Genomic DNA, 72,089 nt, shown 5'->3' with positions numbered 1-72,089 from the left:
CTGTGTCTATTCAGCTCTTTAGTCCACACATACACAGAGTTTTATATTTTAACAATCATTGTTTCATTACTAAAAGGTCTCTTCAGTGGATTTCCAAAATCTGCTTGCTTATTATTATTATATTTTGTTCAATTTTTGCTCCAGGTCTAATTTATTTAAATAGCTTGGATATAGTTGTCTTGTACTCTGTGTCTAGAAATTGTAGTATCTGCAGTCTTAAAAAAAAAAAAAAAACCACCAAACCCCTTGTTGTCGAGTCAATTCCAACTCACAGTGACCCTATAGGACAAAGTAGAACTGCCCCACAGGGTTTCCAAGGTTGTAAATTTTTGTTGTTGTTGTTGCTTATATACACATTGTTTTATGACATTGGTTACCCATGACATAACAACACCCTCCCTTCTCAACCTTTGGTTCCCTATTACCAGCTTTCCTGTCCCCTCCTGCCTTCTAGTCCTTTCCCCAGGGCTGGTGTGCCCCTTTAGTCTCATTTTGTTTTATGGGTCTGTCCAGTCTTCGGCTGAAGGGTGAACCTCAGGATAGACTTCATTACTGAGCTGAAAGGGTGTCCAGGAGCCATACTCTCAGGGTTTCTCCAGTCTCGTCAGGCCAGCAAGTCTGGTCTTCTTTTTGAGTTAGAATTTTGTTCTACATTTTTCTCCAGCTCTGTCTGGGACCCTCTACTGTGAGCCCTGTCAGAGCAGTCAGTGGTGGTAGCCAGGTACCATCTAGTTGTACTGGACTCAGTCTGGTGGAGGCCGTGGTAGATGTGGTCCATTAGTCCTTTGTACCAATCTTTCCCTTATGTCTTTAGTTTTCTTCCTTCTTGCTTGTTCTCGAGGGGTGAGACCAGTGCAGTATCCCAGATGGCTACTCACCAAAGCAGAATGTAGAACATTTTCTTTATAAACTATGTTATGCCAATTGAGCTAGATGTTCCCAGAGACCATGGTCCCCACAGGCCTGAAGAGCTGTAAATTTTTATGGAAGCAGACTGCTGTTGGATTTGAACTGGCAACCTTTTAGTTAGCTGCTGAGTGCTTAACCACTGTGCCACCAGGGCTCTAAATTGGTTGACTGTTGCTTCTGATGACTTTCACTCACGTTGGCTTGTTGCATGTTTGGTGGTCTTTGATTACGAGTTCATATTTGGTTTAATTTGTGGGAATTCCCAGGGTCTAAATTAAGAATGTTTTTCTCCAGAGAAAAATTTGTTTGCTTCTGCTTCAAGTCAGGGTTGCTTCCAGCTTAGAACCACAGAATTCCTCTTCCACAGTCCTTATTAAATGGTGTTCCCTACTCTCTTACTGTTCCAAAGCTTGCCTTGTGATGTACATGAAAGATATGCCCTTAAAGCCACCTCAGCTATTATGTTTACTTACTTCTCTCTCAACCAGTTGGAGCTTCTTCTTTTTTTTTTGTAGAAAAGCTCAGAAATTTCCTTTATCTCCTTCATTTATAACATACATTGTAATTCAGGATTGATTGTCTTGTAGAAAATAGACCTTCAATAGTGAAGATTCCTGCCTTGCCCTTTTTTCTATCTTTATGTATTCTCTGCTAGAATGGCTTTCTCTCTCACCTAACCCTGGCCGATTCTAACAGACTCAGTCTAGTTATTCACAAATTCTTCCTTTGCTACCATATTTACATAGACATTTCTCTATTATTTTGTTTAAGTCTATAATGTGTAAGAAAATATTTGTTTTTTTCTTATGTTATGAAGATACTAAAGATAGGTAAGTACCACCTCTTATGTTTCCTGATCTTTTAGATTCCAATACAGTGCCGGGCACATAATAAATGCTTACTCAGTGTTGGTTGAAAGTTTCCTGTTTCCCATATTTACTATCAAAGTGTTCTGCTCATAGTTGGAGACAATATTTTTTAAATGAAGAATTTACTAGTTTCAGAGTGAGGAAGTTATTCCAGATAAGACTATTTGTGGAAAGAGTCCTTAGTGGTATGAAGAATGAAAAAAAAGCCTAGGAAGTTTACATGCTAACTTACTTTTAAAACCATAAGTGGCTAAACAAATGTAGGCCATGAAAGAGCTTCTTACTTTCAAAGCTGGTTGTTGGCCTAAAGTAAAAAAAAAAAAAATCCCTTAGAATTGTACAAAGAAATATATGTTACTATAATGCCGTCTAGTGGCCATTTTCTGCTAGAGCAAAGAACAGATAACCCAAATGAGGTGGTATTCAACTCATGGACCCAGTGGCCCAGTGCCGTCGAGTCGATCCCAACTCATGGGTGTGCTGAGTATTCTGAAATGCAGAAACTATGATTTTTTAAGCCCAAATTGCCCACTAAAAAATCCCAGAGAATTTCCTGGAAGATATTCCAGTAACTCATAAAATTCATAATATTAACTAACTAAATAAAATCCCCTCCCTTTTTCAAAAACATGTATACATCCTAAAATTCCTTTCTTTTTTCCTCTGCCAGTTAGAGAGTCAAATTAGTCATGACCCCCGCTTCCAAAGAACTTAGAATCTTGTGGGGAATACAGACACATAAACAAAATCTATCACTCACTGGGATAAATTCAATTAGATGAGCCTGTATAAAATGCAAAGGCAGGAGAGGGGGCAAGTCAGGGATGGTGTAAAGAGGAAGTGACTTTTATGGGTCACTTGGTGTAATACCAGGGAATTTGGCTTTGTGTGTTAGAAATGGGGGACCACAGATAGATTTTATTCTGGAGAGTGTTAGATTTTGGTTTTAGGGAGAGATCTCTGGCATTAGTGTGGAGAGGGGACTGGAGAGGGCATTAGCAGTACAACTGTAATAGTCCAGAAGGAATTCACAAAGGGCCTGTCCTGGAAGTGTCAGCGCAAATGGAGAGTGGGACAATAATTCCAGAGACATTTGGTGATACAGTTGAACAGACTTGGTGACAAACTGAAGGTAGGAGTAGGGAAGAATGGGAGGTGAAAGATACTACATAACTGTTTGGACAAAAGACTGTAAACCAAAAGGAGAAAATACAAGGAGAGGAGCAGGCTGGATGGTGTGGGGAGGAAAGATGGGTAAAGATAGTTTATTTGGGGGTAGGTTCAGTATGAGACATTGGCAACAAACATTGAGAGAGATTTTACTAGGCACTTGGAAATATGGTGTGGTGCTCAAGAGAGGTCTAAACTGGTGCTACATACATGGGAGACGTTGGATGTAGAAAAGACATGGCATGATTGAGGGTGTGCAGGAGTGAACACATTTCAAACTGATCCCCAAAGAGACTCGTGCATGGGCTTTAGGGCAGTTTCTAAATGCCCTGACATTGTCCACCACTTAAATGTTGTGAGTTTGTACATTTGAACTGTCGTTTCTTTCGTTTTCTCAAAGGTCTGTGATACAAATAGGAAAAGAAAGACTGAAAGAGCGTAAGAAGAGGATAGGGCCAAGGGCAGAACAGTGAAGGGTTATCAGGGTTTAAGACACAGATGGAGAAAAGCAAGCAATATAGAAGACTGACAGGAAGAATAAAGGAGTGAAGCCACTGAGAGTACTGGTAAGGACATGCTCCAGAGACTAAGCTCTGTAGGGAAAGCGGTGAAGCCAGGAGAGTTTCCATCCACTCATTTGTAGCAAAAATAAATCTTGTTGAAGGTGAAAGAGAAGGAGAAATAAGAATAATCCAATGGTGGCAATATGAGGCCATCTCAGGCACGTAGCATGGTTTTAAGGATATATGCAAATTTACAAAGTTGATATTTTTCCCACAGCCCCTTTGCTTTCTCCAGGCTATCTTCACTTCTCTGACCTCATCGAAGTCTATCCTACTCTCTCCCTCTTTTCATCCACTTTGCCAGTCTCTGTCTTTTAACTGGTATATTTAGACTATTTACATTTAAGGTCATTATTTAGGGCTTAACTCTGGCATTTTTTTTTTTTTAATAACTTTTATTAAACTTCAAGTGAACGTTTACAAATCCAATCAGTCTGTCACATATAAGTTTACATACATCTCACTCCCTACTCCCACTTACTCTCCCCCTCTTGAGTCAGCCCTTTCAGTCTCTCCTTTCTTGACAATTTTGCTGATTCCCTCTCTCTCTATCCTCCCATCCCCCCTCCAGACGAGAGTTGCCAACACAATCTCAAGTGTCCACCTGATATAATTAGCTCACTCTTCATCAGCATCTCTCTCCCACCCGCTGACCAGTCCCTTTCATGTCTAATGAGTTGTCTTCGGGGATGGTTCCTGTCCTGTGTCAACAGAAGGTCTGGGGAGCATGGCCGCCGGGATTCCTCTAGTCTCAGTCAGACCATTAAGTTTGGTCTTTTTATGAGAATTTGGGGTCTGCATCCCACTGATCTCCTGCTCCCTCAGGGGTCCTCTGCTGTGCTCCCTGTCAGGGCAGTCATCGATTGTGGCCGGGCACCACCTAGTTCTTCTGGTCTCAGGATGATGTAGGTCTCTGGTTCATGTGGCCCTTTCTGTCTCTTGGGCTCTTAGTTGTTGTGTGGCCTTGGTGTTCTTCATTTGCCTTTGCTCCAGGTGGGTTGAGACCAATTGCTGCATCTTAGATGGCCGCTTGTTAGCATTTAAGACCCCAGACACCACATTTCAAAGTGGGATGCAGAATGATTTCATAATAGAATTATTTTGCCAATTGACTTAGAAGTCCCCGCAAACCATGTTCCCCAGACCCCTGCGCTTGCTCCGCTGACCTTTGAAGCATTCATTTTATCCCGGAAACTTCTTTGCTTTTGGTCCAGTCCAATTGAGCTGACCTTCCATGTATTGAGTGTTGTCTTTCCCTTCACCTAAAGCAGTTCTTATCTACTGATTAATCAATAAAAAACCCTCTCCCACCCTCCCTCCCTCCCCTCTCGTAACCACAAAAGTATGTGTTCTTCTCAGGTTTACTATTTCTCAAGATCTTATAATAGTGGTCTTATACAATATTTGTCCTTTTGCCTCTGACTCATTTCGCTCAGCATAATGCCTTCCAGGTTCCTCCATGTTATGAAATGTTTCAGAGATTCGTCACTGTTCTTTATCGATGCGTAGTATTCCATTGTGTGAATATACCACAATTTATTTACCCATTCATCCGTTGATGGACACCTTGGTTGCTTCCAACTTTTTGCTATTGTAAACAGAGCTGCAATAAACATGGGTGTGCATATATCTGTTTGTATGAAGGCTCTTGTATCTCTAGGGTATATTCCTAGGAGTGGGATTTCTGGGTTGTATGGTAGTTCTATTTCTAACTGTTTAAGATAACGCCAGATAGATTTCCAAAGTGGTTGTACCATTTTACATTCCCATCAGCAGTGTATGAGAGTTCCAATCTCTCCGCAGCCTCTCCAACATTTATTATTTTGTGTTTTTTGGATTAATGCCAGCCTTGTTGGTGTGAGATGGAATCTCATCGTAGTTTTAATTTGCATTTCTCTAATGGCTAATGATCGAGAGCATTTTCTCATGTATCTGTTGGCTGCCTGAATATCTTCTTTAGTGAAATGTGTGTTCATATCCTTTGCCCACTTCTTGATTGGGTTGTTTGTCTTTTTGTGGTTGAGTTTTGACAGAATCATGTAGATTTTAGAGATCAGGCGCTGGTCGGAGATGTCATAGCTGAAAATTCTTTCCCAATCTGTAGGTGGTCTTTTTACTCTTTTGGTGAAGTCTTTAGATGAGCATAGGTGTTTGATTTTTAGGAGCTCCCAGTTATCGGGTTTCTCTTCATCATTTTTGGTAATGTTTTGTATTCTGTTTATACCTTGTATTAGGGCTCCTAGGGTTGTCCCAATTTTTTCTTCCATGATCTTTATCGTTTTAGTCTTTATGTTTAGGTCTTTGATCCACTTGGAGTTAGTTTTTGTGCATGGTGTGAGGTATGGGTCCTGTTTCATTTTTTTGCAAATGGATATCCAGTTATGCCAGCACCATTTGTTAAAAAGGCTATCTTTTCCCCAGTTAATTGACACTGGTCCTTTGTCAAATACCAGCTGCTCATACGTGGATGGATCTATGTCTGGGTTCTCAATTCTGTTCCATTGGTCTATGTGTCTGTTGTTGTACCAATACCAGGCTGTTTTGACTACTGTGGCTGTATAATAGGTTCTGAAGTCAGGTAAGGTGAGGCCTCCCACTTTCTTCTTCTTTTTCAGTAGTGCTTTGCTTATCCGGGGCTTCTTTCCCTTCCATATGAAATTGGTGATTTGTTTCTCTATCCCCTTAAAATATGACATTGGAATTTGGATCGGAAGTGCGTTAAATGTATAGATGGCTTTTGGTAGAATAGACATTTTTACTATGTTAAGTCTTCCTATCCATGAGCAGGGTATGTTTTTCCACTTAAGTATGTCCTTTTGAATTTCTTGTAGTAGAGCTTTGTAGTTTTCTTTGTATAGGTCTTTTACATCTTTGGTAAGATTTATTCCTAAGTATCTTATCTTCTTGGGGGCTACTGTGAATGGTATTGATTTGGTTATTTCCTCTTCGGTGTTCTTTTTGTTGATGTAGAGGAATCCAAGTGATTTTTGTATGTTTATTTTATAACCTGAGACTCTGCCAAACTTTTCTATTAGTTTCAGTAGTTTTCTGGAGGATTCCTTAGGGTTTTCTGTGTATATAATCATGTCATCTGCAAATAGTGATAACTTTACTTCTTCCTTGCCAATCCAGATACCTTTTATTTCTTTGTCTAGCCTAATTGCCCTGGCTAAGACTTCCAACACGATGTTGAATAAGAGCGGTGATAAAGGGCATCCTTGTCTGGTTCCCGTTCTCTAGGGAAATGCTTTCAGGTTCTCTCCATTTAGAGTGATATTGGCTGTTGGCTTTGCATAGATGCCCTTTATTATGTTGAGGAATTTTCCTTCAATTCCTATTTTGGTAAGAGTTTTTATCATGAATGGGTGTTGGACTTTGTCAAATGCCTTTTCTGCATCAATTGATAAGATCATGTGGTTTTTGTCTTTTGTTTTATTTATGTGATGGATTACATTAATGGTTTTTCTGATATTAAACCAGCCTTGCATACCTGGTATAAATCCCACTTGATCAGGGTGAATTATTTTTTTGATGTGTTGTTGGATTCTATTGGCTAGAATTTTGTTGAGGATTTTTGCATCAATGTTCATGAGGGATATAGGTCTATAATTTTCTTTTTTTGTAATGTCTTTACCTGGTTTTGGTATCAGGGAGATGGTGGCTTCATAGAATGAGTTGGGTAGTATTCCGTCATTTTCTATGCTTTGGAATACCTTTAGTAGTAGTGGTGTTAACTCTTCTCTGAAAGTTTGGTAGAACTCTGCAGTGAAGCCGTCCGGGCCAGGGCTTTTTTTTTGTTGGGAGTTTTTTGATTACCGTTTCAATCTCTTTTTTTGTTATGGGTCTATTTAGTTGTTCTACTTCTGAATGTGTTAGTTTAGGTAGGTAGTGTTTTTCCAGGAATTCATCCATTTCTTCTAGGTTTTCACATTTGTTAGAGTACAATTTTTCATAATAATCTGAAATGATTCTTTTAATTTCATTTGGTTCTGTTGTGATGTGGTCCTTCTCATTTCTTATTCGGGTTATTTGTTTCCTTTCCTGTATTTCTTTAGTCAGTCTAGCCAATGGTTTATCAATTTTGTTAATTTTTTCAAAGAACCAGCTTTTGGCTTTGTTAATTCTTTCGATTGTTTTTCTGTTCTCTAATTCATTCAGTTCAGCTCTAATTTTTATTATTTGTTTTCTTCTGGTGCCTGATGGATTCTTTTGTTGCTCACTTTCTATTTGTTCAAGTTGTAGGGACAGTTCTCTGATTTTGGCTCTTTCTTCTTTTTGTATGTGTGCATTTATCGATATAAATTGGTCTCTGAGCACTGCTTTTGCTGTGTCCCAGAGGTTTTGATAGGAAGTATTTTCATTCTCGTTGCTTTCTATGAATTTCCTTATTCCCTCCTTGATGTCTTCTATAACCCAGTCTTTTTTCAGGAGGGTATTGTTCATTTTCCAAGTATTTGATTTCTTTTCCCTAGTTTTTCTGTTATTGATTTCTAGTTTTATTGCCTTGTGGTCTGAGAAGATGCTTTGTAATATTTCGATGTTTTGGACTCTGCAAAGGTTTGTTTTATGACCTAATATGTGGTCTATTCTAGAGAATGTTCCATGTGCGCTAGAAAAAAAAGTATATTTTGCAGCAGTTGGGTGGAGAGTTCTGTATAAGTCAATGAGGTCAAGTTGGTTGATTGTTGTAATTAGATCTTCCGTGTCTCTGTTGAGCTTCTTACTGGATGTCCTGTCCTTCTCCGAAAGTGGTGTGTTGAAGTCTCCTACTATAATTGTGGAGGTATCTATCTCGCTTTTCAATTCTGTTAAAATTTGATTTATGTATCTTGCAGCCCTGTCATTGGGTGCGTAAATATTTAATATGGTTATGTCTTCCTGGTCAATTGTCCCTTTTATCATTATATAGTGTCCTTCCTTATCCTTTGTGGTGGATTTAAGTCTAAAGTCTATTTTGTCAGAAATTAATATTGCTACTCCTCTTCTTTTTTGCTTATTGTTTGCTTGATATACTTTTTTCCATCCTTTGAGTTTTAGTTTGTTTGTGTCTCTAAGTCTAAGGTGTGTCTCTTGTAGGCAGCATGTAGATGGATCGTGTTTCTTTATCCAGTCTGTGACTCTCTGTCTCTTTATTGGTGCATTTAGTCCATTTACATTCAGGGTAATTATAGATAAATAAGTTTTTAGTGCTGTCATTTTGATGCCTTTTTATGTGTGTTGTTGACAATTTCATTTTTCCACATACTTTTTTGTGCTGAGGCATTTTTCTTAGTAAATTGTGAGATCCTCATTTTCATAGTGCTTGGCTTTATGTTAGTTGAGTCGTTACGTTTTTCTTGGTTTTTATTTTGAGTTATAGAGTTGTTATACCTTTTTGTGGTTACCTTATTATTTACCCCTATTTTTCTAAGTAAAAACCTAACTTGTATTGTTCTATATCGCCTTGTATCACTCTCCATATGGCAGTTCAATGTCTCCTGTATTTAGTCCCTCTTTTTGATTGTTGTGATCTTTTACCTATTGACTTCCATGATTCCCTGTTATGTGTATTTTTATTTATTTTTTTTAATTAATCTTAATTTGTTTGTTTTTGTGATTTCCCTATTTGAGTTGATATCAGGATGTTCTGTTTTGTGACCTTGTGTTGTGCTGATATCTGATATTATTGGTTCTCTGACCGAACAATATCCTTTAGTATTTCTTGTAGCTTTGGTTTGGTTTTTGCAAATTCTCTAAACTTGTGTTTGTCTGTAAATATCTTAATTTCGCCTTCATATTTCAGAGAGAGTTTTGCTGGATATATGATCCTTGGCTGGCAGTTTTTCTCCTTCAGTGTTCTGTATATGTCATCCCATTCCCTTCTTGCTTGCATGGTTTCTGCTGAGTAGTCAGAACATATTCTTATTGATTCTCCCTTGAAGGAAACCTTTCTTTTCTTCCTGGCTGCTTTTAAAGTTTTCTGTTTATCTTTGGTTTTGGTGAGTTTGATGATAATATGTCTTGGTGTTTTTCTTTTTGTATCAATCTTAAATGGGGTTCGATAAGCATCTTGGATAGCTATCCTTTCGTCTTTCATGATGTCAGGGAAGTTTTCTGTCAGGAGTTCTTCAACTATTTTCTCTGTGTTTTCTGTCCCCCCTCCCTGTTCTGGGACTCCAATCACCCGCAGGTTATCCTTCTTGATAGAGTCCCACATGATTCTTAGGGTTTCTTCATTTTTTTAAATTCTTTTATCTGATTTTTTTTCAGCTATGTTGGTGTTGATTCCCTGGTCCTCCAGATGTCCCAGTCTGCATTCTAATTGCTCGAGTCTGCTCCTCTGACTTCCTAGTGCGTTGTCTAATTCTGTTATTTTATTGTTAATCTTTTGGATTTCTACATGTTGTCTCTCTATGGATTCTTGCAAGTTATTAATTTTTCCAGTATGTTCTTGAATAATCTTTTTGAGTTCTTCAACAGTTTTATCAGTGTGTTCCTTGGCTTTTTCTGCAGTTATCCTAATTTCATTTGTGATATCATTAAGCATTCTGTAAATTAGTTTTTTATATTCTGTATCTGATAATTCCAAGATTGTATCTTCATTTGGGAAAGGTTTTGATTCTTTTGTTTGGGGGGTTGGAGAAGCTGTCACGGTCTGCTTCTTTAAGTGGTTTGATATGGATTGTTGTCTCCGAGCCATCACTGGGAAACTAGTTTTTCCAGAAAATCCGCTAAAAAAAAAATGCAGTCAGATCCCTATCAGAGTTCTCCCTCTGGCTCAGGCTATTCAGATGTTAATGAAGCCGCCTGGGGAGGGTGGGGGAGGGAACAGAGAGATAGGAGAGTAGCACCTCAGAATATAGCCAGAGTTGCTTGTCTTGCTTGGAATGACTATTATATCTGAGACTCCTGCGGGAGCGTCGCCTATGTGTGCTGGCTGTGTGGAGATTGCCCCCGGGGGGTCTGCCCCGCTGGAGTCACGGTCAGATCCTCCGCTTCCAGCCCCACGCCCAGCGTCAAGGCTCCCCTACTGGGATGGTGCACTCTCGACTCCAAAATCAGTCGCTGCCTCCCGGGGACTTCTCCTCCCTCCAGCTGTGTGGCCGTGCCGCCCCAAGAACTAGCTGGGCCTCCTCCCGGGGTTAGTTCAGATGAGTGGAGCAGGTCCCCGTGCTTGTGCCGTGACCGAGTGTCCCGGCTGGGACGCTGTTCTCCCCGCTCCAATACCAGTCGCTGCCTCCCGGGGACTTCTCCTACCGGCTGCGTCCCACGCCGCCCGCGCGACCCGGCTGGTCCCCTTCCCGGGGTTAGTTCAGGGGGGTGGAGCAACTCTCCGTGTTTATGGCGTACCTGCGTCCAGTCCAAATCCCTGCGGGACGGTTCCCCGGCTCGTATGCTGCTCTTTCTGCTCCAAGACCAGTCACTGCCTCCTGGGGACTTCTCCTACTGGCTGCGTCCCACGCCGCCCGCGGAACCGGCTGGTCCCCCTCCCGGGGTTAGTTCAGGAGGGTGGAGTAGGTCTCTGTGCTTTTGCCGTACCTGACTGGTACGCTGGCTCCAGGCTCTGGAAACAATCGCTGCTTCCCCATATTAGTTTGTTCTCCGTCTCTAAATCTGTGTTTGTTGTTCAGGGTTCGTAGATTGTTATGTATGTGATCGATTCACTTGTTTTTCCGTGTCTTTGTTGTAAGAGGGATCCGAGGTAGCGTCTGCCTAGTCCGCCATCTTGGCTCCGCCCTAACTCTGGCATATTTGTTTCCTGTTTGTTTCATCTGTTTCTCATTTCTCCGTTTCTCTGTCACCCGCACTCTCTGCCTTTCTGCAGCTTTTTTAGGATTCCATCTTGATTTATTTATTATGCTTTCAAGTGAATCTTTTCGTATAGTTTTCTTAGTGGTTGCTTTGAGTATTACAATATACGTATGTGACTTATACAATATAAAATATGTATATGTATATATACATAAAATCAACATTTTACCACTGTGAGTAAAGTATGGAATCCCTACTCCTATGTAGGTCCCTTTAACTTCTCCGCTTTTGGATATCATTATCTTGAGTACAGATAGTGTTATTATTTTTGTTTCAAACATTGTATGCCCCTCTTTTAATTGGTAAGCATTAATTTATAATTAATGGACTATCTTATAGTTATGTTTAAAATTTAAAACGAAAACTCTTAAAGAGCCACTGGAGTATGTCCCCAGCAACATCTACTCCCTCAGGATCATATTTATTTCTGGTGGGAAGAACTAGGGATTCTCATTGTCTTTACCTGTAAAACGAAAAGTATTGGAACAGATATTCTTCAAGTTTCATTCCTGCTTTAAACTCTAAAGCTCTCTGAGCATATTTCTTGTATGAGACATAAATCATAGCTCAGGGGAGAAATTTACAGTAATTTGTCACACTCCCAGCTGTGAGTTCCTCCAAGTTTTGATTAAGGGATTGCTAGTTTTCTTGCTCTTTATTTGAGAAAAAGCTATCCCAATTGGTGAATTTCCCCAATATCAGTGTTCTCTAGATAAAACTAGTTTTGTCCTGGAAACCAAACAAGTTGTGGTTGAGTTGACTCTGACTCATGGCAACTCCATGAAGGATGGCTTAAAAGTTAAAATAAAGCCAATAGCTAGTCACCACCTATAATTCCCCTCCTCCATGCCTCTTTTCTCTTTTTATGACCTCTTTCGCCCCTTCTCTGTTTGGGGCAGGGGGTGTGAAGAGGAACTGATCTCTATCCTTCCAAATCCCTTCAACCCAATGGGAAAATTCTGAGAACTATAGGTTTAATATTGCTTGATTATTTTTGCCTTCTTCAGGATCACTGCAATTAAAAAAGAATCCTAAATTTAAACAAAGTATATCCATTTCCTTCAAATTTTATTTTATAGTTATCTTTGTATCCTAACTCTCTTTGATAAAATCAAGCATTCTTCTCCTTCTCCTTCTCCCATTTGACGGGGCCTCAGGGACTTTGACCTCCAATCAGTATAATCTACCAGGTCAGTGGCATTTCTCAGTAGTTTTTATGTCCAAATTCTCTGCCAATGGCTTCCAGCAGGGAACCTCATTTTGTCCTGAGTCCCTTAGGAACTAAAGAAACTCATGAATATTGTGGTTAATTTTATGTTATGTGAATTTCACTTCAATTTAAAAAACAGAAGGGAAGAAAAAGAAAAGGAGGCTCATGACTTCTCTCCTGTAATCCCTCCTATCTTTGAGCAGAACTTGTTGCAGATGCGCCCAGCTAGCACTTAAAGCTTCTGCTCAGAAAATGTACATGTAATTTACACTCACATTTCATTGGCCAAAGAAAGCCACGAGACCACACCTGACTTCCATAGGGTGAGCATGTGTGATGCGTAATCCTCCCTTAGCAGGAGACAGTGAATATCCTGAACAATAGTACACTCTACAACACATGGTCTCTAGTCTTAAGGATTTAATTAGTAGTAAACAAATAAATGTGTGATTATTGTTATTATATAATAACATTATAATTTATGATAAGTGCTATGAAATAAGTAGTATGCACGAGGTGAGGAGCTATTATTTAAAGTGGCCAAACTAAACTTTTCTGAGAAGGTAATATTTAAGCCAAACAAAAACCCATTGCCATCGAGTGGATTTTGACTCACACTGGCCCTGTAGGACAGAGTAGAACTGCCGCCATAGAGTTTCCAAGGAGTGGCTGATGGATTTGAACTGCAACCTTTTGGTTAGCAGCTGTTCTCTTAACCACTGGACTACCAGAGCTCCAAAGTCCTCAAAAATGACAGGAGTCAGTCATACGATGTTGTGGGGAAACAGCAGAGACAAAAATGCATGTGAAAACCCTAAGACCTTGGTGTGTTCATGTCACTGAAAGAAGGCTGGTATAACCAGGATTAAATGAGCCAGGGAAGGCGGTCTGAGAGGAGGGAAGGGTCTAGTTAATGCAGAACTTCGCAAGCCATGGATATAGATTGTTAGGTAAACTGCTGTAACAAATACAGACCCAAAACAAAGGCTCAAACACAATTGGATTTTCTCATTCAAGTTAACAATGAAGGGGGTTATTCTTGGTGGGTGGGAGGCTTTCTTCAGTGTGGTGATTCAAGAACCCAAGGTCCTTTAATCTTGTGTTATCGCCATTTCTTGGGGCCTAGTCATGTTTTTTTGGAAGCCCTGGTGGCATAGTAGTTAAGAGCTATGGCTACCAACAAAAAGGTAGGCAGGTCAAATCCACCAGGCATTCCTTGGAAACTCTATGGGGCAGTTCTATTCTGTCCTATAGGGTCGCCGTGAGTCAGAATTGACTCGACAGTAACGGGTAGTCACTTTTTTGCATCTTACCAGTGGAAGAAGAGAACATGGAAGGAGGCCATTTGTTTCTTGATGGACTAGGCCCAGAGGTAGCAAAAATCACTTCTCATGATCTTATTGGTAAAACCAGTCATAGATGTGGCGGTTTAAAATATGTTCACAAATCTCTTGACAATTTCTTTAAAAGGTAGAGCTAAATTCTCTGTCTCTTGGCGTATGTGCTGGATTTAGTGACTTGCTTCTACTGAATAGAAATGTGCAGAAGTGAGAGTTTGTGACTTCAGAGATGAGGTCATAAAAGACACTGTGGATTCCTGCTTGCTTTCTCTCTTGGATCACTTGCTCTGGAAGTAGCCAGCTGCCATGTATGAGGGCACTCATCCATGGAGAGACCCGCATGGCAAGGAAGTGAACCCTCTGGCCACCAGGCACTAAAGCCTTCTGACAACAGTCACATTAGTGAAGGTGGAAGCAGATCTTTCTGCTGAAGCTAATCCTTCAGATGACTGCAGCCCTGACTTACATCTTGACTGCAAACTCATGAAAGACCCTGAGCCACAACCATCTGGTTATGTCGTTCCTGAATTCCCAAACCACAAAAACTGTGCAATGATAAATGTTTATTGATTTAAGCTGTCAGGTTTGGAGGATTTGTTATGCAGCAATAGAAAACTAAAACACAAGGCCACGCTCAGCTATAAGGAAGGGTGTACCCCTGGCTAGGATGCTGCTTCTCTGCTACTCTTCTGTTACTTTGGAAGGGGAGAACAGATTTCATTAGCATGTTGTCTTCCCCACACCATGTTAATAAATTTGGATTTTGCTGAAAGTACAGTGGTAAGCTGCTCATTGGTTTTAAACAGAAGAATGGACTATTCACGTGCTATGCTGTGAAGACAATAAAGCAGAGTTAGAGAGGAAATAGGAAGATTAGAACGTTTTTGAAGAAGTCAAGGCAAGATTTGCTTGCGCCTTGAACCAGACTGGAGACAATGCGGAGACAGATATGTAGCCACCTAAACAGTATTTTGGAGTTTACTATAAAGACAAGAGAACTAAAGAAAGGATGTAAAATTCATTCACCGTTCCCAAAAAATGTCCAGGCAAAGAGAGAAGGCCAAAGTATGAAGCCAAACAAGACACAAGACCTTTGGAAGCCAGTGTGTGAAATAGTTTGAAGTGGATGGAAAGGGCTTTGGCCCATGCAATTCTCAAATTGAACGGTAGGTCTCTGTGATTGTTTTTAATCTGGTTCTTTAGCAGGCATGCTTGGTGTGTCTAAAGCAGCCAAAATGCAATAAATTTAACGCACGTTGCATCCACAGGGGCAAACTAGAGCCTAGAACTTCGGTGAACATGAAGTCTGCTATATTTTGACCTAGGTTCCAATGTGAAGGACTTTATTTATGTTATCTTACATAATTCTCACAGCAACCCTATAAGAATGGTCTGTTATGATTTTTATTTTGTAAAAAATGTAAACTGAGGTTTAGACACAACAAGGGACTGGGCCAAGATCACAAATCTTGTAGGTAGCAGATCACAATCGGAACCCAGGTCTGTCTGAAGACTAAGTCCTGTTTTCTTTTTAATAAACGTTTATTTCATAATAGTTTTAGATTTTCAGAAAAGTTGTGAAGACAGTATGGAGAGTTTCTGTATATCCCACATTCGATCTCCCCCATTATCAACATCCTACATTATAGTATGGTACTGTAATAGTGCTCTTAACCACTCCACTCCATTCCACTGCTGTACACAGCAGGTGCTCAATTAATGTTGAATCAATGGATGTGTCAGGGAATTTTGGCCCTTCTCCCCACCTTTGCCCAGAACCCAGCACCTCTGACACTTCAAACTAGGCCAGCTCTGGAAGCTTCCAGAAACAGCTCTCTTGGATATTATATTGGCATGCTCAGCATGGATTATTGACAATGACAAGGAAAATCCTATCTTAAGCAAGTTCATGGAAAAGTATTGACTCAGGGAAATCAGAAATCAGAGAGAAATAATATAGAGGATTTTCAAATGGTGACAGCAGCTAATAGACTCAATGGAGAGCATATGTGAACGTGTAATTTGGATGATTCCTGAAATGTTTGAAAGAGGAATTTTCAGAGCAGTGGGAAAGGCAAGGCAGGGAAATCCTAGAGATGTAGAGAGAGGTCAAGAGCAGGAACTTTGGATTATAGAGTAAAAGTCACTTCATTTGTATCTGCAAAAAAGGAGGATCTGGCGACCTTGAGTTACTGCAGAGCTGGATCTAGTGAGTACTTTGTGCAGAACTGATTAGCCATTGATCTGAATAAGCCTGAGTAGACTTAAATATAGAAGATTAGAGTTGGATGGACTTTTAGAGGTCATACCTTAACCCTCTGGCTTACATGTGAAACACTGCTGGTATGCATGACAGGCATTTCCCTCATAGTGGCCTTGGAATGATAAAAAAGTTATATTCTGTGTTTACTTAAAAAAAAAAAAATCAGCTTTCTTAAAGAATACAAATGTCTTATAAACATTTCTCACTCATTTCTCTGATGTTAACTGGAATTTTAGGTCAAAGTCTTGGCAGTGGTTAAATTTTTTGGAAGCATAATAATCTTAAAAAAAAACTAAAAACTGATTATTATTATTATAAAGCAACAAAATTAGGTAATCTTTCATCAGATTTAAAAGACCTTAGTGAAAACAGTATTTGCTATCTCGTTCACTTCTCACAGATATATGGCGGGGTAGCCACCCGCTGCCATCAAGGCAGCTCTGACTCACAGAAATTATATAGGACAGAATAGAACTGGCCCGTTGGGTTTCCAAGGCTGTAAGTCTTTATGGAAGCAGACTGCCACGTTTTTCTCCTGTGGAATAGCTGGTAGGTTTGAACCACTGACCTTTTGGTTAGCAGATAAGCACTTTAACCACTGTGCCAAGAGGGCTCCTACAGTGATGATCTGCATTTTGTGTGTGAGAGGTCAGAGGCTCAAAGGCGATAAGTTTAAATTTACGCAGCTAGTAAGTGAAATAGGAAGGACTGGAACCCATGGCCTATTAAGCCTGCCTTCCCAATGTTCATACCACCTTCATCCAATATTACCCCAATTTCAGGTGTTCTTGGGAAACCAGCCCTCCCTTACACATAGTCCATGAGTTGCCTTGGGTTAGGTTGACTATACTCCCAATGCCAAAGAGATTGTGCCCTATCCAGTCCAACAAGCTTTAGTGTTGCCCAGAGTTGTATTGTATCCTCCTAGTCCATCTACTCAACCACCGGCTTCTCATCACTTCTGCTTCCTCTCAGCTGGTTTGAGAAATTACAAGTAATGAAAGGAGAACTTCTATTAGTTCCTTCCACACCACCTACCTATCTGCATCTGTGCTCATTTTCTCTGCCTACCTCCAATTGTTCTGGATAAAATGTCTAACACAGATCTAAGGCCAAGCCTTCCACTTGTGCCTTCCATCCCATTGCACTAGGGATCCCCACCCCCCCATACATGCAGTTTCCCCTGTCTACCTAGATCATTCCTTCAGCACAAAAAATTCTATAATTTTTGTTAAAGAAAGCAAAAACTGTCCTTACCCTATATCCTTCTCTTTACTCTCTTTTATAGAAAACTCTTTGAAGAGTTTTCAGGCATCACTAACTCTAATTCCTTTCCACCCACTCTCTATTGAATCCATTCAGGCAATCACCCTATCACACTCCTGAGCCAGCTCTTGTCAAGATTTTCATGGCAAGGCTGAAAAATTATTCCAGGGCAGCGAGCAGGGGTCAGAGCTGTCTGGGCGAAATGAGATGTGCAGTCACCCTCTGTTTGAATTATCCTCACCTTCTCAGTGAAGCCTTTCCTTACTATTGTTTTTTCAATCACATTCCATCCCTTTCTCAACTCAAGATTCCCTGTTCCCCATTCCCCTCTACAATTTTCTCATAACACTTATTATCATCTGACTTATAAGGCATTTGATTTACGTATTGTATTAAAAAAAAAAACTTATTGTATTACTGACTATAAATATGAGCTCCACAATGGCAGGAATTTTTGATCGCTTTGCTGTTGCCCTGTGGTACTTAGAACTGCCTGGAACATAGTAACCCGCTGCTGTCAAGTCAATACTGACTCATAACGACCCTATAGGACAGAGTAGAATGGCCCTATAGAGTTTTCAAGGAGCGCCTGGTGGATTTGAACTGCCAACCTCTTGGCTAGCAGCCATAGCTCTTAACTACTACTCCACCAGGGTTTCTGAAGCATAGTAGACACACAATAAATAGTTGTACAAATGCTACTGACTGAATGCTGATGTTGCTTCTTTGTGCGGTGATTCTTCCAAGATCTAAGAAGTTGTCACGAAATTTCAGGATGTGGTGGGGGAAGTTGCATTGAAAGATTAAAGGAGCATACAGATCCTATCTTTTTCTGCAGGACATGGCAAAATATTGCTTGTGGGCCGAATGCAGCTCCTTGCCTGTTTTTCGAAATAAAGTTTTATTGGAATACAGCTACACTTATTTGTTTGCATATTGTCTAGGGCTGCTTTTGCACTACAACAGCTGAGTTGAGTAGTTGCAACAGAGATCATACGTCTCACAAAACTAAAATATTTGCTATCGGGCCCTGTACAGAAAAAAGTAGTTGTGCCCATCCCTGTTATTCTCTGTTTTCAGAACTTTAACTTTATGGAAGCAGACTGCCACATCTTTCTGCCTCAGAGCGACTGGTGGGTTCGAACAGCTGACCTTTCAGTTAGCAGCTGAGCACTTAACCACTGCATCACCAGGGCTCCCTAATAAAAGAGATGCAGATTTAAAAATTAATAAATATCTTTCAAATGAAAATAAAATGAAGCAGGAAGTAGTTGTCATCAGTCAGTTAATATAGACCACTGGGTGTCTCTCTTCCCTAAACTTTACAAGCAGTTGAATCTCACATCGGCCAACTGGGACTGTGACATACCAGACAAATATTGACAGTTGCTAAGGCAACTGGGATAAAGTATTGGCCAGAGAATAATATAGGCGCCAATTGTGCGTGCCATGGTACTCACATAGGGGAGAGACACAGAGAGAAAATGAATGAAAAATGTATTCCAAGGACTCTTCAACTGTGGTTTAAGAACAACTCACAGCTGATGTTTATCTTAATCCCTCTAGCCTCAGCTTTCAGTTTTTCTGGAAACAAACACTTTGGGGACTTGGGGGCTCTTCAGTCAAATAAAATATGTCACAAGGGGGAAATCCGTTTGAGTATCAATTATTTTTTCCAGTTGTTCCTGGAATCTATTTTTCCAAATTGTGTTCTGATGGCCAAATGTAAGACCACATGTATTTTTTGACTTGCTTGATCTTGTCACAAAAGTGGTGTGTGTCACACTTCCTTTCTGAGGTTTCTTATTGTTAAACACTGGAATGATTAGCCTGCCTTTTTCTTTGCCCCTTGTAATATGGTAGGAGGGATTTTTTTTTTTTTTTTATCTAGGGTTAAGCCCGGGCTTTTGCCATTACGGTAGTGTAAGATTTCTCAACAGTGGCACAATTGCATTTTGGGTCAGACAATTCCTTGTTGTGGGGAGTGGTCCTGTTCATTACAGGATGTTTAGAAGCATCCCTGGCCTCTACCCACTAGATGCCAGTAGCAGCTTCCCAGTTGTTACAGTTAAAACAACAAAAAAAAGGGGAGGGGGTGGGGGACTCCAGACATTGACAAATGCGCTTCGGAGAGCAAAACCACCTCCTGTTGAGAATAACTGTTTTGGTAAAACCTAAGCTGTATCTTCCTTAGATTATCCCTAAAACATACTTAAGTAAACTGCAGTTTCAAAACACTGATGGGAGAAAGGGTGGAAATTTTAACTTATCTGAATTGCAAAGGAGAACCTCAGTTTTTCACAAAGCTAAGAAATCCAGAGATTAAAAACATTGATGTTAAGCCTAGAGAGATCTTATCGGTTGCCACCACGTCAGTTCCGACTCTTGGCACCCCCGTGTATGTCAGAGTAGAACTGTGCCCCATGGGGTTTTCAGGGGCTGATTTTCCAGAAGTAGATCACCAGGCCTTACTTTTGAGATAACTGTGGATGGACTGTTTGTACCCCCCAGGGACTCTGTAGAAAAGTCAATCAACAGAAATTTCTTTTTCATAGTTTGATACAAGGGAAGATCTCCAAGAGAAAATTTTGGAGTCTCTTTCTGCATGGAATGTTTAGAAGTCCTGCTAGGTGAGATTTCTTGGACAATGTGGAATCCTTCAGGATGGCCTCTGAACAAGCTCCTGCTCTGCTCTCCCTGAAGCCTTTCCTGTAAGTGAGTTTAGCTCTTTGAGTTTGGAGCAGCTGGGACTGATTACGGCATGGCATCTAGGAAACTGCTACATCTGACATTTGTCTTCTAGAAAACCATCATCCTGTCCACAGCCCTGTTAACTGCCTGGTCTTTGAGTCCCTCCTTGAAGGCTGAGTAATCCCATTTTCCCCATTGGACAGGAGGGGCTGGCTGAGGTCATTATGACGATTTATTAGCAGCACGTTGGGCTGTAACTCCCCAAGGAGCTTGAAATATTATTGATTTTACACATGTCATACTTAAGATTAAGCAGTTGTAATCCTACTTCATATATTACTTCTTGAAGATTTTAACAAGATAGCTTTGCCACCAGCATAGCTGACATATTCTAATTAATCTTTGTGAAAAGAGTTAGACATATTTAAATGAGCTCATCCACATATCATCAGTTATCCTTCTCTGATATCGAGGATAAATTGGAATGAAGCAAGAGTTACAGAAAATAGCAATTTCACCCTCGTGTCTTCATTTTCCATGGGTAGGTCAGTCATCTATAAAATGGGTTATGATTTATAAAATCTGTAAGAGTGCGTGCTATCAGTGAAGGGATGATACTGATTTAGTGAAGCTTGTCTTCCTTAAATTCTCTAAAAGAGATTGAATAAGAGCTTTCTAGAAAAGGCCAAACCAGCAAGAAATCTTACCATTTCTTCAGAAACATGAGACAATTAAAGGCTTAAGCCATTTGTAGGAAACGTGGCTGATGGATCAGAAGAACTTATTATAAGTTACTTCTTTTGAGCTTGAAGATAGCCTATTTTTCTCTCAAATGCCAGAATCACTAGCTAAAATCTGAGAGCTCTAGAGCTTTAAGGGATCTTAACAAGTATATTGGGCACAAAAATCCATACCTTAGGGGGTAGTTTTGAGCATTGAATGAGGTAATGTGTGTAAGGATATTTGGAATGAAAATCCATCTAATTAGAGCTGGAGTTACCCCATCTAGATGGGAAAGAATGTAAATCAGGCCTAAAAAAGGGTCAAAGGCTCCTCCCTCAATAATTCTAGAGTCATTGTTTCCACGATGGGTGAAGTCAAAATTAAGCTGAAAGGTTTTGTTTTTGAGGAAAAATCAGTCCGTTCTCTGAGGAAATTTCCCTTCTTAGATAACCTCATGAGGATATCAGATGAAACTTAGTGACAGAAGATGAAAATCAGAACAACCACTCTCCACCTCTTTCACAGGACTGTGATCCAGCCCTATCCTTATGAGTCAAACAGTACCGAAAAGAGTTGAACATCCATTAGTCTTAGACCAATGCCTTGGGCACTTGAGTTTGTAAATGTTAAGGAGAGATGGAGGGGTTCATAACTATCTGAGAAAACAGACTGGACACTGGAGTAAATGACTTGAAAGAAGATTGTGTGAAAAAAAAGAAAAGACAAGATTAAGGAAATGTAGAGATTTTTTTTTGGGTACCCTTCTTTCAAGAGGTTCCTTCCCTAGTGAAACACAAAGTAAGTTGGATTAAATTAAGTTCTATTATTACTCTGGAGAGCCCTGGTGGTGCAGTGGTTAATTGCTTGGCTGCTAACCAAAAGGGTGGCGGTTTGAATCTACCAGTCACTCCTTGGAAGTTTTATGGGGTAGTTTTACTCTGTCCTATAGGGTTGCTAAGAGTGGGAACCAACTCGACGGCAACAGATTTGGTTTGGTTTTTATTATTACTCTGTACTCTTGTTTTGAGATCTATCTATATATCTGTCCGTCCACATGCCTCCATCATAGTCAAGTAGCTGTTTGGCATGGGGAAGAAAGGCAAGGTGATTCCTCGAGAAAAGAAAGTATTAGTCTTCCAGTCACCCTGAGGGCTTTTGTGATGACAGATTTGGGAGGGTAAGCTTCCCCTATCTTACCTTTCACCTCCCTGTAGATTCCTAGGTGAAGTCATCACAACTATTGGGCTACTTGCAACAGGACAGAGACCCAAAATCTGATAGCTTAGTAAGTATCATTGAATTGAATCAGTATAGAGAGGCCCTGTCATGGAGCCCTTTATCTTCTTTTTGTTGTTGTTAGGCACCTTTGAGTTGGTTCCGACTCATATTGACCCTATGCACAATAGAAGGAAACAGTGCTCAGTCCTGCGCCATCCTCACAATTGTTGCTATGCTTGAGCCCGTTGTTGCAGCCACTGTGCCAATCCATCTCATTGAGGGTCTTCTTCTTTTTTGCTGACCTTCTATTTTTCCAAGCATAATGTCCTTCTCCAGGGCTTGGGTCAGGTGCACCTTAGTCCTCAAGGCGACATCTTTGCTTTTCAACAGTTTAAAGAGGTCTTTTGCAGCAGATTTGCCCAGTGCAACGGGTCTTTTGATTTCTTGACTGCTGCTTCCATGGGTGTTGATTGTGGATCCAAGTAAAATGAAGTCGATGTTGCTTATTGGTCCATTTGTGAGGATTTTTGTTCTCTTTATGTTGAGGTGCAATCCATACTGAAGGCTGTGGTCTTTGGTCTTCATTAGTAAGTGCTTCAAGTTGTCTTCACTTTCAGCAAGCGAGGTTGTGTCATCTGCATAATGCAGGCCCAGTTTCCTGAATTATTTGCTCAGCTTATAGATTGAATAGGTATGGTGAAGGGATACGACTCTGACACACACCTTTGCTGACTTTAAACCATGTGGTATCCCCTCATTCTGTTCCAAAGGCTGCCTCTTGATCCATGTACAGATTCCTCGTGAGCACAATTGAGTGTTCTGGAATTCCCATTCTCCACAATGTTATCTATAATTTGTTGTGATCCACACAGTCGAATGCCTTTGCATAGTCAATAAAACACAGGTAATTCTGCCAAAAGCGATCTATACATTTAATGCAATTCTGAACCAAATCCCAACGACATTCTTTGGTGAGGTGGAGAAAAAAATCACCAACTTCATGTGGAAGCGAAAGAGGCCCTGGATAAATAAGACTTCACCAAAAGAATAAAAAGACTACCCACAGACTGGGAAAAAGTTTTTAGCTATGACATTTCTGATCAGCGCCTGATCTCTAAAATCTACATGATACTGTAAAAACTCCACTGCAAAAAGACAAATAACCCAATTAAAAAAATGGGCAAAAGATATGAATAGACACTTCACTAAAGAAGACATTCAGGTAGCTAACAGATATATGAGGAAATATTCACGATCATTAGCCATTAGAGAAATGCAGGTCAAAACTACAATGAGATTTCATCTCACTCCAACAAGGCTGGCATTAATCCAAAAAACACAAAATAATACATATTGGAGAGGCTGTGGAGAGACTGGAACACTTCTACACTGCTGGTGGGAATATAAAATGGTACAACCACTTTGGAAATCGATTTGCAGCTTCCTTAAAAAGCTAGAAACAGAACTACCATACAATCCAGCAATCCCACTCCTTGGAATATATCCTACAGAAATAAGAGCCTTTACACGAACAGATATATGCACACCCGTGTTTACTGCAGCAGTTTACAATAGCAAAAAGATGGAAGCAACCAAGGTGCCCATCAACGGATGAATGGATAAATAAATTATGGTATATTTACACAATGGAATACTACGCATTGATAAAGAACAGTGAGGAATCTGTGAAACATTTCATAACATGGAGGAACCTGGAACGCATTATGCTGAGTGAAATTAGTCAGTTGCAAAAAGACAAATATTGTATAAGACCACTATTATAAGAGCTTGAGAAATAGTTTAAACTGAGAAGAAAACATTCTTTTGTGGTTACGAGACGGGGGAGGGAGGGAGGATGGGAGATGGGTATTCACTAATTAGATAGTAGATAAGAACTACTTTAGGTGAAGGGAAAGACAGCACACAATACAGGGGAAGTCAGCACAACTGGACTAAACCAAAAGCAAAGAAGTTTCCTGAATAAACTGAATGGTTCGAAGGCCAGAGTAGCAGGGGCAGGGGTCTTGGGGACCATGGTTTCAGGGGACATCTAAGTCAACTGGCATAATAAAATCTATTAAGAAAACATTCTGCATCCCACTTTGAAGAGTGACGTCTGGGGTCTTAAATGCTAGCAAGCAGCCATTTGAGATGCATCAATTGGTCTCAACCCACTTGGATCAAAGGAGAATGAAGAACACTAAGGACACAAGGTGATTACGAGCCCAAGAGACAGAAAGGGCCACATGAACCAGAGACCGCATCATCCTGAGCCCAGAAGAACTAGATGGTGCCCAGCTACAACAGATGACTGCCCTGACAGGGAACACAACAGAGAACCCCTGAGGGAGCAGGAGAACAGTGGGATGCAGACCCCAAATTCTCATAAGACCAGGCTTAATGGTCTGACTGAGACTGGAAGGACCCCAGTGGTCACAGCCCCCAGACCTTCTGTTGGCCCAGGACAGGAACCATTCCTGAAGCCAACTCTTCACACATGGATTGGACTGGACAATGTGTTGGAGAGGGATGCTGGTGAGGGGTGAGCTTCTTGGATCAGGTGGACACTTGAGACTATGCTGGAATCTCCTGCCTGGAGGGGAGATGAGAGGATGGAGGGGGTTAGAAGCTGGCGAAATGGACATGAAAAGAGAGAGTAGAGGGAGAGAGCAGGCTGTCTCACTAGGAGGAGAGTAATTGGGAGTGCGTAGCAAGATGTATATGGGTTTTTGTGTGAGAGACTGACTTGATTTGTAAACTTTCACTTAAAGCACAATAAAAACTATTTAAACACACACACACACATACACACAGGTAAACATCTTCCTGGTATCCTCTGCCTTCAGCCAGGATCCATCTTACATCAGCAATGATACGCCTGGTTCCACATCCTCTTCTAAATTCGTCTTGAATTTCTGGCAATTCCCTGTAAATGTACTGCTGCAGCAGCTTTTGAATGATCTTCAGCAAAATTTTGCTTGCATGTGACATTAATGATATTATTCGATAATTTCTGCATTTGGTTGGATCATCTTTCTTGAGAACAGGCATAATTGTGAATCTCTTCCAGTCAGTTGGCCAGGTAGCTGTCTTCCAAATTTCTTGGCATAGATGAGTGAGCACTTCCAGCACTGCATCTGTTTGTTGAAACATCTTAATTGCTATTTTGTCAATTCCTGGATTCTTGCTTTTGCCAACGCCTTCAGTGCAGCTTGGATTTCTTCCCTCGGTACCGTCTTCTTAGGACCATAAAAACTACTTGTGACAGGAGTTACTCTCTGAAGCATTTTGATATGATCTTCTGCGAAGCACAGAAACATATCCAAAACTAAGATAATTATCTTGTCTGCCACTGGTCATTCTTTTAGCTAAATGACTTACATTACTTTATCATTTTTTCATATGGTCAAATTTTTAATAATATAGCCATAATATTTCCTTTTCTCTGCACAGTAAGGGTAGTTAGGATTTAGAGAGGAAATGTCTACAAGATGTCAAACATTGATTTTTACTGCTTATTACTCCATTAATCATCTGGAGATTTGGAACAGTGATGTCAAACGGAATTTCCCAAATCTCAAGGCATGTGGATGATTAATAATATGAATTTATATTTAAATGTCTTGGCAATGTGTAGACAGCTAATTATCCTTAATAGTAACTTCCTTCAAATGGGGCTTTAGAATTTGTAAACTACTTTTACATCCATTCTCCCCCAGAGCTGGAAAGGGCTCATCTTCCTTAAGCTGCTGCGACTTGATACCTGAACAAAATTGAGGGTCTGGTGGCAAGAAAGAACAGTGTCTTCCATAAGCTCGCAGCATTGTGTATTACAGGGCCTTTGCTATTCAGGCACAGTCAAAGGGAGTCAACACTATCAATTAAAATCATGCTGATTTTAAGTCTAAGAGTCAAAGTGAAATATTCTATTCCTAGGTCTTGATGGAGAGGTTAGGAAATAAAGGGCCAACCTAAAATTGACCAGATTCATAAAGATAGAAGGGGAAAATTTGAGGAGAGTAAAGCTGGAGGACATACATTGGGCTTTGGAGAGCGGGTTAGGTTAAGGCTAGGAATGGGAATCAATTGAAACCATGTAAACTGAGGCATAGAGCTAAAAGAAGGGGTGCAGAGAAACAGGAAAGGGAGCACAGAGCAGCAGGTGCAGGCGTGTAGGCAGGTGTGAGCTCTGAAATGAACATTATTGTAACCCTTCTAGCCTTCCAGCATCAACTTTGCAAAGACAGCATTTTGTTTTTTTAAGGCACAGGGAACAATAGTCATAGAGTACCAGTTCCCATTTGTTTGTTCATCTATAAAAAAACGCATCCAACTCCATCAATCCTTTCATCCATTTATTATTTTGCCCAATGTTTGTTAAGTACCCACTTTGTGTAAAATATTGTTTAACATTTTGTAGAGGAGTAAAAAGACTTAAGTAAAGCCCAAAAGGTGTTAGCCCTGATGTACAATAATTTGTTGTTGTTGTTGTTATTGTGTGACATCCAGCTATTCTGACTCATGATGATTCCGACTCGTGGTGATCTACGATAATAGCAATAATAATTTCAGATTGATTATGAGACTGCTGAAAGTACTCTATTATCAATGTATAAAGACTGTCTTGGTTGCGCTTATCTAGAGATTTCATCTGTGTTTTCTTTCCACCTCTTAAATTTAGGAATAGTTCCAAAGATTATTTCCTAAACTTGATGAAGGCAGTTTGATGGTTAGGTCTGGAAAAGAGGCCATCAGTAGGCACACAGAGTAAATAAAAGAGGCCATCAATAGGCACACAGAATAAATATTACAGCTCAAATAATGCCTTCCCACAGGATCAATGGGTTGGGGAGTGCCTACACTTCCCAAAAATCTTTTGAAGTAAAGAAAGCAAGGTGTAGATAAGTTGGAAAGGAAGAAGAGAGGGCAAAGAAAACATGAAAAGCTTGGAAACAAAGCAACACCCTTTTAATATTACTCTAGATGGTGCCTGGTGAATTATGATGAATTGTTAACAAACTTTTAAAAGTGAATCATATAACTAGCAGGGAAATCTGAAATAGCTGAGACTTGTAAATAGGCAACCCCCCTCCACTCCTCCATGGGAGACAGATCCTGAGCAATTTAAAATTTGGTCAAGTGTCTATAAAAGCTTTAGATGACCAGTAAAAACACATTTGCCCCTGGGTCTCCTGCCCCAGTATAAAATGCTATATACACCTAGCCTAGCCTGGGGCTTTTAGCAGAAATTAGGGAGCCTGGACTGTTAACTGTATTATCCAGAGTGAGACTGTGACGTTCAGGGCACATTCAAGGAAAATAATGCCATTTCCGCCTCCCACCAGTGCTCTGCACATTTTCAAAGCTGTTCATCAAACAGGTAGTAGGAAATTAATTAAAAAAAAAAAAAAAAGCCGTGTGAAACAGGAGATTGAGGGTTTTGTAAATTCACAGCTAACTTATAGACAATTGGAGAAATGTGTAAATTGATACAAAGTTTTGGGATTAAAAATGACCACTAAAAGGAGGGGCTTTGTATTGTTAAGGAGGATCATAGAAAATAATGCTTGGCCTTTACATTGATTCCAATTTTAAGAAATCTGTATTGCATTAATCATCCTAGTGTTGATTGAAGTTCCATTTCTCTTGTTAAAGAATCTGTTTCCAATACTGTAAGAATTTATCTGTGAAGACCAACACAATATGACAAGCAACATGTGCTCAGTTCATAAACAATTCCAAGTTTTAAGTAAAAATATTAACTAATTAATACTTTTTTTTTTTTTGGACATATAGTACAGGCTGATTTTGAAATGTTACTGAGGCTTTTTTCCCAAATGGATAAATTGTTTTCAATATATTGATTTGGCATTAGCACTTAGTGTTACAAATCAGTTGTTTGACATAAATGACCAATTTCAAAAAATGATTGACCATTTTAATACAATGGTCTAAAAAGCTGTTCAAATGAGATGCACCTTAATATCTCATTTGAGCAGCCTGATGATAAAGCAGAAGGTCCCATGAAAGAACAAGTCAAATTCTTTGATTGATGGGATATCGTTTTAACAGCTGACATTTTAGCTGGCATTTTCACATCTGTACAAGTTCTTGGGATATTGTGTAGATACAGTTTTCATTAATGTTTTCATTGCTGTTCTCATCACCACAGTGCACAAAGAGACCAGAATAAATCTGGAGGCTACGGTGGTTATTTGCTAATCCCAAAACTAGAATAGCACCTATTGCAATGGGACCAGCCTTTAGTATGTGCATTATAACAAAAAAACAAGAGAAAAGGAGAAGGAAGAGCATCACAACTTCTTGGGGACTTGTAGTACATTGTGGTGCAGAGCTTGGCTCTAAAGCCAGGCACTCCTGAGTTTGAATCTTTACTAGTTTTGTCTCTAAAATTGGGTAATGTACTCATCTTGCAGGTTGCTGGAAGGAAAAATAAGGTGATAAAGATGATGTTTTTAAGAGCATGACACATACTAGATACTCAATAGTGTTAATATGAATGGCACAACAAACATTGCTGAATGTAGCTAATTCACTTTGTGGATATGAAATCCCAGACACCAAGCAACTAGTACATGGTGTGGTGTTGTGATTCTAAGTTCAGCAATTCCCAAATGTTCTGCTGCCATGCTTTCGCTTTGGTCGAAGGGGCATGGTTGGGAAGCTTAGTGGATATTATTATTGAATGATAGGTAAGATTTCCCAAGGTGAACTAAAGTGAGGGGGACATTTCAGGCATACAATATGATAGCAACAAAGGCATGGAGGCAGTAAAACCTGAGACCTTCTGCCAAAGGGAAAATGAGCACCAGTAATCCCTCTGCTATACGTTTTCTTCTAAGCACTGCCTTCACTGCAACCCATAAGCTTTGGTATGGTGTGTTTTCATTTTCATTTTTCCCTCAGTATTTTCTAATTTCCCTTGTAATTTATTTTCTGACACATTGGTTAATACTGTATTTTTTTAAAATTTCCACATATTTGTTAATTTTCCAGTTTTCCTTCTATTATTGATCTAGCTTCACGCTATTGTGGCTGATGAAAATAGTTTGTATGACTTCAATCTTTTCAAATGCATTAAGACTTGTTTTGGGAGATAACATATGGTCAATCCTGGACAGTGATCTATAGGCACTGAAGGAGAATGTGTATTTTGGTGTTGTTAGGTGGAGTGTTCTGTATATGTTTATTAGGTCTACATGGTTTACAGTGTTGTTCAAACATTCTATTTCCTTGTTGATATTCTGTCCATTATTGAAAGTAGTGTGTTGATGTTTCCAACTATTATTTCTCTCTTCAATTTTGTCAATGTTTGCTTTATATATTTTGGAGCTCTGTTGTTAAGAACATATATGTTTATAATTATTATCTCTTCTTGTTGAATGACCTTTTTTTATCAATATATAATGTCTTTCTTCATCTCAGTTTTTGACTTAAAGTCTATTTGTCTAATGTTAGTATAGTTATTCCAGCTATTTTTTGATTATTATTTGCATGGAATTTTCTTTCCCATCCTTTCACTTTCAGACTATTTGTGTTTTTGGATCTACAGTGAGTCAAATGGTCCATTTGAACACATAATTGGACATATTCATGAGGACTGGATGTTTCTCTTAACGAATAAGGATTTACTGGGAAGACTTCTGAAACCTCTACCTCTCTGTGTACTTTTGAACTCTTCCAAGTATGTATTTAGAACTTACAAGAGACACTCCTTTCGGCATTGTTGTTGTAGACATACCTGTGGAAGTAGCTGACCTTTAGATCAGAAATTGGTATCCGAGGAGGCTTCAGATGAAGAGCTAGCTTATGGAATATCAAGGGACTTTTTTACTTCCCCAGCTTCAGACTTAGTTCTAGGGAGCTTTCTTTCTCTGGATCTGCTCTGGGATTTGGGGGGTACCAAGAGTGAAGATGAGTTATTTAAAATGGTGAGCAGCAAAAGAAAGTCTAAAAAAGCTAGATAATTTAGTCTGAGAAATCAAGTTCTAAGGAAAAATTCATACAACTCACCAAACTCTAAGCTTTATGAAGGCAAAGACTCTATTACCTTATTTACTGCTTTATTCCTATTTCCAGCACATTACTTGAAATTTGATAGATGATCAATGCATATTTCTTAATTAAGACAAGAAGGAGCCCTTGTCTTAATCCCAGTGACTGGGGAAAAGCTCAGGACCATGTTCCCGATGGTTTTTGGAGTGGGAGTTGTGACCCAAAGTCAATAATTTCGCTTGGCACAGAGCTGGGCACGGTCCTACGTGCCTTCTGTCGGGGAGGTTCTTTAGGTGGTTAGCAGTGTCCAGAGCACAAATCCTTCAGAGCTCAGTAGGAGCTCATTCATCCATTCGATTTTCCTGAGCAATCGCTACTTGCTTCTCTATCTGGGGTACATGAATCCAGGGTATAGCCAATAAGGAAGAGGGATTGAATACACAAATTCTGGATTCAGATTGCTAAGACTCAGATCCTAGCTTTACCACTTAATAGATTTATAATCCTGTGCAAGCGACTTGTCTTCCCAAAGCTTCATTTTTTCTCATCTATAAAATTGAGATATAATAGTATCAACCTCATAGGATTGCTATAAAGACTAACATAAATGAAATAATTCATATAAAGCACTTTGCATATTAAAAAAAAAAACTTTGCATATTACCTGGTACATAATCTTGATTTAGGTTAGTTCTTCTCCTTTTCTTCCACCTCCTCTTTCTTCATCTTCTTCCTAAATTTCATATATTCTAAAATACACATTATTCACATTTTTGCATTTCTGAAATTGAAATGAGTCTTATAGTTGATGCCATGTCCTAGGTAAATTAGCAAAATTTTTCTTTCTTTATCATGCAGTCTTTAATAGTATATCTTATAATTAATGACACCTAAAATCAGATAAAATATGGACTTCTTATTACTGCCAATTTTACTACGTGAATAATGCAGAGATACAAAAGGGTTCATGTGAACATGGTGTATCATTCTGGAGTATCAATTTTACTTGAAGGTTTGGGTGGGAAGAGTTGAATAATCTAGCCAGTAAGAAAATTTAAATGTCAGAAGCCCTGGTGGCATAGTGGTTAAGTGCTAAGGCCACTAACAAAAAGGTCGGCAGTTTGAATCCACCAGGCACTCCTTGGAAACTCTATGGGGCAGCTCTACTCTGTCCTATAGGATCGCTGTGAGTTGGAATTGACTTGACGGCAATGAGTTTGTTTTTTTTTGTTTATTTTTATATTTATGTAAGCATAGGTATACTAAGGAGGAGTCAAAATTTATCTGAATTTTTAAAGAGAAAATATGGCATGTTAGAAATTTTGGCCTCCAATGCTGCGTTTCTCCTGCTAGATCTTCAGATAATCAGCGTTTATCGTGCTCAGCTGTTCAGGACACTGTGATGGGGAAGTTTGAGAAGCAGTGTGTGAAGCAGCCGTGAGAAAACCAGGTAAGGTTCCTGCGCTCATGGAGCTTATAGTCTAACGGGAGACACATGAAAACAAATGGTGTTTTAGGAGCTAGGATGGTAATTGTTACAAGGAGAAGTTAGGCACAAAAGAGGGAGTGATCGGGTCTGTTGGGGGGCAAGAGGGTCCTGGTCAAGAAGTCTTCCTAGAAAAGGTGAACTTGCAGTTGATTCTCAAACAATGATATGGAGTTTGGGGAGATGAGCAGGTACCCTCAACAAAATCCATGTAGTTTTCATTCCCTTTCCTGGGGGCTGAGATGCTCTACAAAGTATTGGGAAAGGTGTTCACTGCTGAACTTTCAGGGGAACTAGAACGCCCATCGCCGGGGTCTGCTCTTTCAAGGTCCTCCAGGGATCTTGTTCAGGGCCTTGCCTCACAGGACAAACCTGGGTCAGCATGGAGTATACTGATCCTTATATGACCCAAGCTCAGAACTTCGTAACCTCTTCCAAACTTTTGAATCTTTGCTACAAGGAGAGCCTTCTTCTCAGATTTTGCTAATAAAATGTAAGTCCGAGCAATATCCTCTTCTTGAATGACAAAACATTTATTTCCAAGCTATTTCTGATAGAACCAGTATACTGTTCATTCTGTGAAACCCTGCCACTTGAATGAGGTTGAATATTCTTTTGTAGAACTTCTTGGGCTGAAATTTAGACCTTCATTTTCTGGTTCTAAGGAGAAAGATACACATCCTTTAAGAAGAATGGTACAGCATCACCATCCTTACCCTCTATTCCTCCTGATTATCCCTGGAACAGCTGGCTTAATGTAACAGCAATTCACAGTCCTCAGCTGGATGGCTGCAGGGAATTCTTCATTATTGAGAGTCCAGCAAGTGCCAGCAGTGTTATTGAAGTGGTAATTGAATTTTGTGAACCTTCTGTGGTCAAGGCAGCATAGCAATGCCTGCAAGAACCATTAGGATGAAAACATTTCCAACAATAATGTATCTTCAAACTAAGCTTGATAGCACACAGCCAAAAGACATACTGTTTTGATAATTTGACTTATGATATTGAGCACTTCGGAGTGAAACAGGTTCGGAAACATGACAACGTATACCTACGAGAAAGATACTGGGAGAGAGAAATCTAATACTACACAGAAATCTCCACCAACAGCTTTGCTGATCATCTCATCAAGTGCAGAGATTTGGAACTCTTACGTGACAAATTATTTCCTTGTGTAGTTAAAGATGTCATTGCCTTACTATTGAATTGAATCCTTCCGTGGAAAAAGAAAAGAAAAATCCTCAAATGTGCCTTATTACACCAGAAATTAAGTGCTTTCAAGAAAACAATTGTCACACTCATGGAATGATCTCAACAATCTCACTACTTTTCAATGATGCTCCCAAAGGAGAACATTTATCTTTTGAATAAATAGGACAAAAATGAAAACGATTGGAATTGTTTTGGTTACTAAAAATATACTTGACCTCAGCGACTGCAGCTCTGTGAAAAGGAAAGAGCTTTGGCTCTGAGCTCAGGCAGACCCTGAGTTTGAATCCCAGCTCCTTTATTTACTGTGCCCTTAATAGGTCATTAGGAGTCCCTGGGTGGAACAAATAGTTAATGTTCTCAGCTGCTAACTGAAAGGTCAGAGGTTCAAGTCCACCCTGAGTTGCTTTGTAAGAAAAGCCTGGTGATCTACTTCTGAAAAATCACCCACTGAAAACCCTATGGAGCACAGTTCTACTCTGACGTACATGAGGTCGCCATCAGCTGAGGTCGACCCAACAGCAACTGTTTGATTTTTACTGGTTTAACAGTTCCTTATATTCTTTGAGTCTTTTTTGTCCTCCCGTCTAAAAATAAGGCCAATATTGAATACCTCTGAGCACAAGAAGCAGAGAATAAACGCAGTGCTTGGCTCTCCTACATACTTATCTTAACAGCTGTAATTTTGGGCCTACTATGTGCAAGGCACAGTCAAGTGCTGTGGACGTACATTATCTGACAACACTGTGAGGCTGGGATTTAGGGTGACTAACTCAACCTGGTTTGCCTGGGATTGTCCTGGTTTTAAAACTGAAAGCCCTGCATCTCAGAGACTTCCTCAGTCCGGGGCAAACCAGGACAGTTGATTTTCCTGTCAGCTTTATGTTCTCATTTTACAGGTGTGGAAACTGAGACTTAGAGGTTGTGTACAAGTTGCCTGCTCTGCCATAGCTGATAAAGAGTAGGCCTGGTGTTCAAGCCCAGGTTCAAATAACTCTAAAGCCTGAGCTTTTTCCCCAGCCCCAAGCTGCTCAGTAAATGTTGTTTTTCTCGCTGAAGTACAGAAAGTTCTGGACTTTCCAAATATTTATGCCTCAGATCACTTTTTTTTCAACTTCCTTTAATTATAATTTCAGGAATGCATGAGTGTGTGTTTGTGTATATCAGAGGGTAGGGGATTTCTCCCAGGGTGTAATGAAAAGGACAGTTTAAAAGCCTAACGTTTATTTCAAAGACCATTCTACCTTTTGTCAGTGCGTAGTCCATTCATTCATTCATCCAACAGGTGTATAGTTAGGTCCTATCTACTGCCAGGTACTGTGGCAGATAGAAAGACACAGAGAAGACTTAGACACTGACCTCCAGATACTCTGTGTAATGGAGGTTTATAGAAACAATTGTAAAATAACATGAGAAGTACCATGATAGAGGGAGGCAAGCCCTACTGCTCCTGTGCCCATAAGCTCCTTACCTCCCACCTCTCCTCAGCACTGCCTTCCAGCCACACTCATCTTCAATGCTCCAAGCTTATTTCTGACACTGGGCTTTTCGCACTATCTCTGCTTGGAAGATTCTTTCTCCTAATCTTTGTGATTCAGATTTAAGCTGAAATGTGGGAGCCCTGGTGGCGCAGTGGTTTAAGAGTTTGGCTGCTAACCAGAAAGGTCAGCTGTTGGAATCCACCAGTTGCTCCTTGGTAGCCGTGTGGGACAGTCTTACTCTGTCCTTATAGGGAAATGTCACCTCCTTGGAAAGAACTTCCTTGAAGCACCTCAACTAAAATTAGCCACCCAGAAAATCTCTATTATATTACCCTGTTTTTAAGATCTTCATAGGGTTTGCTTATCACCATTGATATTTATCTTCTTTGTTTGTTTACTGCTTTTTGCCTACCTTTGCTAACACAGTGTAAACTCCAGGGAGACCAGGCACCTTGTTTGTTTTATTCATGGTTGTATTCCCAGGACATAAAACAAGGCTGGGCAGCAGAGGTTGGTACCTATCCATCAAACAAGATGAATGAATGAAGTAAAAGTTTTGGATGCTGGAAGGGGCAACAAAGTTAGCATAAGTAGAGGGAGGAGTGGAAGCATTTTTGAAGGGCTATCTGAATTCAGTCTTAATTTTTTTTACTGGTTCTAAAGGTTGTATACTGTCAATAAAGAAAAACAGGTAAAGAAATGCCAAAAAAGAAAGAAAGAAAAAGAGAGACCAAAATGAGATAATCATTGATATTTTGTTGTACATTCTCTCCTAGGTCTCCTTTCCTTTGCATTTATGTATATTTCTGAACAAAAACAAGTCATTCTTTTCATGGTTCTATACTTTGTTTTTGGTTAATGTTCTCCTGCATTTTCATTTTAATGATTGTTTTTCATCATAGTGGATGTACTATGATTTATTTAGCCAACTGAATTGTTGGCCCTTTGAATGATTCCAGTATTTTGCAATTATGGGCAATGTTGAATCCAACAGCCTTGTACACAGACGATCTTTGCACGGACCCATAGGATAGCATAAGAACTTTAATTTGTTAAAGCTTAACTTTTTAAAATAAGTTCCCTCGTTTGTAAAATGGGGACTTGAAACGTGCCTATTTGGTATGGCTACTGTGCAAATTAAATGATGTTCTGCAGGAGAGCACTCAGCACAAGGTAAGCATGTGAGAAATGTTAGCCGGCCTTAGGAATTTCCTTGGAATAAGCTGCTGGGAGTCAAATTCACTTTCCAGTCTCTCTTAAAGGACAAATACAAATTAGCTAAAGAGACTGGTGAGAAGGAGGCGACAGACAGGGGGAGCGAAGTTGGGAACAGGAAATCTTTTCTTTTTTAATTCTTAAAGAACTTCAGACTCACATTGAATGAGCCAAAACCTACAAAACAAAATTTATATTAATTCTGACTCTCTAACTTGTCAGATGGCAACACTGCTCAGTGCTGTATCATCCCTAGAAATATGCTTTTCTGGGCACGTAGCAAGAGAAGGCTGATCAAGCCAGTGCTTACAGTTTAAACTGGGTCACTGGAGGGATGGACAGCCCTTTATGTAGATAAGGAAGCTGGGGAGGTAAGGTTTTTCTCTGTCAGACAAGTTCAATCTTCAATATACAGAGGTGTCTAGCCGGCTCTCCCTGGGTGGTGCAAATGGTTGACATGCTCTGCTGCTAACCGAAAAGTTGGAGGTTCGAGTCCAACCAGAGGTGCCTTGGAAGAAAGGCCTGGTGACCTACTTCTGAAAACTCACTAGTTGAAAATGATACAGAGCACAGTTCTACTCTGACACAAACGGGGTCGCCATGAGTTGGAGCTGACTTGACAGCAACTGGTAGCCGGCTGTCCAGGAAAGTATCAGTACTCACAATGTAGGTTTGAGAGTCAACAGCATGCAGAATATTTGAGGTCTTGGTTCTGGAGTCACCTAACTCAGTAAGAGCTGCCTTTTGATTCTCTTCTGATAAGAACTTGTAAGTTCACCATTCTTCTTTCAATAGAGACTGTGGATTGGTATCTCATTTAGTCCATAAATTCTTATTTTATTTCCAATAAGCGGTAATGCTAAACTTACAAGCACAAAGTCATAGCTGAGTCACGCACAGATAAGGTCACGTTTATTTAGTGCCATTGGACAAGTACAGAAATTAAAACAGATATTTTACAAAATGTACAATTTATATTTACATAAATACTTTAATGATGACATTAGAGGAATGTACAGATGTAATTTTTAGGCCTATCTTGTATCCTGACAAATTAGATATATGTTTCTATACACATATATCTTGCTTGTGAGTTTTCCATAATTATAGCCCATGGATAAGTTTTGGACATGTCTATGATGATTCTAAACGGCCATAAAATTTATGGTAACTGCACCCCAATAATTGATTCTGTTAAATTCCACTAAATGCACATTTGAAAGTCATCAGGGGTTATGACTTTGATTCATTTAAGGGCTTTGGGCCTCAGTTTACTCGTAAGTAAGATAAGAGGATTCCTGCTGATCTCGTCTGCTTCTGCTGGATTAAAAAATTAGTAAGCCTCTGCAGCTTCTAGGACAGACAAATGCTAGGGCCCCGTCATCTCTGTATCAAGGAGCATTCTCTGGTTAAGCTTCTTTCTATGGGAAAGGAGTCAATTTCTCAGTTTTTTACACCAGTTCACTTAATTAACAAACATTTCATTACTGCAGACACAGCGTAACTCCTAGTTTACAACAAAACACACTATTAACAGTCTCTGGATTTCAAGTTGAAGAACTGTACGTTGCCTCAGATCTTGAACTTGAAAGTTCAGAATTGAGGTACCCATAATGGGATCTCAACCAAGAATCCTCAAATCAAACCTTAATATATGGTCAAATATTTGTACGAAGATACGTTCAGTATGATCTTGGGCTCCACCATGTCATTAATTACAGTAACTTTTTGGGGATTGCACTAGTCTACACAATATAAAATGATTGTAATGTGATATACTCTATAAGGTAAAACATATATCTGATTTCTGAAATTCATAGACATTTGCATTTGTAAAAAGCACCGCCCAAAAGTAAGTCATCCCTAAGCCATATCCTGAGCTTACCTTCATTCAAAGTTTACAGTTAATCATATCTTTGATTAAAAAAACAAAACAAAAGATAGATATAAATGACCTCACGTGGCTAAAGAAAATATGCTACACAGGGCTCAGGGATGAAAGAATGACTTCATTCTTTTCCTTATATTCATTGGGGGTGGGTCATGCAGTAGCTACACTTGGCCTCTGTAGGAGGGCTTACTCCAGGGACACTTGTTACATTTCTTCTCTACTGGTGTCGGACTCCAGCTCCTGGAGGAAGGCCTCGTTGTTCTGAGGACAGTTGGTGTGACAGGCGCAGGTCCCGATGACCATCACAGGTTTCTTGATGATTTGCCCTGGGGAGCACTGGAACTCCACCTGGATGGTTTTGGTGTTATGGGGGGTGCAGCACCGGCCGTCGCTGCAGACCCCACAGAACCTGGGCTTGTAGGTGTGCAGGCTGGTGCAGTTCTTGAACTGCAGGTGGATGGCTTTGAGCGACTTCATCGTGCGGAGGCACTTTTTCCCTTTCTGAGAAAGAATAGGAGTAATGCCTGGGATGTCTACCATTCCTGTGAGGAACCATTTTAGGGGATTGCAATAACCTGCTAGCTGCCTATCCAATATCCACTGCTCTTACTTCTCTGCTAGCAGAATGGAAACTTTGGGAAATGTGCTCAGTTAAAAGTATTTGCTTTCCCAGACTATATGGGAGCTTGTGATGGCCTTGTGACGAAGTTCTGGCCAGTGAAGCATCCCCTAAGGGATTCTTGGAACTGGAAGTCCTACTGTACCCATACCTACTGTGACCACATTAGGTAGTGGTGCCACAACCTCTTCTGACCTTGAGATGACAAGCATGGTGAAGGCATATGTATGGCAAGGAAACTCCATAATTTCTTAAACTATTCTAACATGTTTTGGTGTTATTTTTAGCCCAGTGTATTCTTAGGTGTTACAAAGACAAAGGAAATAAGCCTGGCATTGCTGCAAGCCTACAGTGTTTCAAATACTTTGACATTAACTCACTTAATCCTTATTAACAACATTCACTCATACAAGAACAATTACCATGCAGGCCCAGTACCAGGTGCTGAAGATTAAAGAAGACAAGACAGCCACAGAAATGGAAAACACAAGCAAATCGTGACACTAAGCAGCAAGTGTGAGGTTAGAGATATGAATGGGGGCAAATAAGAGGGTCATCTTAGCCCAGTGTCAGAACGGTATTGCTGCCCAAGTTTTATCAGTGAAGAAGTAGAAGCTCAAAAGGCTAAAGGGATCAGAAAACTTCCAGTATTTGAATTTGTTTGACTGCAAAACCCAAGCTTTCTTCTTTACTATGACCTTAGGAAATTCCAAGACGGTGGGCTTTAAGGTTATTTTCCATGAAGGCAAAGCATGTCTAGAATTTATTCAAGATTCCAGTAATAATGGTTAATGAGGAAACCCCATCTGATGATAAACCCACCCAGTGCCATCTACAGGAAAGAAATAGCTATGTGTATTTCTTCATTTACTAATCTGCCACTATTCTCCATTTCCCTTCATCTTCTCAGGCACAGCTCACAGCTTGTGGGGTGACTAGACTTGGAATTCTCTTACAGTAAGTGGTTCTTAAACTTTAGCATGCATAAGGTTATCTACAGGGTTTGTTAACAACCACAACAAAAATAAAACAGATTGCTGGGCCTCACGCCCAGAATTTCTGGTTTAGCAGGTCTGGTGTGGAACCCAAGAATTTGCATTTCTAACAAGTTCTTCGGTGATACTGCTGGTCTGGGGACCACACTTTGAGAACCACTACCCCAGATTATAAGAATCTCCTGGCGATAAGGAAGTAATGATTTTTTTGCTAGTATTTAGCTAGCCTCCATATATACTCCCTAGGCTCCCCATACTACAAGTAAATATATTAAATATGATATTTCTCAATATTAGAGTATGAGCTACAAGAATACAAATTTTGGGAAAAGAAACAATAGAAAACAACCATGTTTTAGAGGCATGAGATGGAAAATCCTGCCTTAATAAACAAATTAAAAATATTTAAGGGATTGTTTCTTCCTTTTCATATTTAATGTTTAGCTTATATTCTAGCCAACACCACAAAAAGGCACAAGGGCAACAACAACTCCGTGTGTGTGTGTGTGAGAGAGAGAGAGATTGCTCAGCAGGTGAACCATGTTACATGTATGGAACAATTTCCCTAAGTGCGGGCAGGTACAGTCTTTAGGGTATAATTTTAGGGATAAGGTGTTTCTGGGCACTCTCTCAAAACTGGTAGAAGAAACAGAAAGTTAGGATGGACCTCAAAAAGCTATATAGCTAAGCAGTCATGTAACGAATGCAATTACTAGGGACTCCTTTTATTTTACTAATAAATAGAAATTTTAAGTAACACTGCCTAATGTTAACAAAGTGCTTAGTACATACCCATCACTTGGCAAATTCATGCCATTTAATCCTCATGATAACCTTGAGGTAGGTACTATCGATGGCCCTGTTACACAGAGGGTAGAACTGAGGCTGAGATACTAAGAAAACTGCCCAAGATCACCCATCTAGTACATGTGGAAAGGCAGGATTTGAAGCCAGCCTGTCTGGCTCCAGAGTTTGCACCCTTACGCATTAGATGACATTGCCTCAGTCCTGAGCTATGTAAACCCTTCATTGCTAGGGACTGTTTTATTTTGGCCTTAGGCTTGTACAAGAGTACATACAACAGTTCAATTTGGGTGTTGCATTTATCTGACATGGGGCTCTGGTAACAAGGTCTGTGATGTCATCAAGAACCAATCAGAGCTTCTGATCTGCATGTCTTATACTCAGCTTTAACACACTGAGTTGTTATAATTCCAGCTAACAAGGAAAGAAATATGCTGTTTAATTTGGCCCATGCTGCTTTATATTGGCAAATGTACTATTTCCACTAGACCTTTAAATATACTGAAACTAAGCCACAGATTCCCATTCATTTATTCATCACCAATTATTCATCAAGCACACTATGTACCAGGAAGGCTGTTGGGGACCCAGGGGCGAAGCAGATAGACATGGTTCAGACCCTTTGCTTTCTAGAGATTAAGCCCTGAGGACTGAAGGGGAATTCAGGTCAGGAGTGACCTTTCTAAAATCATTTAACTCGGTGACTTTGTAGCCAATTTTCTCCTAGAATGAAACAGGGATTGCTAGAGCGTTCTGAACTGGGCAAAGTATTATAGTCGATGGACCTTCCTTTTTACTTACAGACTTTCTATGAGCTACTGGATGCATTTCAACACGTGAAAGAGGAAACAAGGTGTAAATGTGCTCAGGTTGGCATCTGAAATCTCTCTACCTTCTCCCTGGGGTGAACTCCCAGCTACAGCTGACCTCTGAGTCAACCAGCATCACAGTGATTTTGTGAAGTCCAGGCTCCAGTGAGACGAGACCATGCCGTCTGTGACGGTAGGCTTCTCCAGGCACCTTACCTTATCTGCTAATTGCTCAGGCTCTTGTTGGCAGGGCCGCACCATGCAGAGCTGAGTCTGCTTCACCATCTCACACTGCCGATTCCTGTTGGTGACCCGCGTGGAAAAGCCCAGGCCGCAGCTCCTGGAACAGGCGCTCCACTCTGTGGTCTGTTCAATGCAGTTGACGCTCGAGTCAGAGACTTCAACTCCTAGGGTGGCTTCTGGTCTGTAGGCTACAGGATGGATCAATACAGAAGCTATACTGAATAAAACATGAGAATCACAAAGTGATCCTTTTAATCACTAGTAGAAAGGGGGTCTTAACCAATTCCGTACCCACTAAACCGGTGCTCCCAGGGCGCAGATCTAGATCTCTTTATTTACTAACTCCTTTTTTTTAACAGGTAGCCCAGGTGGTACGATGATTAAGAGCTAGGCTGCTAACCAAAAGGTCAGTAGTTCGAAGCCACTTCTTGGAAACCCTATGAGGCTCCTTGGACCCTGTGTCCCATAGGGTCACTATAAGTTGGAATCAGCTCGACGGTAATGGGTTTCAATGGGTAACAGACACCCATCTATCGGTTTGCCCTACTGTGGTGGTGTGAGTATTGCTATAATGGTGGAAGCAATGCCTCCAATATTTCAGATACCAGCAGGGTCACCCATGGTGGACAACGGACAAGTTTCAGAAGAGCTTCTGGACTATGGCAGGCTGGGAAGAAAAACCTGGTGAGCTACTTTCGAAAATTAGCCGATGAAAACCTACGGATCCCAACAGCATACTGTCCAATACTGCACTGGAAGGTGATCCCACGAGGTTGGAAGGCGCTCAAAATACACAGCGGCCGAAACAATGGACTTGAGCACACAATCTATCATGAGATGGCGCAGGACTGGGCAACGTTTTGTTCTGTTGTGTTTGGGGTCACCATGAGCGAGAGCCGATCTGACAGCAATTAATAACAACACTAACAGGTGGTACAATCCTGACACACTGTAGGCCTTCCAGAAATCTTTGTGCAATGACTGTTTAACATGTCATTAAGAAGCTTAGAAGAACCTGTCTTTAAGAAGCTTAGTGGTTTTAAGAATAGAGGACACTAGAACATCACAAACTAGCCTTAAAACTATAGTGTTTTCAACACATGCCTTTAAACATTAAAAAAGGTTATGAGAGAATTTTAATTGTGATGAATAAGTAGAACCAGCCTGTTCAAAATAGTGATGAAAGCTGTACTTTGCTTTTGGGAGATGGAGGTGGTTGATTCAGCCACAGGATACAGAGACTTGGTCTTTAATTATGAAAAGTTCTGTCTGAACACTTAATCTGCATGGTTTGGGATACATCTTCTTGTCTACATGGTAGTTTTCCCTATTTGTAAGGCCTGGATGATAACTTCTGATGGCAGAAATTCTATAAAACTCACGTAACAAAAACAAACAAACAAACAAAAAATCAGTTGCCATGAGTTGATTTTAACTCCTGGTGACCCCATGTGAGTCAGAGTAGAACTATGCTCCATAGGGTTTTCAGTGGCTGTGATCTTTCAGATGTAGATTGCCAGGCCTTTCTTCCGAGGCACCTCTGGGTGGATTCTAACTGCCAACCTTTTGGCTAGTAGTCGAATGTTTAACAGTTTCCACCACTCGGGGACTAAACTCAGTATACCGACAATACAAATGATCTGGTTGATTCATGGCTTCTAACTGATAGATCAACTCATAAGGATTTTTTTTTTCCAAAAAATTTCCTTTATCAGATAAAACAAAAAGAAAAACAAAACACTTGCCCCTTCCTGCAGCATCTGGAAAAGTGACATTTCTCAGTGACACCTATCCAGGGATGAGAAACATTCCCCAGGGGGCTAGTTTTGAGAGGACATAGGTAGTGTATGCAATCCAGAAAACAGTGATTTTTATTTTTATCTTTGAAATATTACTAAGAGTCAAGTGGGATTGACTAAAAACAAATAGTGGTCATTCGGTAAGACAAATCCGGTGTCATTTTCAATTACGTAGATCCTCTTTAGAGAAACAGCCAGAACAATGGACTCAAACATAGCAACATTCATGAGGATGGCACAGGACCGGGCAATGTTTCATTCTGTCATACATAACGTTGCCATGAGTCCAAGCCGAATGGATGGCAACTGTCAACGGCAGCTTTAGACAAACTTGTGTGTGTACTTAAGTAACCTAGCTTGGATTTAAAGACAGGATGAGTTTGTTCTCAGTGGGCAATCTGGAATTCACAACAGAATGGCCAGAAACTGAGACTAGTTTTCTCATCTCACATTCAAGAGGACCCTCCTGCTTCCTGGCTGCATTTACTCTCTAGGCAGAAGGCCCCCCTCCCCCGCCCCGTGTTGTGACCATCCCGAGGTACACAGTTTCTCACCTGGTAGGGCAATACCTCCCAATCCCTCCTCATCATCGGGGTCGCAGATCCATTTTTCACAGCACTCCCCAGGTACTTCAACTTTTCTTGGAGCTGGGCAGTCAGGCCGGGGCAAGAGCAGGTCGTGGTTGCAGCGGGGCACACAGCCAATCTGCCCATCTCTGCAGGTGCACTGGTATTTGCAACTCGGCTGGAAGGTCTCTCCACTGCGGTAAATGACCCCATCGAAAACACAGTTGTCTCCTTCTAGCACTACAATATTGGGAGAGCAGGGCAGAGGGGAAAACAGGACATGATGCATCAGAGAGGCTAGGTAAGATTTGGCAGAAATGTTCAAACCCTGAGTGGTCCTTTTCTAGTTTTGGTGATCTGGCTTCTTATCCATCTCCAGTAGAGAAATGTATTCGTGGAGGTCCTTCAGAGCAAGAACAAACCTTCATGGCCATCCTGTCCAGGTTCTCATTTTACAGGTGACGAAGGGAAATGATACACCCAAGGCCCCATAACTATTTCTTCCAGTGATAAAGTCATTCTGCAAAAACCTTTTTAGATACTCCTACTCCAGAAGCTTAGAATTAAAAAAAAAAAAAATGCATTGCATATGCTCCAAATAGGTTAACTGGTCAAATTGAGAAGGGCAATGGGATTCCCTGGCATTCAAGCAGAGAAAATCATCACCGGCTTAGATTACAAAGTAAAAGGCTTTTTCAAGCCCCGCATGTAGAGAGGCAGGGACTGCCTCATACTACAAATGGTAAACCAGGTGGAAAATCGACCCCCAGGAGACTAAATTTCATGAGCCTGGATTTACTAGTTGTCTGCATTTTATTTTACTCACCGCCACCTGGACAAGGGTTACATAGTCATCCCAGGAGACCAGGGGCTGCTTTGGCTCAAATAGGACAGTTAGAGGTGTAAAAAGAAACCTGCTGGACTGCAGTTGTGAACTCTGAGAGTATGAGTAAGCTCACGTTTCCATCACCCCCAAGTGTGTCCCTGGAAACGTCCAAAGGAAATGACTTCACTGACCCTTAACTTGGCTTCCCTCCCCATCTATTTAGATTCTTCTCTAGGGTGGCAAGTGATGAAGGCGTCTCACCTCCTTGGGCAGGTTTCCTCTCTGGCTTCTGGCACTCCCCACACCCCTAGGCGCCCCCATACCATGCGTGGCTCCATAAACATCAACTACTGCACCATCATTATCATCATTAGTATTATTGCTCATCACCCTCTGGGAAGAGGGAGGAAGAGGAGAAGCAAGAGGGGCAGCTCTAGCTGGCCCCGGAGAAGAGCTCAAGGGTCGAGGGGGCTGTATTACCCATGCAGATGCCAGTTTGGGCGCGGGGGTCGGCGCTGCGGTCGCAGTAGAGGCCGCTGCTCTCCTCGCAAGGCTCCAGCTCCGAGCAGCTCTCGCCGCGCTGGCGGGCGCACACCAGGCAGCAGGAGCAGCCGTCCAGCACAGCGGGCACCCCGGGGGCGCAGATCGGCGGTGCCGTGGGGCACTGGCCTGGGCACGGCGAAGGGCAGCGCTCAGCCGAAGCGACCTGGGGGCGTGCGAGACAAGAAGGAGAAACCCCTCGGTAGGGACAGTCGAGGGCGGACGAGCCCGGGCGCCCAGCAGGGGCCGCTCAGAGGGGAAAGTAACCGGGGCGCCTTGGGGGCGCGCCACTTACCTGGCCCAGGAGATGGAGGAGCAGGAAGGCCAAGCAAAGGCGCTGCTTTCGCAGGCAGAGGCTCAGGCTCTGCATGCTCGGGCGTTTTTCTGCCGCTCTTACTGAAAGGAGACTTTCTACGCTTTAGTGTTGCTGCCTGCGGTCCCCGGGTTCAGAGTCGCCGCTCCGCCTGCGCCACCGCGCAAGTTTTATAGCGCGCTCCAGGGACGCGCACAAGCCGGTTGGCTGTGGCGCCAGGAGGAGGGGGATCGGATGGGTGGGGAAGTGGAACGAGCCCCGAAGTTGCCATGACAATTGGCCGTGGGTGCCGCTCTCCTTAGGGCGCGGCGCCGGGGCCTGTGTGTGCCTGTGTGTGGCGACTGGCTTTTCCCAGAGCTCTGGGAGGGGCTGGGTGGAGTCCCCGGGCCGAGCCCCAGGGCCCGCTCGAGCGCGTGGGAAGGAAACGCCCGTTTCCTCCTGGAAGCGGCTTTGCCTTCCCCCAGGACAAAGACACCGCCGCTCCCCACCATACTCCTCCGCCCGGGCCGTTCCCACCAGGGCTGCGAACCGTGGGGCTCTCTTCACGGGATGCCTGGAGTTTGGGCCATGGAGGGGTGGGGAGGGGGGTTGGCGGGAGGCCTGGGAGTTTAGTCATAAGGGAAGCACATGCAAGTTTGTCACTGTTTAGGGCACTCGTTGAATGTGGAGAGAGATTAAGAGAGAAGGGAGGAAGGATAGGAAGGAGGGATGGAGGGGAGGAGAAAAAAAAAAGAAAACAAAAAACCACAGAAAGGAAAAGAATCTCAGTGTTAGGTTGGAGGATGTCAAAGTCCTTTTTGTCCAAATCATTCCAAGCCTCCCCGAGTCTTTAACCCATATTCCACAGGTCTGATAAACACTAAACGTAAAAAAATTAAATATAAGAGCCTGGGGTGAATACAAACGTTCCTTCTTGGTAGAGAAAAGCCTCAAAACACCTGCTGTAAAATGCCGAATGTGAAACAGCACATCTAAAAATCCAAAGGCCTTTCAGAGTTTTCTAGGGGGGTTCCGCTCAGCCAACATCAAAACCTCAGAGATTTAAGGAAGGTGTGAAGAAGCAACTTGCTTTACTTGGCTCACCCCATCCAATCAAATCCGTCTCCCATCTGGCACCCACTTTCAGAAAATGGCTGCCTTCAAATGCTAGTCATGTCTCAAGAGAGAGCAGTTTTATTGCTCCAACGGTGACTTTGCTTGAAGGATTGAAAAAAAAAAAAAAATTCCCCGCATTTCAACTTCACTGCTGCCCCCAAGTTAACTATGCCCAACTCCTTTGAGGATAGCTGCTTTTGAAAGACACTTTATAGGAAGAAATATACAGGCCGGTGATGTAACGCTAGTCTTTATAAAGAAATAAATTACCTCTCCATCAGCCTTCTCCAACATGAAGGAAATGAAAGGCAGCTTGTGTAAGGGGCCAGACCTTCCCCTGCAAGGCCTGCCTGGGGTGATGAAATCACCTCAAGCCCCTTCAGGGTAGTTCTGTGAGCAGCTGGGAGCTACCATGACATACTTCCAAGCCTCCAATAATTCAGCTTTCTTTGAGGTGAACCAGACTGAGTTGTATTCAGGGCTTGGGTAAGGACTGAATAGTTAATTTGGGCCCTTGGCCAGGACACTCATATACTCTTTGAGTTGATGCGTTTTACAGGTCAGCTGGTCTAGTGATACCACCACCAGCCTGCACATCAGAATCAGTTAGGATTCTCCCGTCCAGGCATCAATGGTCTATGGACTTTGGGTACCTTTTCCCCTGCATGGACCTGTGTGGGCCGATTTCAGGAGGATAGGCCCTTGCTGGCAGACTACGACTGTTTCAGCTGTGCGGTGGAGGGGTGGGTGTTTGATGTTTGACACCACTTTGCCTATTAAACAGGGTCCTCACCTACCCACATCAGGGGCCTAAGGTCTGGTGGCTCCACTCAGGTCACCGAGCCATATGCCACAGCGGTCCAAAGATAACTGATACCTCCTAGTCCTTACAACCAAAAACATTGGGTGCCCATGGTCCGTCTGCAGAACCCACCCACCTGTATGCTCTAGGGAAGAGGGACACGCTTTCCTCAGAGACATGTGGGGGACGATTCTAAGCCCCTGCCTTGTTCAGAGTGTGACCCCCTACTGCAACCAGATACCAGTACCTACACCAATCACCCCTGCCCCTCTAAGACTGTAGGACAGAGCCTGTACCACACGCTTGATGATCAGCTACCTGCACACCTGAGCTGAATTCATATAAGAAAAGTGAATGGACTCCTAGGCCGATATACCTGATAATAGCTCTAGCCATCTGGGGACAGGACATCAGAGCTTCAAAGGCAAAAATAATCAAGCTAGCTCACTCAAGCAACCCATTTGGGCATATCAAAACAAAACAAAGCAAGAAGCTACGACACAGTAAGCAAACATAAAATAAGCTAATACAACAACTTATAGATGGCTTGGAGACAGCAGCCAATATCAAGTCACATGAAGAAACAGACGGTGATAGCCAAAACAAGCTCCAGGACAAAAATTAAGGGATCTTCTAGATGAAAGTGCCTTCCTGGAATTACTGGATGCAGGATACAAAAGATTAATATATAGAATCAGTCAGGATTATATATATATATATATATATATATTTATAATTAAAATCTAGATTGCTTGGCCCCACTTAAGACCTACTTATTTGGATTCTCTGGTGGTGGCTCTTGCTAGACAGTATTTTAACGTACTTTCAAATGAGGACTGGCTTTTAGGAATCGTAGCTTATGAAGCTGTTTGGTAAAGTAGAAAACCAAAAAAAACCCAAACCTGTTATCATTGAGTTGATTCCGACCCATAGCTACCCTACAGGACAGAGTAGAATTGCCCCATAGAGTTTCCAAGTAGTGTCTGGTGGATTTGAACTGCTGTCTTTTTGGTTAGCAGCTGTAGCTCTTAACCACTACACCACCAGGGGTTTCCAAAGTAGAGGGTCCACAGAAACAAGGAGCTGCTCGATGAGATGGGTTTACACAACAGCCACAGCAATGGACTCGAACATACTATCACGAAGATGGTGCAGGACCGGGCCACGCTTTGTTCTGTTATACATAGGTTGCTGTGAGTCAGAGCCGACTGATGGCACCTAACAAATGACAATTATAGAGCAAAGTAGAAGCTTTCAGTTTGCAGGAGCATTGGCCAAGCTTAAAAATATGAATAAGCTGAGACAGAACAAGAAGCAATTGGCAGCGTTGAGGTTGGACTGACTCTTCTTGGAAAGGGGGAGGATGAGAGAAGCCATGTAACTTGAAGACAAGGATGAAATGCTAAGAAGTCACCGCTAATGTGAGCTGCTACTCTGGACTCTTGGTTGCAAGTGACAGAAACTGAACTTATACTAGTTTGGGCAAAAAGAGGACTTTAGTAGAAGAATACTATAGTATTTCACATAGTAACAGAATTGGAATGGTGCAACTATGCCTCAGAGGCAACTAGGATCAGGGCCTTAAATCCGCTGTACTCTCTCTCTCCTTTTGTGCTCACTGTTTCTCTCTATATGTGTCAGCATTAGTTTATCCCACCACAGAGCAGCTTCTTCTATATAAGGGGAATATCATCCTTAAATGATCCCAAGCCTCTTATATTATGACCTTACCACCACAGAAGGATTGTCCCTCTCTCTTAGACCCATTTTGGAAAGTTCTAGAAACCAAAAACAAAGCAAAACAAAACAAAAACCAAACCCATTGCCACCAAGTCGATTCCGACTCATAGTGACTCTATAGGACAGAGTAGAACTGCCCCATAGGGTTTCCAAGGAGCGGCTGGTGGACTTGAACTGCTGACCTTTTGGTTAGCAGCCAAACACTTAACCACTGCACCACCGGGGCTGTCCAACTCTCTAAAAGAACTACCTAATCCTATCAAGGGATTGAATTTGAGAATTAGGTAACACCACATTGTTGGAGTGGGGAGGAAGAGAAGTTCCCTAGAAAAGAAGGAATGATTCTTTTAGATGGAAGCAAAGTTGGCAGGCAAAACAATAAATACCTGCTCTATTATCTGCTATAAATGACCCTGGATAAGTATTTCTGCATTAAATCAATTGGAAATTGAAAGCGAAGGCCCCCGTTAATAACCATGTTATGTAAGGGTTTGCTTCCTCCAGGAAACCTCCCCTTAAATCCTCCATGCTGGGATAGATTTTTACTCTCTGTGCAGGCCTGGTGCCCCTTGCTTATCATGTTATATCTAACTTGTTGAATTACAATGGTGTGTCTGTTTTATGTCTGTCTCTTTCTCCTGCCTGGAGGCCCCGTGAGGGGAAGAAGCATGTCATATTCACCATAATATCCCAGCATCTACTTCAAAGACGGACATATGACCAGCTATTCTTGTACCTTTTGAAATACTGCAAATCTGACTTTGAACTTGTCACTGCTCTGAGGATGATGAAGAAGATCTGCAGATTGTTCCTCAGCATTAGCTGAGGTTAAATTGGTCCTATCAGTCACCACCCATCTGTCTCTGACAGCCACCTTCTCTCTATCTTTGCTGGCACTACGGGGCCACAGGATAGATTACAGGATGGTGATCTCTTGTTTGAAATAAAGCGTGTGCCAGTTGTGCTGTCTGGTGAAGTCAGAGGAGCGCTTACTGGAGAGTCTTCCTAAGTTGTTGGGTTTGGTTGCCAACCAAGGTGGCCATTCTGTGAAGCTATAAGGTGCAAGGACTTTGGCCAAATCACTTCTTCCCCTCCACTTCTCCCTACCATTTCTTTCTTCAGGTAGGCTGTTAACTCCTGTAACTGTTGCTTATCAGCCAATACTCCTACCCAGAACACCTTTAGAAAATTTCCTAGGTTTTATGAAGGTAAAATGTTTTCATTGCTATTCATATATTATAAAAGATTTTTTTAAATTAATGTTTACTTCTGTAGACAATTGAAATACAAAGCCCGAGACCCCCATGTTAAAAAAAAATAAGTGACTATGATGTTATCACCTCTAAGACAACTCCATCCCTCTCCTTTCCACAGTGATTACGTTCTCTGTAAACCCGTAGACATTCATCATGTCTTCATTCAGTCGTTGTTCAGCCAAGCCACATGTACTTAGCTCTCGTAACGTACCTCATAAATCAACCTCACAGTTCCTTAATAATTTTGTTGCTTTTTTCTGAATTTCTTTCACATATCCCTTTCCTGGGGCCCCAGGGAGTTAGTAGAGCACAAGGTAATTCCCGTTATACATTAGGCAAGCCAGCCCTACAAGGTGTCCTATTACATGGCTAATTTCAATCACACCCACTTGCTTTTCTGACAGATCCTTCAACTTCTTGCTTGTCCAGAAACGGTGAAGGCCAGAGAAGAAGCGCTGATGGGAGATGCAATATTACATATATAATAGTGTTATCCTCTATGGAAATACCTTCCTATTTCCTATATTTTTTTAATTAATTTTTTTGTTCCTCCCTTAAAGAAAAAAACTCTGGAAATTAAGTAAAAAGAAATTCAAGATAGGAACTTCCTAGAAATTTGAGAAGTAAGTTAATTCTCTTACTGCTAAATGACCTTAGAGGGAGATGGGGTCTTTGAAAGTCAATTAATTTTTTAACAGTTTTCTGTACTGGAATGGAATTTGTCAAGCTTATATGCACTCCCTATTCTCAAATCCCAGACACCAGCACTGCCCATTCCCACCTCCACCTGAAGATAGTGGCCCCAAGCAGTTCTTTCTAGGTAAATTCTCTATGGTTTGTAACAGTTGGGTACGGTAAAACCAGTCTTGCTTCCCTGACCAGAATACTTTAAGCCAGGAATTGGTGCCAGAGACAAAGGCAAATACGTAGGGACTGGAAGTTAAGTTGGCCAACAGCCTCTCAGGAGTGTTTCATATTGGATAGTGGTGGACCCAGCTCATAAATTGTGGTGGCCAAGTGAGTAAAGAGAAAGGGAGGTACTATTATTTGAATATAGACAAGGTCCTTAACAACTTCAAATTACTCAAACTGGAGAAGGGAAAAAAAAAAAAAAAACAGATTTTTTTTTGAGAGTGTCTGTATTTTCAAACGATGTCTATGAGCCTAAAAATGCTTATATAGCCTTTCCCACACAATTTCTGCTTTCTCAGCAGCAAATAACTTAGATTTTTAGGAGAGGAATAACCACGGAACTGTGTTGTACATGGCATTGTGAATGTTCACAATGTTCAATTCATTTACTGTTAACTATTTTATGCTTGCTGAGATGAATCAAAGATGAATAAAATGTTTTGTGTCCTCAAGGGGTTTATAACTTAGTAGGAAAATGAAGTAAAAAATAAACTGCAGCATATGGCAGAATGTAATAATTATTATAAAGAAACATAAGCAAATTAAACATGGGACCATAGTTGTTGTTAGGTGTTATCCAGTCAGTTCCAACTCATAGTGACCCCATAGGACAGAGTAGAACTGCCCCATAGGGTTTCCAAGGAGTGGTTGGTGGATTTGAACTGTCAACCTTTTGGTTAGCTGCCGAGCTCTTAACCACTACACCACCAGGGCTCCTGGAACCATAGAGGAGGGTGAAACTAATTTCTGTGTTGTGAGGCAGCGACATCATTAGGGTTTCTGTCACACAGTGCGGTAACTCATGTTTCACCCCCCATGCTAATTAGCACAAAATTGTGGCTAAAACACCAGAAAATTCAACAAAATCAGTGACTATAAAAATACCAGCAGCAATGAAAACCACAATGTGTGCTTGTAGCATGTGCAGACGAAACTATGTGATTTGAAGCATCTTTGTAATTGGGTAATAATGACAGTTCTGACCAGAGCGCATTAGAAGGTTCAAAATTAGCGTAGAGTTTTAGCCTTGTAGGTATACTGATACATGCAAGCTGGGCTTGCAAAAAAATGTTTTTGTTGTTATAACTAACTACAGGAATACTTTTATAAAAAATAATAAATTTCTGCTGAAACACTGCACAAAAATTTTATAGACAGTAATTTTTGTGTCACCCCTTCTGACAATGTCACTCAGTGTGGTCTCCACCCCCCTAGTGACACCACTGCTGTGAGAATGCGTATGTTGAAGGCTGGAGGGGGGGGTGTTAGGAAAAACTATAACTCCATGTTTGGTTGTTTGTTTTTTCTCTTAACCACATTGTCCTGAAGACTAAATGACATTGAGTTGGATCAAGCATGGATAGGACTTTGAATCATGGAAATGTGGGCTGAGCAGATAAGGGCTTTTCAGGATGACTTCCTTATCTAGTGCTGCTATAACAGAAATACCACAAGTGGATGGCTTTAATAAACAGAAATTTATTCTCTCACAGTTTAGGAGGCCAGACATCCAATTCAGGTTGCCAGCTCCTGGGGAAGCCTTTTTTTTCTCTGTTGGCTCTGGGGCAAGGTGCTTGTCATCAGTCTTCCCCCGGGTCTAGGAACTTCTCAGTGCAGGGGCCCCAGGTCCAAAGAACATGTTCTACTCCTGGCTTTTCTTGCTTGGTGATAGGAGGTCCCTATCTGTCTGCTCACTTCTCTCCCCTTTTATCTCTTGGATGATAATCAGTGGTAGCCACACCCCAGGGAAACTCCCCTTACATTAGATCAGGGCTGTGATCTGCATAAGGGTGTTGCATTCCACCTTAATCCTCTTTAACATAAACTAATCTTGCCTCATTAACCACGGACAGAGATTAGGATTGACAACACATAGGACAATTACATCAGGTCGCAAAATGGAGGACAATAATGACTCCCACACAATACTGGGAATCAGGGCCTAGCCATGTTGACATACATTTTGGGGGGACATAATTCAATCCAAAACACAGAGGAATGGGGCCGTGTGAACAAAGGCACAAGAATGAGTAAATCCAGAATTTATTCGGGGAATGATGAGTATTTAATTTATCTGGAACAGAGAAAGGTAATGGGAAGTAAGTTTGGAAAATCAGACTGCAGCTGCCAAAGTCTGGAAGATTTTAAATGCCGAACTAGAGCTTAGTAGTTATTTTTAAAAAATTTATCTGTCTGTCTGTTTATCTATTTATCTCGACGTGAGGAATTGCATGATCAGGGCTGATTTAAGAACATTCTTCTTCAGGAACTAGGCTTGATTATAAGAGGAGGTAACTGGAGGTAAACTTTGCAGTTAAGCTGTTTTTGCAGCAGTTCAGAGAGATACAATGAGAACTTAAACCAGCAGATTGGCAGTGGGAATGGAAAGAGGAGGTTGGAGGTAAGAGATGATCTGCCTTCACTGCATCTCTGGCTGGATGTGGAAGGTCAGGGCTGGGAGGATATGATGCTAGGTTTTGACCCTGGATGACTAAGTAGATGGCAGTAGAATTTTTGTGAAAGTCTAATAGCTTCTGTGGTTAAAACCTCTCCCACCAGGCTGGGGAGGTTCAAGTCCTTAGATATTAGACCATCTACCCAACCAGTCTGTGCCTTATTTTCTTTCTCTGACTGTAAAATGATAATGATAACAATTGTTCTTACCTCCTAGGATTATTATTAGGCTAAATAAGATAATACGTGGAAAGCCCTGCAGACCTTCTCAATGGAGTTCTGTGAGAGAATTAAACTCTAACACCCTAAAGTATCTATTGTGATAAATTAATTTCTCCTTTCTGCAATTAGAATGATACTAGCATGTAACATCCTAGGGAGAAGTGAGAAAATAGAGATTGAAATAATTTTCTGTAGAGGTGTAATGCTACGCACATCCCTGATGGGGAAAGGAGCTTAGGGCAACAACTAGCACACAGCAAGCGCTCCATCAGTTTTGCACATTATCCATGTACTTTCTTCTTTAGAAGATGAAGCTTTGATTGCATTTCTTTAGACTGCACCCTGGAAGATGATTACATTACATTAATTAGATTATAGACAGTCCCAGGTTACAAACATCTGAATTATGTACAACCCATAGTTATGAATCAACCCTCATAAAGCCTATTATATTAAAAATTTGAGGTACACACATGGGTTAGTAATAACAAACGGGTGCTACTTTGGGGCATACATCAAAACATTATTATTATTACTGCATTATTATGTTAAAGATATTTTAGTGTATCTGGACGTGTTCCTCTAGTTTTTTTTTTTCAATTTTTATTGAGCTTCAAGTGAACCTTTACAAATCAAGTCAGTCTGTCACATATAAGTTTATATACACCTTACTCCATACTCCCATCCTCTAGTGTTTTTTATGCATAGAAAGGTACAAACCAAACCCGTTACCATCGAGTCGATTCTGACTCATATCAACCCTATAGGACCGAGTAGAACTGTCACATAGGGTTTCCAAGAAGTGGCTGGTGAGTTCAAGCTGCTGGCCTTTTGGTTAGCAGCCATAGTTTTAAGCATTGTGCCACCAGGATCCCACTATATCCTAAATACTAAGACAAATATTTGACTAACAGATTTTAGGTACAAACTGTACCTAACTGTTCTGACTTAATATAAATCTGATTAAAAAGCAGAAACAACTTGTTCTTAATCCTGGGGCTGCCTGTACATTATGAAAGTAATTACATTATATTCCATTCCATTCCAGAAAATAGTTTGCTCTACCTAATGCCAATTGATTTAATCATGTGTAACTATGCCATGACAACAACTACTGTACTAGGGTTTGACCAAAGCACTGGGAATCATAGCCTAGCCAAACTGACACATAAAATTAATCATCACAATTACTTTAGAATTTCTGTTTCAGAAACAATTGCTTATTTAACTATGTAAATGTAAGTTACAGCTAATTAAAAAAAAAAAAGTGTACTATAATTATGTTTTCTTTCTTATAAAACTCTTCGTTTTTCCTGGAGTTACGAACTGCTTTATCTTTTTTATTTACAATTTTTTTCTTGCACCCTTTAGTAATTAAGCTTCAAACTTTACTATCAATTGTAAAACTCCACAAAAAAACAAAACAAACAAACAAAAAACAATGCCAAGCACATCAGGAAAACTACCTATTTTATTTATTTTTTTCCTCTGGGATACAATTTGTATAAGTCCCTGCAGCATCCAAATCCACTGACAAATTGGAGTGCTGCTTTCTAGACCTGCTTCATGATTGTATCGAGACCTCCCTTCTCTGGGAACTCCCTTTGTAACTTTGCTCTGTTGAATCTCCTATATTGTAAATATAAGTATTACTTTTTCTCAGTTTACTCCCTTGTTTTGTCGCACTACCTCCTCCAGTATATTTTGCATAAAGGATACATGCCAAGTAAAATTTTTGAAAGGTAATTTTGTACATATTTTAAAATGTCCTTATTTTGTACACATTTTAAAATGTCCTCATTTTGCTCACTCTCAACTGATAGTTTGGCCATATAATACTCGATTAGAACTTATTATCCTCTGAATTTTGAGGTCATTGCTCTATTGCCTTTCAGCTTCCAGTGTTGCTCTTGAGAAATCTAGTGACATTTTGATTCTGATTTGATTCATTTTGATCAGATTCCTTTGTATCTATGTTGACTATTTTTTTTTTTTTATCTCTCAAAGCTTTTAGAAATTTGACATAAACTCCAGGTTTCTAAAATTTCACAAAGTCATACTTTCTTTCTTGTTTTCTCATCTATCTATCCATTATTTTGTTACATTTGATGTACTTTGGGCTTTCAATATATCTTCAATTTAGGGATATTTCTTAAACTAAATATTAAATCTTCTAAACTGATGATCTCATTAAAAAAATTCTAGCTATTTTTCATCTCAGTATTTTTAAATTCATTTCATTTTTATTGTTGTTGAGAATATATACAGCAGAATATATACCAGTTCAGTAATTTCCACACTTACAGTTCAGTGACATTGATTATATTCTTCCAATTGTGCACATAACTCTTGGCAATTCAACTTTTTACAGGTGTACAACTTATTGACAACAATTACACTAATTGGCTGTGCAACCCTATCCTTAATGTAATTTTTTCATCAAAATTGTCTTAGTTATCTAGTGCTCCTACAACAGAAATACCACAAGAGGATGTCTTTAACAAACAGAAATTTATTCCCTCACAGTTTAGGGGGCTAGAAGTCCAAATTCAGGGCTCCAGCTCTATGGTAAGGTTTTCTTCTCCCTTGGCTTTGGGGGACGGTCCCTGTCATCAATCTTCCCCTGGTGTAGGAGTTTCTCAGCACAGGAACCCCAGGTCCAAAGCAATTGCTCCTCTCCTGGCTCTTCTTACTGGTAATGAGGTCCCTCTCATCTCTGCTAGCTTCTGTCTTTTATATCTCAAAAAAGATTGATTCAAGATACAATCTAACCCTGCAGATTGTGTCCTGCCTCATTAACATAACTGCCTCTAATCCTGCCTCAACCACATCATAGAGGTTAGGATTTACAGCACACATATAAATACTGAAATGGACTGGTATCGGTCATTTGAATCAGACAATCATATGGTCTGCTATGCCGGGAATGACAAATTGAAAACAAATGGCATCACATTCATTGTCAAAAAGAACATTTCAAGATCTATCCTGAAGTGCAATGCTGTCAGTGATAGGATAACATCCATACACTCACAAGGAAGACCAGTTAATATGACTATTATTCAAATTTACACACCAACTAATAAGGCCAAAGATGAAGAAATTGAAGATTTTTACCAACTTCTGCAGTCTGAAATTGATCAAACATGCAATTGAGGTGCATTGGTAATTACTGGCAATTGGAATGCAAAAGTTGGAAACAAAAAAGGATTGGTATTTGGAAAATATGACTTTAGTGATAGAAATGATGCCAGAGATCACATGATAGAGTTTTGCAAGACCAACGACTTCTTCATTGCAAATACCTTTTTACAGCAACATAAATGTTGACTATACACATGGACCTCACCAAATGGAATACACAGGAATCAAATTGTCTACATCTGTGGGAAAAGACAGTGGAAAAGCTCAATATCATCAGTCAGAACAAGGCCAGGGGCTGACTTCAGAGCAGACCATCAATTGCTCATTTGCATGTTCAAGTTGAAGTTGAAGAAAATTAGAAAAAGTCCACCAGAGCCAAAGTATGACCTTGAGCATGTCCCACCTGAGTTTAGACCACCTCAAGAATAGATGTGACACTTTGAACACTAATGCTGGAAGACCAGTCCCTGGAGAAGGACATCATGCTTGGTAAAGTAGAGGGACAGCAAAAAAGAGGAAGACCTTCAACGAGATGGGTTGACACAGTGGCTGCAGCAACGAGCTCAAACATAGCAACAACTGTGAGGATGGTGCAGGACCAGGCAGTGTTTCATTCTGTTGTACATGGGTCGCTGTGTCAAAATCTACTCAACAGCACCTAACAACAACGACAGTATAAATACACCAGGTCACAAAAAGGAGGACAACGATACAATGCTGGGACTTATGGCCTAGCCAAGTTGACACGCATTTCGGGGGGACACATTTAATCCATAACAACTGTGAATAAAATTCAGTGCTCCATAAGCAATACCCCCTCTCCTGCCCCTGATAACCACTAATAATGTTGGTCTCTATACGCTTGCCTGTTCTTGTCTTTTTATATTACTGAGGTCATGCAGTGTTTGTCCTTTTGTAGTTGACTTATTTCTCCCAGAATAGTGCCTTTAAGATCCATCCTATTGTGGCATGTATCAAGACTTTATTTCTTTTATTGGCTGAGTAGTATTCCATTGTATGTATGTATCACATTTTGTTTATCCGTTCATACACTGATAGGCATTTAGGTTGTTTCTGCCTTTTTGCTATTGTGAATAGGGTTTCGATGAGCATTGGTGTACAAGTGTTTATTTGAATCTTTGCTTTCCGTTCTTTTAGGTAGTATATACCTAGGAGTGGAGTTGCTTTGTCAGACAGTAGTTCTGTTTTTAGTATTTTGAGGAACTGTTACATTGTTTTCCACAACAGCCATTTTGCATTTCCATCAGCAATGGACAAGAGTTCCAATTTCCCCACATCCTCATCAACATTTTTTTTCTTTTTTTAATCTTAGCTGCCCTAGTGGGAGTGAAACTGTATCTTATTATTTTGATTTGTATCTCTCTGATGGCAAATAATGTTAAGCATTTTTTCAGGTGTTTGGTGGCCATTCGAATGTCCTCTTTGGTGAAATGTCAATTCAAGTCCTTTGCCCATTTTTGATTGGATTTTTTGTCTTTTTGTTGTTATGTTCTCAAAGTTTTATATATATTTTGGTTATTAGGTTTTTATCGGATATATGGTTTCTGAATATGTTCTCCCATTTGGTAGCTTGTCCTTTCACTTTTTTGGTAAAGTCTTTTGACGGACAAAAGTTTTTAATTTTTTTGAGGTACCGTTTATTTATTTTGTCTTTTGCTGTTTGTGCTTTTGTTATTATATTAGATAATCCATTTTTAAAAGCCAGAACCAACAGCCTTGAATTTTCTTCTAAGAATTTTATGGTTTTAGTTTTCACATTTAGTTCTTTAATTCATTTTGAATTTGTTTTGTTTATGCTGTGAAGCATGTATCCTGTTTCATTTTTTGGCATGTAGAAATCCAATTTTCCTAACACCATTTATAAAAGAGACTCTTCTTTCCTCATCAAATAGACTTAGCACCCTTGTCAAAAATCAGCTGACCAGGGATGTGTGGGTTTATTTCTGGACTTTCAATTCTATTCCATTGGTCTCTGTGTGTATTATTATACCAGAACCAGGCTGTTTTGAATATTGTAGCTGTATAATACATTTTAAAATCAGGAAGTGTGAGTCCTCCTACTTTGTTCTTCTCTTTCAAAATTGCTTTAACTATTAGTATTTTTGTCATGCTTTCTGGAAAATCTATACCTTGATTTAATATTGCAAATCTTTTATTGGATTTTTTAAAAGTCAGATTTATTGAAGTATACTTTACATAGTAAAATCCCTCTTTTTAGTGCATAGTTCCATGCCTTTTGACAAGTTGTAATTAAGATATAAAACAGTTTCCATTACTCCCCAAATCATTTCATGCCACTTTGTCATCAGCCTCTCCTTCTACATGCAGTCCCTGACAACAACTGATCTGCTTTGTGCCCCTATAGTTTTGCCTTTCCCAGACTATCATATAGATGGATTACTTTTCAGAGTCCTCAGGTAGTTACTTTTTGTATTTTGTGCAAAATGTTGAGTTGCAATCAGCGGCAGAGATAAGCTGTAGTGGGCTTCCTCCATTTTGACTGGCTTTTTTCCTGCTTTACTTGAAATGGTCACATAATTTTTCTTCTTTAGTTGTTGATGCGGTGAATTACAGTGACTTATTTTCAAATATTGAATCAGCCTTGCATTCCAAGATAAAATTCATTTGGTTATAATATATTTTACATTTTACTTTGCTGGATTCAATTTGTCCATATTTTGTGGAGGATTTTCACAACTATATTCATGAAGAATATGGGCCTATTGTTTTCTTATTTCTAGTTTAATTCTTTTTGTCGTTTTGGTATCAGGACAATGCTGACTTCAGAAAATGAATTGGGAAGTATTCCTTTTTCCTCTATTTTCTAGAAGAGTTTGTGTAGAACTAGTATTATTGTATCTGTGATTGCTAAAACTCACCAGTGAAGCCACCTGGACTTGGAGTTTTCTTTGTGGAAAGATGTTAAATTACAAATTCATTTTTTACTAGATGTAGGAACATCAAGGTTATTTCTTCTTGAGTGAGTTCTGGTAATTTGCATCTTTTAAAAAATTTGTCCATTTCATCTAAGTTGTTGAATTTGTCAGCACAAAATTCTTCATGACATTCCTTTACTGTCATATCGTTGCTTCTAGAATCTGTAGTGATGCTTTCCCTTTTATTTCTGATATTGGTAATTGTTTCTTAGCTTTTTATTTATTAGTCATTCTGTCTAGAGGACTATTAATTTTATTGATGTTCTTGAAGAACCAACTTTTGAATTCACTGATTTTCTTTATTATTTGTCTGTTTTCAACATCATTGATTTCTGTTCTTAACGTTATTATTCTTTCCAATCTAAAGCTTTGGGTTTAATTTCCTCTTCTCTTTCTCATTTCTTAAGACGGAAGATTAGACCCATGAAGTGAGACCTTGTTTTCTAATATAAACATTTAAAGCTATATATTTTCCTTTAAGCACTTGTTTAGTTGAATCCCACATGTTTTGGTAGGTTTTCTATTTTCATCTAATTCAAAATATCTTCTAATTTCTCTTGCAACTCCTGCTGTAACCCATGGATTATTTAGAAGAGTGCTTTTTAATTTCCATATATTTGGATTTTCCAGATACCTTTCTGTTATGTATTTCTAGTTTAATTCTATTAGGTCAGAGAACACACTTCATTTAATTTTAATTCTTTTAGAATTGGTGAGGTTTGTTTTATGGCCCAAAATATCATCCATCTTGGTGAATGTTTTGTGCACACTTGAAAAGAAAAAGCATTTACTCATCTTCAAAATGGAAATAATTATTGAAGTGCCTTCAGGGATTTTGATGAGGGCTAAATGAGGTAATATTTATAAGTGCTCAGGAGAGCCTGACTTATGGGAAGCACTCAAAAAAATGTTAGCCATTTTATTGCTGTGATTGTTTTTTTCTCCATCTCACAACAAACTTTTATGAAAAACAATTTTTAAAAACTCTCTTAGTGATGATGACATTTTCCTCGTATAGATGCAGCTTTTACTTGTTAAATTTGTTCTTAAGTATTTTGTTGTGGCTGCTATTGTGAAAATATATTCTCAAACATTATTTGTTATATATTTAACATATGGGTATTTTACTGAGTTCTATTATTTGTTCTAACTTCTTTCATAGATTCAATTGTCTTGCAACTTTTAGGCAGACAATCGTACCAGCTGTAAATACTGATAATTTATATCTGATATTTCTCGGTCATTCAATTTCTCATTTCTGTTTCTTCTTCCATTGCATTGCTCCCAACTTCCACAATAATATTAATTATTGAGGTAGTAACAGGTGTCTTTGTCTTCTTGACTTTCAGACAATTCCTCCAACATTTTACCAGTAAAGGTCCTCCTTTTTTTTTGTTAGCTATTAGTTTGAAGAAAACTTTTAATCAATAATGGTTATTGAATTTTATTGAATAAAATTTTGGCATTCTATTCAGAAATTATGTAGATTTTTTTTCCTTGAATGATTTATATGTATTTATATTAGCTGATGTCTTAATATTAAATCATTCTTGAATTTTTGGAATATATCTAGTTGGTTATGGTGTATAATTCTTTAAATGTATTTCTAAGTTAATTTATTAGCTTTAATTAAGGATTTGTTCATTCATATTCATAAACGAAATGGGCTTATAGTTTTTTTTTCTTAATCTTTAATAGGGTATGATTTTAGCTTATACAGATGAATTTTTAAACTCTCCTCTTTTTTATTGTATTGGAAAAGTTTATTTTGCTTGCGGGTCATTTGTCATTCCAAAGCTTGAAAGAAGTCACTGTAATTTTTGTAAATGTTTCATGGAATTTTTTAAAAGTTTATTTTCCAAGGTTACAATATTGTATAGGCAGTCTCCGGATTACAAACATCTGACTTATGTACAACCTGTAGTTATGACCCAAACCCTGTAAAGCCTATTAATATAAAAAATTTGAGATACATACAATGGTTTGTAATAACAAGTAGGCACTACTTTGTTACAAGCATCAAAACATTATTATTATTACTGTATTATTATGTTAAAGATGTTCTAGTGTATCTGGAAGTGTTTCTTTAATGTTTTCTATGCAAAGAAAGGCACACATTTTATATATACATATATAAAATACTATTAAAAACCCGCTGCCGTCGAGTCGATTCAGACTCATAGAGACCCTATAGGAACAGAGTAGAACTGCCCCATAGTGTTTCCAAGGAGCACCTGGCGGATTTGAACTGCTGACTTCTTGGTTTGCAGCCGTTACACTCAACCACTACGCCACCAGGGTTTCCATAAAATGTTATATACTAAGGCAAACATTTGACTAGTTGATGTTAGACACGAACCATACTTAACTGTTCAGATTAACGTACAAATTCACCTTAAAGACAGATTTAGGAACGGAGGTCATTTGTAACCCGAGGACTGCCTGTACACACACACACACACACACACACGCACACACACATTTAATTAACATTATCTAATAATATTTTTTAAATAATATTATTATACTCCTTTATATCAGTATTTCTTTTTAAACCTCTAGTTGGTGCAAATGGTTAATGAGCCTAGCTGCTAACCAAAAAGTTGGAGGTTTGAGTCCACCCAGAGGTGCCTCAGAAGAAAGACTTCATGATCTACTTAAAAAAAAAATCAGCCGTGAACCCTATGAAGCACAATTCTACCCTGACTAATATAGGGATCCATGAATTGGAATCAACTTGACAGCAAGTGGTTGGCTTCTATGTCAGTATTTATTTTTAATGTACTTAATGGGGTTGCTATGAGTCCAAATTGACTCAATGGCAATGGATTTTTTTTAAAAAATGTATTTATGACAAAGGATTTGGTTGATATTTTTCATGAAATTAATTTCTTTCTATTCTCTGTGTATTTATGGCCATTTTCTTAACATATTAAAAGTATAGGATACTTGACTAATTTTTTCATAATAAATTATAGTTTTATATAAAATATTTCCTTTGGTATCCTTAAATAAATTTCCCTCACATGCAATTTTGTCAGATGTAAATATTTCAATTCCCACTTCCTTATTATTCTGGTGTATTCTCGACAATGCATTGATTTTTATGTGTGTATGTTACTGCAGAACAGATGATCAATTGCTCATATACACATTCAAGTTAAAGATGAAGAAAATTAAAACAAGTCCACTAAAGCCAAAGTATGACCTTGAGTATATTCCACCTGACTTCAGAGACCATCTCAAGAATAGATTTGATGCACTGAACACTAACGACCGAAGACCAGGTGAGTCATGGAATGACATCAAGGACATAATACATGAAGGAAGCAAAAGGTCACTAAAAAACAGGAAAGAAAAGACTAAAACAGATGTCAGATGAGACTTTGAACTTGCTTTTGAATGCAGAGTAGCTAAAGCAAAAGGAAGAAATGAAGTAAAAGAGCTGAACAGAAGATTTCAAATGGTAGCTCTAGAAGACAAAGTAAAATATTATAATAAAATGTTCAAATACCTGGAGATAGAAAACCAAAAGGGAAGAACATGCTCAGCATTCCTCAAGCTGGAAGAAATTAAGAAAAAAAATTCAAGCCTTGAGTTACAGAATTGAAAGATTCTCTTGGGAAAACATAGAATGATACAGGAAGCATCAAAAGAAGATGGAAGGAATGCACAGAGCCCCTGTATCAAAAAGAACTGATCTAAGTTCAACCATTTCAAGAGGTAACATATAATAAAGAACCAATGGCACTGAAGGAAGAAGTCCAAGCTGCACTGAAGGAATTGTCGAAAAACAGGGCTTCATGAATCAATGGAATACTAATTGAATTGTTTAAGCAAATGGATGGAGGAGCTCACTACTTTATGCCAAGAGATTTGGAAGACAGCTACCTGGCAAATCAGCTAGAAGAGATCCATATTTATACCTATTCCCAAGAAAGATGATCCAACCAAATGTGGAAATTATTGAACAATATCATTAATATCACACACAAATAAAATTTTGCTGAAGATCATTCAAAAGCTGCAGCAGCAGTATATCAACAGGGAACTGCCAGAGATTCAAGCCGGATTCAGAAGAGGACATGGAACAAGGGATACCATTACTGATGTCAGATGGATTTTGGCTGAAAGCAGAGAATACCAGAAAGATGTTTACTTGTGTTTTTATTGATTATGCAGAGGCATTCAACTATGTGGATCATAACAAATTATGGATAACACTGTGAAGAATGCTAATTTCAAAGCACTTAAATGTGCTCATTAGGAATTTGTACATAGACCGGGAGACAATCATTCAAACAGAAAACGGGGATACTGAGTGGTATAAAGTCAGGAAAGGTGTGTGTCAGGGTTGTATCCTTTCACCATACCTATTCAGTCTGTATGCTGAGCAAATAATCTGAGGAGCTGGACTATACGAAGAAGAACAGGGCATCAGAATTGGAGGAAGACTTGTTAACAACCCACATCATGCAGATGATACAACCTTGCTTGCTGAAAGTGAAGAGGACTTAAAGCACTTACTGATGAAGATCAAAGACCACAAGCCTTCAGTATGGATTACAACTTAACATAAGGAAAACAAAAATCCTCACAACTGGACCAATAAGCAACAATATGATAAATGGAGAGAAGACTGACATTGTCAAGGAATTCATTTTACTTGGATCCACAATCCATGCCAATGGAAGCAGCAGTCAAGAAGTCAAATGGCATATTGCATTGGGAAAATCTTCTGCAAAAGACCTTTTTAAAGTGTTGAAAACCACAGCTGTCATTTTAAGGACTAAGTTAAGCCTGACCCAAGCCATGGCATTTTCAATCGCCTCATATGCACATGAAAGCTGGACAATGAATAAAGAAGATTGAAGAAGAATTGATGCATTTGAATTATGTTGTTGGTGAAGAATATTGAATATACCACGAACTGTAAAAGAACAAACAAATCTGCCTTGGAAGAAGTACAGCCAGAATGCTCCTTAGAAGTGAGGATGGAAAGACTTCATCTCACTTACTTTGGACATGTGATTAGGAGGAACCAGTCCCTGGAGAAGGACATCATGCTTGGTAAAGTAGAGGGTCAGTGAAAAAGAGGAAGACCCTCAACAAGATAGACTGACATAGCGGCTGCAACAACGGGCTCAAACATACCAATGATTGTGAGGATGGCACAGGGCTGGGCAGTGTTTTGTTCTGTTGTGCATGGGATTGCTATAAGTCAGATAGCACCTAATAACTATATATGTATATATATATACACACACACACGCCGTTGAGTTGATTCCAACTCATAGTGACCCTGTAGGACAGAGTAGAGCTGTCCCATACAGTTTCCAAGGAGCACCTAGTGGATTTGGACTGCCGACCTTTTGGTAAGCAGTCGTAGCTCTTAACCACTACACCACCAGGGTTCATATATATATACATACACTGGGTTTATATATATGTATATATGTGTATATGTGTATATGTGTATATGTGTATATGTGTATATGTGTATATGTGTATATGTGTATATGTGTATATGTGTATATGTGTATATGTGTATATGTGTATATGTGTATATGTGTATATGTGTATATGTGTATATGTGTATATGTGTATATGTGTATATGTGTATATGTGTATATGTGTATATGTGTATATGTGTATATGTGTGTATATGTGTGTATATGTGTATATATGTGTATATATGTATATATATATATATATAGTTTGTTGCTGTCGAGTTGATTCTGACTCAAGGCAACCCCATGTATGCTGAGTAGAACTGCTCCAAAGAGTTTTCAAGACTGTGACCTTGGGGAAGCAGGTTACCAGGTCTGTCTTCTGAGGTACCTCTGAGTGGATTTGAACTGCCAACCTTTGGGCTAGTAGTTGACTGCTTAAACATTTGCGACACCTAGGGATTGAAGTCATAAAAGTGAATAATTCTACTCAGTAGGAGAGTGTGTAGTGATGAGAGATGGGCGCAATTTCAACGTAAAAATTATGGATAAAATAGGGGCAGCTACCAAAAAAGACAGAACAAAAACAGATCCAGAAGAGGCAGGCTGCTGAGAAACCAAGTAAATGAGAACTAAAGGTGACCTTAAGAGTCAGTTTCAAAAAGGTCATAAGTTACCCTTGAATCGAGACCATGAGTATAAACAGTGATTTTGAGAAGCTACCTGAGAAAAGTACCTGGAAGAAATGTGGGGTTCACACTTAAAGATCAGGTGAGGCTGAATGGTAAAATGCTGATGGGAAGACTCCGGTGCTAAAGGACAGACTGAAGATACAAAAGAGGTGGATGTTGTCGTTAATGCAAGATCCCTGAGGAGACTGCTAGGAATAGAAAAAGTGACATTTCAACCTTTCTAATAGTAAAGTTCTACTCTGTCCTATAGGGTCGCTATGAGTTGGAATCGACTCGACGGCAGTGGGTTAGAATAGTAAAGTATAACAACGATTGTAAGAATGGCCCGAGACTGGGCAGTGTTTCGTTCTGTTGTGCATAGGGTCACTATGGGTCAGAACTGACTCGATGGCACCTAACAATAAAAAAAAATAGTAGAGGGTCAGTGGAAGAGAAGACGCTCAATGAGATGGATTGATGTAGTGGCTGCAAAGATGCCCTCAGACATGGAACGATTTGTGAGGATGGTGCAGGACTGGGCAGTGTTTAGCTCTATTGTACATAGGGTCACTATGAGTCAGAATCAACTCGACCGCACCTAACAACACAAGAGCAATAGCAAGGAACAAGGAAACAACGATGACAAGCGCAAGGAGTGTATATGAAGAAGTTCCTTTCTAACGACGTCTTTTTTCTCAGAATGAAGTGAGGTAGATTGCTGAGTGTAAGGTAGGTAGTAGTATCGAAGATTTGAGGACACTGATAAAGGCTTGAAATTGCAATTGCAGAAAGACAAAAAGCGAGTAGAAAGACTTAGTCTGATCCTAGGTAGCACTGAGAGCCCAGCTGGGACTAACAACCTTGAATTTATGGTGGTACCAATCTTCAAAATGACAGAAAGGCAAAGGGTTTAAGCATTACATGATGACAATGAATGACCATAGATATTAGGGATGGCTGAGTATGTGAAGAGGGGAAGCTATGGATATAGAGAAAGTAGAACGAACAGCGTGTGCAAAGGCCCTGAGGCAGAAAGGGCTTCTTGGGTTTGAGGCACCATGAGAAGGCACACTATGTTTACAGGCTGGAGTCACAAGCTGGCTTTTCTTTAGCTGAGCACTCACACAGTGCCTCCAGCACCCAATGTATAGTATCCACACATAACAAATGCTCAATAAACATTTGTTAAATGAATCTAGCCTTATTTGTGTTATGTCTAACAATTTTTTTGTTTTAGATGTTCTGTCCTCTAGATGGCACCCTTCCATAGTCTACAGAGCTGTTGCAGGCTTTTATTCTTTTTTTTTTTTTTTTAATGTAAGGAAGTACTTAAGAATTCTCAGTTTTGTCATCTGTAAAATATGGGTATAATAATAAAATATTTCTCATGGGTAATTGTGAGGTTTCAATGGACTAAAACACGTAAGGTGCATAACTTTTAACTTAGTAGTCAATCAATATGTTTATTGATTTATTAAGTGGAGACGTCTTGCCTTCCATGCAAGAGACCCGTGTTCAATTCCTGACCAGATCACTTCAAGCACAGCCACCACTCATCCATCAGTGAAGGCATGCGTGTTGCTGTGATGCTGAACAGGTTTCAACAGAGCTTCCACACTAAGAAAGACTAGGCAGAAAGGCCTGGTGATCTATTTCCAAAACTCAGCTGGTGAAAACCCTATGGACCCCAATGGTTTGATCCCATTGTGCATGAGGTTGTCTCCAGAAGTTGGGGCCTGACTTGATGTCGGTTACTAAAAACAACACAATATATTATTTAGTATAATTATTAGTTTTATTCTTGCTGTGTTTATTATTTCAGCCTGTGAGATAACCTGTGTTCATGTCATTGTCTTGCCCAGAAATCTTTCAATTTGTATTGGACATTTGTAATTTGAAGGACACTAATTACCCTTGTCCCATCTTAACTGAACCCGAGTTCTCCTTTTAGAAATTGGCCCTTCCTAAGTCTGAGTCCAAATGTTTTGAGTGAGATGCCTACCCACACGTACAGGACAGCAGCCCCAGTTGGCTGATGTCAATACACATATTTTATCTTCCCGTATCATAGTGATTGGACCAGGGAGTCCAACCAGAGCTGGTAAAATGTGCAATGATTTGGGGGCTTTTTGGAAAAGAAAAATAGCTTTGTCTCTCCTCTGTGGGAAACTATGAGAGGAAACCGTCAGTTTTCTTCACAAGAGTGTGGGACAAGGTTGTGAAGACTGGATCTATGAAATCCATTTTGCTAGTACAAGGAGAGCTGAGAGATCCTCTATGGGGAGCCTAAGGATCAAGCTGACGTCTCAGAGAGCAAAGAGAGTTTAAGAATGAAGTCTTGGGTGAAATTTTTTCAGCCCCTGGATCAAACCCTGCCTGAAGTTAGTTATATTTGTGATGTTTTCCATCTTGTGAGCTAACACATTTCATTTATTAATGAAACTGACTAGTTTAGGTTATTGCCATTTGCAATATACAATCCTAATTGATACACAATTTTCATTGAGAATAAAATATTTTTACATTATGTTAAATAGATATTGACAGAAATAGAATTATTCTTTCAGTAATCTTAACTAGAAATTCCATGGCTAGAAATATCAGTGGATATAATGCCATTAAGTTGTTCATATATATATATATATATATATTTTTTTTTTTTTTTTCAAGTACAAATCAAATGTTAGGACAATGTGGTCCTTTGGAAAATCAGTGACGCTGTCTTCATATTACTCTGTGATTCTCAAGGGCTACCACTGGGTAAATGATATTTCTACACATAAGTTGGCTTTATTTCTTTGACTTTTAAATTTTTAGATGTAAACAAGAACATTATAGAAATCTCTTATTATTATTTACTTATTACAAAGTTGAGTTCAATGTTTTGTCATTAAATATTTATTTAATTTCTATATATTATATCCAGATTTTGAAGGGTTATGGCTTTTATTTTTTATTTTTATTTATTTATTTATTTATTTTTATGGCTTTTATTACTCACAGAGAAAACATTTTTAAATGGAAGGAATTTTGGAATCAGAAAGAACTGTGTTCTAGTCTTTGCTCTGCTTCTTACTAGCTCGGTGAACTTGGACTAGTTACCTAACTTTGAGCCTCAGTTTTTTTATACAAATTGAGGGTGGTAATAGAAAGTTCCAGAGACGGAGACGTGAAAAGGAACCTGAAGACAGCACATGGAAATCTCCTATACACATTAAGACACCTAAAGTTTCATAATAATTATTATTTCCCCCTCTTTTCAATGAGATCATTTGGATTTGTCCCCCAAAATGCTTAGTGTGAAGGCTCCCCAAGCATATATGCAGTTCTTTGAATTTAAAAAAATAAAATTTTTATTTACTTGTTTCTAAACAAACACTCAGAGGGAGTCCCTGGTTGGTTCAAATGGCTAATGTGTTCAGTTGCTAACTGAAAGGTTGGAGGTTCGAGCCCACCCAGACCTAGAAGGGCCTCAGAAGAAAGGCTTTGTGATCTACTTCTGAAAAATCAGCCATTGAAATCCGGTGGAGTACAGTTCTACTCTGACACACATGGGGTCACCTTGAGGAGAAATGGACTTGACGACAAGTGGTTTGACTTGAAATACTTAGTTAGAAGGAGCTAATGTGTATTTGTTGTCAAGAGGGATCAGTTCCTGGAGAAGGACATCATGCTTGGCAGAGTACAGGGTCAGTGGCAAAGGGGAAGACCCTCAACGAGGTGGATTGACACAGTGGCTGCAACATTGAGCTCAAGCATAACAATGATTGTAAGAATGCCGCAGGACCAGGCAGTGTTTCGTTCTGTTGTGCACAGGGTCGCTATGAGTCAGAACCAACTTGACGGCACCTAACAACAACAACAATCTGTATTTAGATTAGATCTTGTTCCATACTAATTTGATGTCAGGTTCACAAATTACTTTAAAAAATTATACCTCTGGTTATAGGTTATAGGAACTCCTATATATATTTTTAGTTAATTTTTTTTTTTTTTATACATTTAGATTAAGGGAGCACAGAAAGCCATTGAATCCCTCTCTTGACCATAAAATCCATAAATCAGTTTATCTGTATATTGCTCTACAGTTTTCATTTGAGAGTTCTGGCTTCATGTTTTTTCATTTATTTTTATTTTTTTTAACTTTATATTATTTCACGTTGCTGACTGTGTAGCTTACTATATAAGAAAATTGAAAAAATATGTGTTCATTCATGCTTTAAATTCTGACCCATCGCTTTAATATGAGCTGAGAGAGAAGGATTTCCCACTTTGTTTTATTCTTATTCTTAAAGCCTTCTTAGTATTTGGATCTCAAATCTGAAGGAAGAGTTTTTTCACACAGTGTTTATTTTTCTTTTTCTTATTGTATAAATGTCTTGAATGGCTTTCATGTGAAATTAATTTTGCTTTTCCCCTGGACCCCGATTCTAACTCTGACAATCAGGAACCATTTAAAAATCTATTAAATAGTCTGCCCAATGGCCTAATGGTCATGACCTTTTCATGACAGTTGGATCCTTCTTCAATTCCCAGCTGGAGAATGAGTCGGAGTAGCTAAGGAACCTTCTTAAACAGAAGGATAAACATGTCCAAGCTTCAATTTGTCTGAATACTGGTATAATTACTCAAATGAGTTAGTTATTTTCTTTACTGCACAAGATGAATTCAGGAGGGAGAAATACGCTCCTGAAAGATCGTGAAAACAGAAGTAGGAGAACAAGACATTATTGTCTGTCATGTCTCTTTGTATGTAAAGACAATTACACTTTATGACTGAGAGGCAATATGGCGCCATGGTTAAAAGTATGAATGCTGGTGCCAGGAGGGAGTCCCTGCATGGCATAAATGGTTAAGCACTTGACTACCAACCAAAAGGTTGATAGTTCAAACCCACCCAGAAGCACCTGGGAAGAAAGCCCTGTTGGTCTGCATCCAAAAGGTCACAGGCTGGAAAGCCTTATGTAGTGCAGTTCTACTCTGCCACACATGGGGTCACCATGAGTCAGAACTGGCTAGACAGTAGCTGGTTTGGTTTGGTTTTCTGGTGCCAGGCTGCTTGGGTTTGAATCCTTACTGACGGTATGATCTTGAGAAGGAATTGAGCCTCTCTGTGTACCTCTGTAAGACAGAGTTAACAGATAGGACCCCTATGGGTTCTTGTGAGGAAGGGCAGAAATAAAATAAAAGCACATAGAACACTGCCTGGCATATTGTAAGTGGTCAAAAACTGTTAGTTTGGGTTATTATTACTGTGACTCTGGGTATTTAACTTAACAATATTCTGAAGAGACATTTCATATAAATGCATATAAAATATGCTGAATAAACAAACACAAGTTAAACATAATTTAAGATCATAATAAACTTAGCCATGTGGAACACAGCGAGAAGATATTTTATATTAATTTATATTAATTGAAATAATAGATCTCACATACATTCTTTAAAAAAATCTTCAGAAATTTCTTCATCAGCAGAGAAAAAACTCACTTTACAAATGGGGTCTAAAGGAAAAGGGGACAAAAGAGTTTGGACACCAAATCAGTGCTTCCGTTATTCCCCTGCTAACTAAATCCTCTGCCCTACTTGGGCTATTCCAGTTCTCTCCTTAACCCAGATTCTTGAAAGAATCATCTCTACTTGAGGTTAAAATTTATTACCTTCCGTTTTCTCCTGGACCCAATGTAACTCGATTCGCTGCTCCTCTGAAGCTGTTTTTGCTGAAGCCAATGGAAAACCGGGAACCGCTGAAAACTAACACATCCTTCTTAGTCTTCACTGACGGACTCTTCAAAGCATTTGGCAGAGTTTGCTTTTCCTTCCTTATTGAAGCTCTTCTCCTCCCTTGGATTCCTTATTCTTATTTTTTCCTCTACATCCCTAGGAACTTCTTAATCTTCTCAAATATTTCTTTTTGCAGCTACTTCTTCAATCATTGTATTCCTCCGGATTTGTGTTTCAGACTTCTCACCGTTAGACTCTTTCTTTGGTTGATTTGATCCAAACTAATAATTTCAGGTACTACCTGAATTGACTCAAATCTGTGTATTTAGCTGTTAGGAGCTGAATGGTGTCCCCCAAAATGATATGCTCAAGTGCTTGTGATGTGATCTTTTTGTGTATAGGATCTTTGCAGATGTAATCAAGTTAAGAGGAGGTCATACTGAATTAGGATGGTCCTGATTCAGTAGGACTGGTGTACTTGTACTGGAAACCCTGGTGGTGTAGTAGTTAAGTGCTACAGCTGCTAACCATAAGTTTGGCAGTTCAAATTCACCAGGCACTCCCTGGAAGGTCTATGGGGCAGTTCTACTCTGTCCTATAGGGTCACTATGAGTCAGAATCGGCTCTACGGTAATGAGTTTGTTGTTTTTGGTGTACTTAAAATAAGAGGAGAGCAGACACAGATATAGACAGAGAGGGAAGATGGCGGCAGAAACTGGAGTTACGCGGCCACAAGCCAAGGAATACCTGGGGCTACCAGAAGCTGGAAGAGGCAAGGAATGTTCCCCTCCTAGAGGCTACAGAGGGAGCATAGCCCTGTTAACACTTTGATTT

General features: G+C 39.8%; 1 protein-coding gene across 1 annotated transcript; it reads right to left on the bottom strand.

Moving 5' to 3' along the window:
- Nucleotides 1–36,257: 36,257 nt before the first annotated feature.
- CCN3 (cellular communication network factor 3) lies at nt 36,258–44,994 on the bottom strand. Its single transcript, XM_023545957.2, has 5 exons — nt 44,808–44,994; nt 44,453–44,678; nt 43,135–43,386; nt 40,755–40,969; nt 36,258–37,812 (listed from the first exon to the last, which is right to left on the bottom strand). The coding sequence occupies exons 1-5, from the start codon at nt 44,880–44,882 to the stop codon at nt 37,516–37,518; spliced, it is 1,065 nt and encodes a 354-aa protein (XP_023401725.1). The 5' UTR covers nt 44,883–44,994; the 3' UTR covers nt 36,258–37,515.
- Nucleotides 44,995–72,089: the final 27,095 nt, after the last annotated feature.

This window comes from Loxodonta africana, chromosome 14 (genome assembly GCF_030014295.1).
Source record: "Loxodonta africana isolate mLoxAfr1 chromosome 14, mLoxAfr1.hap2, whole genome shotgun sequence".
Taxonomy (NCBI): Eukaryota; Metazoa; Chordata; class Mammalia; order Proboscidea; family Elephantidae; genus Loxodonta; species Loxodonta africana.
Note: the sequence above shows the minus strand (reverse complement) of the source record. Positions and strands in the feature narration are given on the sequence as shown.

Excerpts from the sequence above, each read along its gene's own strand:
- CCN3 (XM_023545957.2), bottom strand. The coding sequence starts at position 44,882 with ATGCAGAGCCTGAGCCTCTGCCTGCGAAAGCAGCGCCTTTGCTTGGCC. Across the intron at positions 43,387-44,452 it reads CCAAACTGGCATCTGCATGG|TGCTAGAAGGAGACAACTGT; the intron begins GTAATACAGCCC and ends CCAATATTGTAG. Across the intron at positions 37,813-40,754 it reads CTGAGCAATTAGCAGATAAG|AAAGGGAAAAAGTGCCTCCG; the intron begins GTAAGGTGCCTG and ends ATTCTTTCTCAG.